Below are 72,089 nucleotides of genomic sequence, written 5' to 3' on the forward strand. Positions count from 1 at the left end.
CGCCATCAAAAATGGTCATAATAGTCATCATGTTTCGTCTCATCAATGTACCCAGTTGTAACACGTGAAGTGTTAATAGAATCACGTGGTTGTTTTACCAAGGAACGACAGAAGAAACACTGTACTCTATGATACGCTAGAAGTGCAACTACGTACACAGCAAATTGTGTGGAGAGCGATTGATGAGGGGGATAGTACTTCTCTCCAGTTTTATTGATTGCTGGAAGTATTACTGGCTGACTTTCTTAAATGACTATACACCAAGTTCACCCCAGTTAGTTCCAGCTTTTGACGACAGTTCGTAAAGTTGTTAAAACCCACGGCTATTCCGATTTGTGTGCTAAGAGTAACATTTGTAGCAAAAAATCATGTTCTGCTACGATGAGGATGAGAAAGAGTTAGGGATTTAGCTACATGGATGTGGAAAACCGCTTATAGCCCAGACTCAGACTGGCCAATGCACCATTACCACTGGTCGTCAAACAGGCGCGCCGATTCGATCAGAACTGATAAAGGCGTACGTCCCTCTTTAGTTTGAAAACACTCTACATGAGTAAGTCGACAAATGAGTGCTGAAGGTGGCTACTTGAACACACTGGAAAGTCTGCCACTGAAATCTTTTTACATGAAAAGACCGTGTACATTGAAAATGCATTGTGTGTGCGTTTCCCACATCAGATCTAAGACAGCTAACGCCGTGCCATTTACGTTCAAAGGGAATAACCCCCACCACTCCCCAATCGTGGAAGAACATAAAGGTGCATTTTGACGGGTATAGCATTCTGTGCGCACTATGTACAAGCAGTCGGTGCACATAGAGGATAGAGGTGCGTGCAAACGGTGCACAGCCACGCGTGGCTCTGGTTCGTGCGGACGGGCACCGCACGCAGTCGCAGAAGTGTCCCCCTCCCAGCCGGGGACACAAGTACGGTAGCCTTTGTTTTACTACGTCTCATTCTTAAAAGACTCAGCTTTTCGCACGGATTCAAATTTGCCTTTTTGCTAGCACTTTAAACCGAGTAGCCTAACGACAAAAACATGGAATTTGAAAAGTACGAGGGCAAATCAGAACGTCTTTGTCTCTATTTTTCATTAGCCAAAGTAAGGAACATACAGGTAATAACAAACATACACCTTGTTCTACGTATCTTACACTATTCCAATATTTTCACTTAGTCCCCACACCGGTTCAAACATTTATCCCATCGCAGCGCTAAATTTGAGATGCCACTACGGTAGAAATTGTCCGGCTGACTATGGAACTACCGTCGGACTGTTGTCTTGGCTTCATTGTCACTTGTGAGTAGCTGACCTGTCAGGAACTTCTTCAGCGGCCCGAAAACGTGGAAATCACCAGGGGCGAGGTTTGGACTATACGGTAGGTGGTTCAGAATCCCAGTGTAACGCTCGGAGCTTTCCGGCAGTTCTGATTGCCACAGGTGGTCTCGCACTGTCGTGGGGAAGAATCACGTTGTCCACATCGAGAATTCCTCGGGCTTTCGCCTGATGGCAGCCCTCAGACGTGACACTATGGAACAGTAACTTCGGCATTGATGATTGCACCTTGTGGCACGAAATCCAGCAGGAGCGGTCAGGGCTATCCGAGAAGGCTGTTAATACCACTTTCCGAACAGATGGCGTTGAACGGAATTTTTTTTGTCACAGGCGAACCTAGATGTATCCACACTATGCTCTGCAGCTTGGATTCCGGCATGAAATGCAGTATCTACGTTTCATCGTCAGTAACAATGCGGTTCAGGAAAACTTCTCAGTCCTTGGAGTACCTTTCCAGATTGCTATTGCTTCGCTGGCTCCGTCAGGCCGTTAAGCTTGGTAGCCCGTTCCTTCGCCACTCTGACTAATGTATTTTGGGCCTGAAGTATGACTTCGATCTTGTCATTAGTGCCCGATCAGATTCATTAACGCTCCGCTTGGTTAATTGTACTTTTTAATCATTCAGGATGTTATTATTTCTACCTTCTGTGTGAGTCGTAAAGATTTAAATTTTTGTAAAGCAATGTTTTATGTTTTTATGTTACCAAGCAATCTTTAGATGTCAAGAGTCCCTTTGATTAATTGTTTGCCATTTAATTAGTGTTTATCTGTACTGGCACCTACTTGATTATTCTTTAGACAGAAATTTGGGAACCGGCTGCGTTCAGCAGGGAGCGTTAAGATTTTTGAACTTAACCTCTTATTCATTGGGTTTTGTAATACTTATTTGCGTTATTGCTTTGGTATTAAATATTATTGCAAAGGAAAGTCACTGTATAGCTTAGTCTTGCCGGTTTTGAGTTTGACAAGTTGTGGTTTTATTAAATGTTTGTGCCAGAAGCAACTTTAATTAATGCTTTATACATTGGTTAAGTAAATGTTGATAGGGATTTGACAAAAGTTTTATTGTAATTGTGGTAAGGTTGTTTAACTCCAATCTGTTTTGTTGTATATGTTTGATATTATGGCATTGCTGCTTTCTGTGTAATTCTAAGATGCAAAGCGCGTCTCAGCCATAATTTGGCTAAAAGAATAGGGGCAAAGATTTTCTGATTTGCTCTCTTATTATCGCGTATTTCTTTGTTTGTTGTTGATTATTTCCGTGGATTATAAGGATAGAGTGAAACGGAATGACTCTCTACAGTTCCTCACAAATAATAACAACCTGGTGGCAACAAACGTAAACCTGAACGAAATGAAAAGTTTTGGTCGTACTCCCGACGAATACATCTTGAAGAAGAGAAGTAATTCTGGGTGTTCCGATGAGCCGAAAACATTCTAGTTCGTTTACAAGCTGCAATGATTCATAAAGAGTTTGCCTCAACGAGAGCAAATAAAAGCACACTGAAATCATGGTTATAACTGAGGTAGTCGCTTCCACTGTTGCGTGGGTACGTCAGAACTAGTATGTTTGCTGATAAGAGCCACCAAACACTGTGTCACTTTCCACTTCAAAATCTTACATAGCGTCGAACCTCTTAACTCTAGAGTAGATGAGCAGAGACTAAGGTAAATAAAAAAAACACTCAAAAATCTTGTTAACAGCTAGTTAACCGCTAGTTAACAGCTTTTGACAAACTAAGAGAGAGAGAGAGAGAGAGAGAGAGGGAGGGAGATTAGAGTGTAACGTACCGTCGACAGTGTGGTCATTAGAGAAAGAGCACAAGCCTAGACTACGAAGGGATGGGAACGGAAACAGGCCGTGCCCTTGCCAACGGAACCATCCAAACATTTGCCTGGAGCGATTCAAGGAAATCATGGAAAACCTAAATCTGGATGCTGGACTGGAATTTTAGAGAGAGAAAGAGGGAAAAGAAACACACGACACACACACACACACACACACACACACATACACACCAACGCCTATGGGATTTGACCGACGTCTATGTAAGCAAAAATGTGTTATTCTTTCCATATCCATCTACGATACTGCATGTTCGGATACAGACACTTATTCGCATATTCTTGGACTATTGATATTAAACGTTAAGGGTGCCATTAGTGTTTCGTTTTCTAGAGAAAGAGACGCTAAATGGTCACCAGCTTAGCTTAATGTGTTTAAACAGAGCCTCAAAAGCTTCTGGGGAGGTGTTAGATATTGATGCAGTAGATACCTCGTACGGTAAGTTGAAACTGGGGCAATTGTCCGCTTAGGAAGAGATCGGAGATTCAGAGTTAACTTTGTCGACACTGCTACAGCACGTATTCCTTTGAAGTCAGTGGCCCAACATGGATGAGGTATTACTTCCAAGTTGCGAGTACAATTATTAAAATCAGTACTCTTTGCTATCTTTATTCACACAAGCATTCCGCACTATGTATTAATTATCTCACTACGTGGGCATCTGTCAACGGTTTCGTCTTCGCCTCAAACACAGTGTAAGACAAAAAAATGAGGCACCATGATCTAATTATCCGAATGGGACGGAAATCGGGAGAAGTGATGTACATCTACAGACAAACAAATGATTACAATTTGGGAAAAAATGGATGGTTCTTTCAAGAGAAGACACAGATTGAGCAAGTCAGTAAGGCATTGGTCCATCTGAGGCCCTTATGCAAGCAGTTATTCGGCTTGGCATTGACTGAGTGCTGTTGGATCTCCTCCTGAGGGGCATAGCGACAAATTTAGTCCAATTGATGCTTTAGATGGTTAAAATCCAGAGCTGGTTGGAGAGCCTTGCCCATGATGTTCCCAACATTCACGTTTGGGGAGAGATTTCTACATCTACATACATACTCCGCATCTTCTCTCCCTGTTCCACTCCCAAACAGAACGAGGGAAAAATAACTGCCTATATGCCTCTGTACGAGCCCTAATATCGCTTATTTTATCTTTGTGGTCTTTCCGCGAAATATAAGTTGGCGGCAGTAAAATTGTACTGAAGTCAGCCTCAAATACTGGTTCTCTAAATTTGCTCAGTAGCGATTCACGAAAAGAACGCCTCCTTTCTTCCAGATACTACCACCCGAGTTCCTCAAGCACTTCCGTAACACTCACGTGATGATCAAACCTACCAATTACAAATCTAGCAATCCGCCTCTGAATTGCTTCTATGTCCTCCCCCAATCCGACCTGATGGGGATCACAAACGCTCGAAAAGTACTCAAGAATAGGTCTTATTAGTGCTTTATAAGCGGTCTCTTTTACAGATGAACTACATCTTCCCACGACGGGATTTGACGACCTTGTAGGACAAGGTAGGGTTTGGCGAACGGCGAACACTAAGACAAACAGTAGAAACTCTCACAGAGTGTTGGCGGGCATTACCTAGCTGAAATGTTAGCCTAGGATGGCTTGCCATGATGGCCAGAAAAAAAAAAAAAAAAACCGTGGCGTAGAATGTGGTCGACGTACCGCTGTGCTATAAGGGTGCCGCGAATGACAGCCAAAGGGGGTCTTGCTATGAAATGAAATGACACCCCAGACCCTCACTCCCGACTGTCGGGCGAGCCTTATGGCTGGCACAGTCAGACTGGGATCCAACCACCGCCCAGGGAGCCTCCAGACACGTCTTCGCTGATCACAGGGGCTAAATTGGAAGCGTGACTTATCACCGAAGACCTCCTCCAGTCAATGAGATTCCAGGCCAAAGATGTGTCTGGAGACTCTCTGGACAGTGGTGCCTACCAACCTGATTGTCACCCGCCATGCAGCCGTCGGGCCCGACGACCAGGAGTGATAGTCTAGGGTTCCGTTTCCTTTCGTGGCAGATCCGCTTTGGTTGTCATCCGCGGTACGCTTGTAGCACAGCGGCAAGTCGACGATATTCTAAGTCCCATTTTGTTGCCCTTTGTGGCAAGCCATACTGGGCCTACATTTCAGCAAGATAATGCCCGCCCGCACATGGCGACGGTTCCTACTACTTTACACACTTAAGGAAATCCTCAGTCTCAAGCGCGGCACGCGGATGGCCAGAGTACTTTCCAGAAAATATTGTCAAATCGTTGAAAAAAGAGATTGAGATCTACATCCACATAAATACTTCTCAAGCCCGTCTACAGTGGATGACAAGTGTCCCACTATTATCAGTTTTGTTTCCTATTCCACGCAACAGAACGACAGTACCTTCCTATACTCGACTGCATCGTCAGCGGCCAGTCTTATACTGTTGCTGGCCCTTGAGCTATCTCGAACAGAATGATCTTCTGCATGTCAGTCAGCATGGACTCCGTGAACATCGGCCATGCGACATTCAGCTTGCGATTTTCTCGTGTGACATCCTGATAGCCATGGATCAAAGCAGTGCGACAGATGCAGTATTTCTTTTCCTCCGGAAGGCATTTGACTCTGTAAGACACTTATGCTTTTATAGGAAATACTATAGCCTGGGGTATCAAGAGAAATTTGTGAATGGAATGAGGAACTATTGGCAGGGAGGACGCAACATGCGATCTTGTACGCAGGGTCATGGACAGGTGTAGAAATTACATAAGTTGCGCCGCAGGGAAGTGTGTTGGAGCTAGTTTACGTTGTGTACCACAGACCGTTTAGACGATTACGAAAGTTACCTCAAACTTTTCACAGATGACGTGATTACCTGAAATGAAGCACTACCTGAAAAAAGCTGCACAGATATTCAGTCACGCCTTGATAGGATAAAAAAGTGGTGCAAAGATTGGAAACTTGTTTTAAAAATTCAGAAATGTAAAGTTTTGCACTTTACAAAACTAAAAAACATATTATGCTATGCCGTTCGGAGTAGCCTAGCGGTTACCGCGCTACAGTCTGGAACCGCGCTGCTGATACGGTCGCAGGTTCGAATCCTGCCTGGATGGATGTGTGTGATGTCCTTAGGTTAGTTATGTTTAAGTAGTTCTAAGTTCTATGGGACTGATGACCTCAGAAGTTAAGTCCCATAGTGCTCAGAGCCATTTAAACCAATATTATGCTATGGCTAAACACCGACGAGTCACAATTGGAATCGTTAAGCTCACATATATCTCGGTGCAACAACGTGTGGGGATATGAAGTAGAAGGATCACATGGGTCAGTCGTAAGAATAGCAGGTGTCACGCTTCGGTTCGTTGGTATAATGCTAAAGAAATGCAATCACTCTACAAAGGGGATTGATTAAAAAATGCTCGTGCAATTACTGAAGTGTGGTAACCTACGCTAAATATAACTAACAGAGGATATGGGAGATATACGAAGAGTACAACATGAATGATCACAGGTTTGTTTGACCCGTAAGAGAGTGTCACGGAGACCTAAAAAAAAGATTTGGCATCACTTGGACGCAAACCATTCTGAGAAAGACTACTTACAAAGCGTCAAGAATCAGCTTTAAATGGAGGAGTAACTCTAGGAATATGTTGCAACCCTCTACGTATCTTGTGAAGTTAAGATTAGATTAATTACAGTGCTCACTGGTGCAGCTAAACATTCTTCCCGCGATGCACACGTGAGTGGAACGAGAAGAAGACCTAATAACTGATATAAAGCGAAGTGCCCTCTGCCATCTCAATGGTTTGCAAAGTATAGATGCAGATGTAGCTGCGGCTGCCTCCGTCGGAGGTTCGAGTCCTCCCTCAGGCTTGGGCGTGTGTATTGTCCTTAGCGTAAGTTAAAGTTAGATTAAATAGTGTGTAAGCCTAGGGACCGATGACCTCAGCAGTTTGGTCCCACAGATGTAGCTGTAAATATAGGTTTGGGGTGGCACAGCCGACTGTGTGGTACTTGATTGTGGCCGCGAGGGATTAGCCAAGCGATATCAGGCGCTGCAGTCATGGACTGTGTGGCTGACACCGGCGGAGGTTCGAGTCCTCCCTCAAGCATGGGTGTGTGTATTTGTCCTTAGTATAATTTAGGTTAAGTAGTGTGTAAGCTTAGGGATTGATAACCTTAGCAATTAATTCCCATAAGATTTCACACACATTTGAACATTTGGTACTTGATTTTTATCTAGTAGCTGTCCCATAAGTTAACGACATTCCAAAATAATTTCACAGTCAGGGCTTCCTTATATGTCTCTGGCGCAGAGAACATTTGAGGGGGTTGGGAGGAAAGGGAAGGTGAAAGAATAGCCCTATGATGATCCTGCCTTCATATACTTGTTGGGAAGATGACACCAACTACGCTTTCATAGTGGTTATTCTGCAAATAACTAACAACGATATCAGCTAAAATTGCACTGTCCTCTGACGACTGCTATAAAATCGTTACGGACTCTTTTACGTCATTTTAGACAACGTGGAGGGGTGGTCCTATACACTGTAGTGTGAAGTTTGTAAGAGCTGTGAACCAACAATTTCAATTTACCAACTAACTAAACTGCTTATTTTATGGAGGTGGTGTTGAAAAGCTTTAATGAATGTTAAGAACTGAATTATGCAATACACAGCTGTATCAGTATAATTTTTTTTAGAGACGATCGTTTTTTTCTAGGATCACACCATCGTCGAATCTCAGCCATGATTTGCCTAGCTTGAATTACAGTTATCAGATGGACATTGTTCTGTCACCAATGGCAATGAATAGCTGAGGTGATTTTTGGGTCCGATGACGATCTAATCCTAGATCGAAATTGATCGTCTAATAAAATATACTGATACAGTTATGTTTTGCATAATGCAGTTCTTAACATAAACGAAGCTCCACGGGACTCACAGATAACTCCTGATGCTGATGATGACAATGATGACAGAGTAAATCGTCGAAATCTCGAGAGTACATACAAACCTGACGCGGCAATAAATCGGTGAATCGTTCACCTAAGAACATCGCCGCGAGAAACTACATTCTTACATTAATTAACGTCTAAATAAATTTTAGCTTCTATATCATGCGACGGACTGCCTCTCATTCTTATTCTCCTTTTTGAAGGCACCGCATAATAAGGAGAGAATGTCGCAGTGCCACTTCAGTAGAAATTAGTGCATCTGTGCTATTCTTTACCTTTTTTTACCTTCAGTAGTCTAGAAGTATTTTATCTGCCGTCCGCTTCCCTAGTTAACTGGTCAGTGCGTCAGAGTGCTAAGCGCAGTACCCTTGTTCAGTCTTCACTACCGCTGGTGATTTTTCGTTGTTGACAGGACTCGAATGGATGCGGTCAGCCTCTTAATGCCAACTGAGAAACTACCTGAGTGAGGCGTAGACGCTCCAAGGTCTGGAAAACTGACAGTAATCGGGACAGAGGTATACTGAATCTCCGTACCGCATCCTAACGACGCCATCTGAAGATAGTGATACGATGGCCAGTCGGTACTGAATGGGCCAGTAGAGGGAGCTGGTGTTGCATTTGCTGCTCGTTGCGATGACATGTAGTTGTGATCTGTTATCAGGTAAAACGTGTAGCAAAGTAAGAAATAAGGTGTAGTTCTAATCCGTTATCAGATTACGTTAAAACGCCAATATATGAGATAAAAAAGTTACTAAGTGTTAATTTGAGTGAATTCTGTTATTAGTCATCAATAAAAGAGCGCTGGCCATAAGGGACCTTCTCAAATGATAATTTAAAAAAAAAATATAAATATATTCTTCCAATGAGCTGATTAGTATGAAAGCAGACGTATATACTTCAGTTTTCTAACGTTCCCAACAAGAACAGCCTCTTGGGCATTGTAAAACTACATTTGTTTTTGTTATCAGAAATTGTGAAAAACTGTACGTGTGGTCTGTATTACTGGACGGATATTAAAACTATAAAAGCTTACCTGCGTTTGGGATGGTTGCTTGCTTCAGCGATGTTTTTGCCCGATGCTGTTCTTGGGCTGCGTATGTCCCATCGTCGAATATTGTGGAATATTGTGTTTAGTAATTGACACAGACAGTGTGTGTGAGAGCAGATGAAGGCACGATATCTCTCACGATATCTTGGCACGTACTGAATGGACGACTCGTATACTATATGCTTTACAGTGTACCCAATTACTTTACAGAAGGCATGGATTAAATCTTTTTCGCTTTATGGAAACCAATAAACATCTGTCAGTCAGCTCTATCGGCTTTATTCATCAAAATTCATGCAGTATTTTCTCATTTCCTCTGACCCTTGTCGTATGTCTTTTAGAAATCTGACTGGCTTACCTAAACTAACTTTCTGTAACTTCCAGGGAATACGTTTACCGTAAAAGTGCATCTTTTTAATGAGCTTCCCTGCTATTATCTTCAGTAGAAGAGCTTTAAAATTACTTCGCTGGAAAATCCGAAGTGGTTATGTCTTTTAACTTTTCTGTACCCTACTTTTGTCTTATGTGTACCTTAGTTTCATTAGTCATAACATGCAAATAATTGTTAATTTCGAAACTGAAAACTTTTGTTTTTGTTCCAGCCTGTCATTCAACACGTACTACTCAGAAGCAGAAATTAAACGCTGTTTCGTTTATCTTTCTTTACCATAGAAAGTTTTAAGGACATTTACCTGAAGATGATAGGATTATTGCAGGATATTGCAGGATAGATGGTGGTGGTGGGGGGGGGGGGGGAGGGTGATATCATGCTAATCTAGAGACTGACGACTGAGAAAAGCACTGTGTATTAGTGTGTGTAGCACTGAAACAGTGTCATTTTGATTCAGTGGTATTTTTTTACTGTGTTATAACTGAGAAGTTTACTAAATCTATACCCTTAGTTTATACTATGTGGTAAAGACTGTTGGTTGTTACTTGCGGATAAGTTTGTAGAAAAACTCATAATATAAATCAGTCGAGCTAGTATTTTCGTAGTGTACACTGAATAAAACAGTTCATTTTGGAAGATGATATGTATGGTTTAATGTTGTTGTTGTGTTCTTCAGTCCGAAGTTTGGTTTCAGACACCTCTCACGCTTGTCTGTATTGTGCAAAGCCTCTTCGTTTAACCTTTGTATCCTAAATCCATGTAAGCCTGCTTGCCTAAGTGAAGCCTCAACAATTTTCACTCTCCTCCCCCCCCCCCCCCCCTCCCCCACGCTTCCTACCGTTACCAAGCTCACGATTCACTTATGTCTCAGGATTTGTCCTGTTAACCGATCCCTCCTTTTACTCTAGTTCTGCCACAAATTTCTTTTTCCCCAGTTTGATTTGGCTACGTTACACTTTTTAATATCAATATTTATTTTGGCACGAAGCGAATTTTTCAGCATGTTGCCGCCATCAGGTGCCCGTCTAATAATTATGCGTTATTTTGTCTTATCACATTTGCCACACGTGCGATGTTTATTTTTTTGTTGCGTGTGGCAGTAGGATTAGGTTGCGAAATGTCGTTGCTTGCCTGGTGGGAACATAAATTTCATTCCTGTGTGCCTAATGCCGAAAGCGTCCTGTAGAAACTAAATATTGATTTGAATACGTGACTTAATAAGTCTTGCAGGTCTATATAAGATGGTTGGATTTTCGTTTGTGTTACACATTCATATTTTATTTTGTTTGGTAATTTGATTATGTGTAATAGAAAGTGACTATAACAAGTCACACAGCAGCAGAGTAACATTAAAGTGTATTAAAATGTGTGCCGGACTGCATCTTGAACACCAACCGTTGCCTTTTGTTTAGCTTGCTTTTAACCAATTGAAATAGCCGACCACAACCCTGGACTCGGTACGTGCTTCAATGTAACATGTTACTTCTTACGCTTCCAAACACCACATAGGGTCTCTGCTATAACGCAGATAATGGCGTAACCATAATCTATGAGTCGACTGCCAGTATAACAAGAAGGTTCACGAATAAGCTCCCAAACAAGATGTAAGTCAGGACAGAAAGCGTAACAGCGTCATTCGTAATGTCATCTGTCTTTTTTATGGCGCTGCAAACCTGGATTTCAACTGACAGTGCTGTCCTTCCTCCTGTTCTAGATTACATCACAGTCGTAAGGCACCATCATGGTATCGAACATGATGAAGATTTAAGCCAGCAAGTTTCATTACTTACCACTTTACCAAAGAACGAAATTTTTACTATGGAAGCAGTTCTCAGCCTGTGACACGCCTAGCAAAACTTAAGTTAGACTTTGGAAAGTATGAGAGAAATTGTATGTTATTGAAATTTTGGTTCCGCTGTGAGATGTACTAGGGTGGGTTCAAGTACCAGTCTGTCAAATTATATCATCTGCCAGGACGTTGCAGCAGTAGATTAAATACGTAACATTAGTGTTATGACAGATGAAGCTGCGTTTTCAGAATAAAGATTAAATGTAAAATATATTGGAAGAACATTCTTTATTTGTTTCAAATTCACTTACATTGATTGTTGCTCAAGATCACAATCTTGTCACAGAAACACATATTTACATTTTATATTTTATTCATTTTACACATATTGACATTTAATTACACATATATCCAGAAATGCATCCCACATAAAGTGAAAAATATTACAGTACAGTTATTTACAGACAACGAGTATGTAACTTTATGTGAGCCAATTTGACATCAACAAGAGCATAACTACGCAGTAACAAGGGCGTCATTTTCAGACGACGAGAAACAATTCACTCAGAAAAAAGTACAGGAGTTACGGTCAACTACAATTATTTCCTATTAGACTAGAAAATGAAGCTTAGCTTACTTATAACTACTGACTAACCCACAGACAGAGATCAGACTAGGTGAGGAAGACCCTTTCATCAGGTTCGACTGGTGCAACTGGCGGTCAGTTTGGCACTGGACTAGCTTCAGCTCTGAGATGAGCCACCTCGTGCACGTCTGTGGTTCACTACGGTTTGACTAGAGGACACTCGTTCGCGCCGATCGCGGCTGCTTAAGGAATGGCTCACGCACTCAGTCACTCTCAGTTACGCACTCATCCACACCTATGCGACACCTTCCCTAAACGCAACGCTGCGGCTGCCAGTCTCAACTAGGACTTCATTCGCCATTTATCGGCATTAGCTGGTGCAGCTCACACGTAGAAAAAGCGTTATAGCAATTAATCATCAACAGCTGTCAGAGTGCTGGTTACTTATCATCACGCGCATTGACCCACTTGAATATTATTAAATTTTTGCCTCAATATTGGTCAATTACCTGTGTGTCGTTGAAAACTTATTAAGGACAAGATATAAAAATAAGGGACTCAAAATTTAACAAGAACGAAACTTTGCCACCACCTACTTTACTGTACTGTTCTAAGTATTACGCTGATTACTACTATTTTTATTACAACTTCAACGACTTAGGCTAGGAAGCAGACCTGAAGTACAACCACAATTGAAATGGAAAACAGCTCGCAGTACGGGAAGAGGTTTATTTGATATGGTATTGATACACTTTTTCCTCTATTTACATACCGCATAACATCAATCAATATTCGCTATGTTAACATGAAGTTTTTATTTATTTATGCCAGAAACATTAAGTCAATGAAGCGTAACAAATTACGAGGCTTTTATTGTCTCCTAACAATGCCTAGGCTTCAGAATTTGGATATTTAGCTTTGCTATAGTGAAGAAGAGGCAGAAGGACTGGTAAAACTATGTGCAAGCTACAAGAAATCTTCACAGTTCAAAATATTGCGTCATAGGCCTAACATTATTCTAAACGTATCAGGCTTAAAGAAAATGATCCGTTGTGCGGCTATATAAGAACATAACCTGTTAGAGTTAACACAGATGTCGTCAGTTTAACTCATATTATGCAATGTTTAACGGAATTTGCAGCACTCGTTTCTTCGCGAAGTGTGCCGTAACTGTTTCACACAAAGAGAATGGTTATAGTTGAAGAAAAGCCTGACCATAGGCATGTAACTGATCTTGTGATAGCAGGACGGGCGTGGAAGAGAAATACAAATGAAACTACATTATCACTGACGTTTTATCTGCGCAACGAACTGAAACTCTTTGGTCGTAATAAAGAAAATGGAGCAACTAATTTGTAATGGGTTTCCTCTTAACTGCGTTACTGACAGCAGCAAGTGTTGAAGATGACTGTTGAATCCAAGGTATTCAGTTTTTTTTATACTTCCATAATTTTTTTATAGAGATGTGGTATATTCAATTGGTTCTGAAAGAGTTGTGTTTGTATTTTAAATTTTTATGAAGGGAAAGAGAGTCAGTGAAATCTGACGCAATCAACTATTCTCCAGCAAGAATGTTATTGTAAATTTATTGGAGCGAGACAACGGTAAGAGATCGTAAATAATAAGATACCAATTATTCAGTAACATGTACGGATATTAATCGTAGAAGCATCGTTCGGTAAAAATAACTCTAAGTAGTGTTCGCTTTCCATGAAGCATGACCATTCGTTCCGCTATACAAATAAAGCGTTATCAAATAGTAAACGACAAAGTAAACAGGAAGCTGCCCATAATTGTAAAGGTAAAAGTCATTAGGGCGATATGATTTTCGAGGGAAATTTGTGGGGTGTGTTTTGTAAAACTAAAATGAGTAGTTACATATTTACGAAGAGATGGCACTGTAGCTGTCTTGTAGGTGCTGCGTGTGTTGTTTAAACAGAATTGCTGAGTTATTCAAACGGGGAAAAATGCGGGCTGGTTGCTAAACGCCCTGTGGAGAACGATGCGCGATTTTCACTAGCTGGAATCGAAGAAAAACACAATATTACGTTTTCTTTTTTTTTAAGAATACACCGCCATTTGACTGTATATTGCCATATTTTTCTTCTGTGCAATCTAGGTTTCAGTTTTTACGCCATTATCAAGTACAGTGTTATTGGACCATTAACACGTCATATCTGGTAAAGTCAGCCCAAAGACGGTAAATATAAGACTTGTATTTACCTGCATAGGCTGATTTTACCAGATATGACTTGTTAATGATCTAAGAACATTGTACTTGATAATGGTGTAAAAGCCGAAGCCTAGATCGTGCAGAAGAAAAATACAGTAATATACAGTCAAATGGCGGTGTATTCTTTCAAAAAATACTGTATGTCTGTGGTTCAGCAGTATAGAAATCTTTTTTTTTTTTTTTTCGTTGTCAGACAGCATGTCGAGTCTTTCTGTGCGATTCCAAGAAAATGCATGCTCAGCTGGGAATACTTTTCGAATTTCAGTATTTCACGTTTCGTATTTGCAAAAATAACCTTTAAAAATGCCGAGCGAAGTAAAGTAGTGCCTGTATTGAACGCTCGGGTATATGAGAATTCCAACAACGCACGAAGCAGGGTTTATTTGTGTGTGCGGCGGACTTTTGTTGCGTATGTGGGGGCGCTGGCAGAGATTCTGCGAAGCCTGCGGGGGTCGTGGGAGCTGGCGCCTGGCCGCCGCTCAAAGCCGCTTACCGCCGCATTCCGTGCTGCGGCCTGTGTCCGCTAACCTCCTCGCTCTCCTCAAGAACGCCGAGGCGCCGCGCCAATCTTGCTGCGAAGGCGGCTTACCCGGTAATTTCTGAGCGGCTCTCGACGTAATTCCTTCGGAAGGACGAAGCCTGCCGCCAAAGGTTGCCGACGAAATTCCCGACTGGCAGGTTCAAACTGGTCTACTGCAGCAGTCTGCTCTTCCCGGATAATAGTGTTGGCACGTTAAATTTATGGTGGCAGACTCGTTATTTCATGCAGAAGATGGGCTTACCAGTCTCAGGCGAAGTGGTAGGGTCGGAAACACGGCAATTCGGGATTAAATGGTTTTCGGTGCCTCCTAAACTTTCGAGAATGATTACATCCTACGAGCAGCAAGATAAGATGTTAATTTAATACGACGAAAGTTTTCACTGCCGTTGTTTACTTCTGCCAAAAACTACCGGGGCTGAGAAGCCGTTATCGAGGCATGAAAAAATGCACTAAAGTTTCGACCAAACCTCTGAAAGATATCTTCAGAGGCTGAACATTACCAACTGCATATAAGCTCAGAGGGAATTTGTACGGAATTTCCTCCTCATGAGCTTTTCTTATTGCATACAGTTTCCAGTCTTTCATCTCTGAAGGTGTCCTCCGCAGAGAGAGGCAAAACGTTTGTGAATAGTTTTATGCTGTGATGACGACTTAAAGCCGCAAAATTTTAACAGAAAATGCCAAGTTGTCTGGTTCGCTTGTTGTTCGTAATAATCCCTCAGTCTAGAGCGCCTTTAACCATGGACAACGGGGGTTGGGGTGGGGCTCGCTCTCAGGAAAAGGAAAACAGCGTAGGCTCTGGATGAAGCGAAGCTTTATAATTCTGGCTTATGTTGCGATTCTATCACCCGCCTGTGCAAATTTAATATTCGATTCACTCAAACGCGTCTAGTTTTGAACCGTAACTTAGGGAACACACCAGTCTCGTTCCGCCCCTGATATTGGTATTGCTCTTTGCCCTTATCAATTAGTCAAGGAACTGAAATAAATGTCAGAAATTAGTGGGAAAATCAGCTGTTCTGTACAGTGGGAACGCCCGAAGCTCAGGCTGCGATAGAAGCAGGCGGCATTGGCGTGGGCATCGGCACGCCCACTTAACACTCGGCGCGGTGCGTCCTGCGCGCGTCCCGAGTGCTTGATCGATCAGCGGGTCGCTATCTGGCCCACATTTCGGCCGAGGCCTCGCCACGCACAGCGTTAGGCCTGCCCTCGTGTCGGGGATTAGCTGCGTCCGGGCCGCCTACGACCATCTGGTTTGGCCCTAAACATTTGCGAATTTAATGTGCGAAGCCCCCGAAATTACTCGGTAACTGTCCCTGCACAGGTCGTAAGTTACTTGCCGATGACGCGGTGTGTTGTAAGTCATTTGTGGCTTGTAAACGGACTTTGGAGCGATCCATGGTGAAGGCTTCGTACATGTTATTCGCAGTGTAGAGCATGTCGTGCAACGCGAGAACGCTGGAGATTAGAGGGGTAGATCGTACTCTTATTAACGAGGAACTACTGAAGTGAATTGGAAAAAATGAATTTACGACACAACGTGACTAAAACGAGAGATCGGTTGGTATGAAACATCCGGAGGCATCAAGTAAAAGTTAATTTGGTAATAGAGAGAAGTATGCCGGGTAGAAACTGTACAGGAAGACCAACGATCGAGTACAGCAAGCTGTTTAAATCGATTTAAGTTGCAGTGGTTATGCAGAGATGAATAAGGCTACACAGGATAGACCAGAGAGAAGAGCTGTACCAAACAGGTCTTCGGACTGAAGACTGAAACAACAGCAGAGTAAGTTGTGCCCGGATATCTCTCTTCTGCGCTCATGACATCGATCAGCATAACAGCGTTATAATGAATCTTTGGAAACAGCCTTTCGAACCTGGGAACAGTGCGGACGCATCAGCTTCGAGCCTTTGTCAACGCTGATAAACAGCTGTCTCACTGCTGTGTAATGTTCTGTAGAACACAAACTGCATACAGTTGCTTTTCACGTCCTAAGGAACGAAAACTTGCTGCATCTGGATTGTTTACCTGATTTAGTTCTATCACATTCGCGATTTCGGCGTGAGTGCCATTTGCAAGTGTTAACACGAAGTGAGTCAATACATGCTCATTAGGTAGGGTGTCGAACACATTTCACTTTACCTTCGTTGTTGTACTGAAGAAGTGAAATATGTAAATGTGGTTGTACGTGAGGACGAACTCCTCTTAGTAGATCAGAATATATACTGACGAGGTACTGTTGAATGATCACTCGAAAATAAACATAATAAAAGAGCAGGTGGATTATGTTGTTGTTTCTGAAATAATGAACGTTTATAGACCCAAGCAAACAGCAAAGAAACACATCAGAAGATGATCATTTCGGCATATTGTGGGTTTAGCGAAGGTAAATTTTGGAATGGGCTCAAATAAGAAATGGAAAGCTATTATGTGAGGCTGAACAGTATGTTTGTGCATTCGTAGTAATTACAGCTTTTATTGGAGAGTCACAGACAATGGCGAATAATTCTCGAAAGCGTCCTTGAGCATTTATTTTTACACGTGTTTCCAATGTCTGTTAATGAGATGTACAGCACCAAACTACCTATACTAGCAATTTCTGTCAACCAAACAATAATATGCTCTCGTAGAAAGTGACGAACTCCCGACAATTTTCACAAATACTGCAATTTCCGGGGAAGCAGATGTACAGAGCTGTTATTTCTCTATCCCTGCCCCGCCATCTTTCAGCTGAAGTATTGTGTTGTAATAGCTGGAAACTGTTACAATAAATCAACCAAAACGACATTTATCTAATCTCTTCTAATAACAGAGACATCCTCTCTCTTCGTAAATAATGACCTCGTGGTGCAAACTCTTCGCGGTTTCTTAATAGCAAGTGCAGTTTGTTAAGAGATTTCTTCAGGTCAGGACTATTTTCCTGAAATTTAATGTGATTTAACGATCACGTTGTCAATCTAAAAGCATTTTTCTCAGACTGCAGTTTGAGGAAGGCCAGCGGCCATTAGAAAGGTGTGCTCTTCGTTGGATGTGATCACCTACCATTTAGCGCCAGTATACACGACACAAGACCATCTATAACAACCGGTATATGCCCAGTGGATGTGGTTCGTAATTATGCTGTGGATATTGGAATACTCTGGTCAAGTGCGACGAGGTGAACTAGTGGTAGAGGTATTCAAGTGGCGCGAAACTGATCAAAAGGTCTGTTACTCCTGAAGTTTTCTTGGGGTTTAACGTGGCTCTTTCCCTTTGAGTGGCATGGTGCAGGAGAAAAGTGCCAGGTCTAGAAGAAAGTCTGTAACTAAAAGACTGAATAACGTACTTCACTGATAGGAGGAAAGGCAGGGTATAAGCCTATTATCTCCAGTATTTTCCAGTACGGAAAATAAGTACTATTTATTTCCTTTTTTGTAAATTATTACTCCTAAACAGTTGTAATCATTGTTTCACGCTAATACAATCGATACGAAAGCTACATGGGTTCATTCTCAGTCATGTGACGATGGAATCAGTGTTCATACATCCGCAAGTATATTACATGAATATTAAGCGGAAACTGTCCGTCAACGAGTATGGTACACCTCGACTGACGAAATACTTCCGTATCGGCATTAGGATTTCGAGATGGAATCTCTGAAGCTCTGAGACGATTAAAATTAGAGAACAACAATAAATACTACTTTATGGAGATAAACATAATACGAAACAGCAGCGTCTGTGTACGATGCAGTGTTTCTTCGGACATTCACGCATGTCCGAGGAAACGTTGTACCATATTTCTTAATAACGTAGGCACTCCTATTTCGTATTTATTCACCAATACCAGGCCCTGGGCGCCCAATAAATATGTACTCCCTGTTCGGAAATATACGTAACGTACCAGTGCAGGCTGTGACACATGGACGACATACAGAATGCTTCGGTATAGCCGTGAGTCATGCACGGATAGCAGAAGCCAACATGTTTCGATCTGGAACGCCACCGAAAATATTTATCTACAATGGCGATTTCAGTTACTGTGCCACTCCCTTGCAATACGAAATAGCAGTGTCTGTGTTGCATGGAAGTTTGGGTCTGGCTGTGATTCGTGCACGGGTAGCAGAAGTGGTTAAGGCGACAGTTCGCGGAATGCGGGAGTCCCGGTCCGGCACAAATTGTCACTGTCGTCATTCAAATACATAGCCGATTGTGGTTCACATTCGCAATTGCGCAAACGTTTCCTGAAAGTATTTATTTTCCTTGGTGTAAAGTGCAGCAGCTCACGACTCCGTCGCTTTCATCGCTGTGGAAGCGAAAAGAACTATTACGTACGTCCATGTCTATCGAACGTTTATGACTGATTGTCATGGTCACGAATCATGAACCTTGATTTCCACGCACGATTTTCTAGTGTCTAAGCGATGAGAAAATGTCGCGACTTAAAACTTCTATCTTGCCAGTGGGCTAGTTAGGGATGAGAGGCGCGTTGACACTCTTTATACAGTAAGATGTAGCCCAAGAGAGGCAAAGGTCCGGGTTCTTTTCCCTGCCCAGCACTCAGCTTTAGGCGACAGAGACGTTCTATTCCAGTGAGCAAACGGCTGCGAACCGTAAATTTTGATGTGGAGGTGCTGAGGTGATCAGAACAAGTTGCTCTTCGCTGCCTGCTTTATTTATACCCTCGCACGAATAAGTCGCTGTAGCGCGTGCAGCCGAATCTCTCCTTCGCGCCTCGCTTCCCAGTATCACTTGTTGAACCCAGCAAAGAATACTCAACAAGGCGCGGCGGGCGAGTCGGAAGCGCGCAGGGTTCGCAGTTCCCGCTCACCCCACCGTTGTGATTTAGCGGTGAGGGAGGGGAGACTCAATTTGGCGGTCAGCGTGGCACGCGGCCGCGAGGGCGGCGGCGGCGGAGGCAGGAGCGGGGGCGGCGGGGGCGGAGGCAGGCGCCGCACGCGAACCGGCGCCCGCCGTCGCGGCGCCGCCGACGCCGCCGGCGATCCGCACAGAGCGCGGGACGTCCACTGATTCACGCGCCGCTGCCGGCCGCCTCCGAATTACTCCGCTCAGCTCTTCGCGGCGTCACGCACGTCGGCCGGAGTGGGGCAGTCAGTGCTGTGACCCCTCCGCGAATCTTTCTTTGGGCCGTTGCTCTATTCAGCACTTACTTTATATTTAAAAACGCCAACACGCTTCCATCTGGAATGCTACTGAACTTATTCATCTGCCATCGCGATTTCAGCTATTGTACCACTCCTAATCAATATGAAATAGCTTTACCCGGGTTAATAAGAAGTACCATGCAATGTTGCTTTGGAATACATGCATGTCCGAGGGAACGTTGCGACTTACTTCTTAATAACACTGCCACTGCTATTTCGTATTTATTCGCCAATACCGGGCCCTTGGCTCTCAATAAATGTGTCATTCCTGGACAAGAATATACGTAATCGTACGAATCCAGGTTGGGATACAAGGCCGACGACATATGGAAGTTTGGTTCTGACCGTGATTCGTGCACGGGTAGCCAAAGAGGTTAAGGCGACCGTTCGCGTAAATCCGGGTTCGAGTCCCGGTCAGCCACAAATTTTGACTGTCGTTATTCCTGTATAAAAGCCGATGGTGGTTCATATTGGCAGTTGTGAATACATTTCCTTTATTCTAAGAAACAGCTTACTGTCAAATGTGTCCATGCATATTCATTACTGTTACCAGTTGATCGTCTTCACTTCATATCCACAAGAAAACAGAATTCCTTGTCATCAATATAAAATGACGTAGCCCTTGCTGTAATAACAGTTATCGCATTCCTGTAAATACCGCACTTCTTTTTATCACTGGGTGTGAAGTGTTTGGATCGAATTTATGTGAATTCGATAAGAATTATTATATACAGTGCTACATCATTTTCTGTAGATGACGAGATTTTTTTCGCACACTACTATAAGATGGTCACTGACAAAAGTAAAACAACGGTAATGGAATGTAGTCTAATTCAAGCGATGCTGAGGGAATTACATGATGAAATTAGACACTAAAAGTAGTTGATAGTTTCGCTATTTGTGCAGCGAAATAATTTATCTTGTCCGAAACACATAGGATATAAAAAACAGGCTGTTAGTACCAAGAAAAACGCTCTGAAATGGAGAAATTTCTTGAAATATAATGTAAATGTGTCAGGAAATCTTCCTCAGGGTATTTGTATGGAGTACAGACGTGTACAGAAGTGAAACGTGGACGGCTAGCAGCTCAGTCAAGAAGAGAACAGACGGTTTTGTAATGTGGTCCTGCAGAATAAATTAGATGGCTAGATCTAATAGCAAATGAGGAGGTATACAACTGAATTGGGGAAACTAGAAAAAAATTTAAGGTACAACTTGACTAAAAGATTGGATCTGTTGATGGAACAGATGCTAAGGCATCAAGGAATCGCCAATTTGGTATTGGATGGAAGTGCGGGTGGGGGGCTAAAAATTGTAGAGAGAGACCAAGGGATGAATGAAGTTGGCAGGCTGTACTGGCTATGCACAGATGAAGAGACTTGCATAGGATAAATCAGCGCGCAGAGCTGCATCATAGGCCCTACTGACTGAAGACCACAAGAATACCAACGTGTTATCAAGTATGTACATACGGTTGACACAATGACGGTGTACTGTTAACAGTAATTCACTGAAGCACTTCGCAGTGAGCTGCTACTGCATCATGGCAAACTATCCAAAATTGTGATCGGGAAAAAAGTTAATTCACTAACAGTCGTGACGAGCAAAGCTGTCTGTAAAATGCTGCAGAGCCGCGGTGACGAGTAACCCGAAAGTGAACAAATATATTCATTGCTTCTGCTACGTCTGCCGCATTCCAGAAGTAAACTCTATTTTGAAGGAGCAGAATGCGCGTTTTCAGCTTACATTGGCTTCAATTATTTACTTAGCGTTAAACGACAAGAGACGGCGGTTAACACGACAACGATGACGTTACTGATGTAAGAATAACCGTAACTTTGACCTTACTGTGTTTTTATTTCCTCTGCTACTGAATGTTCGTCGTCTCCCTTGGTGGAAAATCAGTGTATCTGTACTCTCACTTTAACGTAACACGAATCCTATTTTTGTCAACTGGTTAAAATGTCGATGCAAGAAACAAGTATTCAGTAACAGGAGGAAGTTAAACATCGCCAGTTTATATTCGCAGTTATTCCTATGCTTAACTGCATCCGAAGTGTTATTCTCTCAAAATTAAAAGCCATCTCGTTTTATTTGCTGCCACGTGTGAAGCTGACGATGAAAATAGAAAACACGAAATGTTCTGGAGAACATAAGAGCAGTGTTTGAGTAGCGTAGAGCCGCCCGTGTGCCACAGATAGCAGCTGGACGTGATAACTCACAATCATTAGTCACCAGGAAACAATGTCGCGAAGTCGCTGCCGAACTGTCTAACCTCAGGTTCGCCTCTCTTCTTACTTCTGCCCTTTCGAACAGGTTTACTCCCGCCTCACTAGCACTAACTTTCAGTAGCCTTGTCGCTGTGAAACGCGTCCCTTAATTAACTCTTCGCTTATGAAACCAACCGTGAACTAATTTCTACATTGTTCCATATGTTTCTTGACACGTTTCGTTCAAAAGCAGCGACTCACATAGTAGAGTGTGTGTCGATTTTTCGACAGCGCCCAATTACTATCGTGATAGTGTGACTCAGAAAATACTCTGTTATAGACTCTTGTTGGGGTTACGTCCACTAATCCTTTGCTCAACGGTATGCCCACGCCGACCACTACAGCTCCATATCTTTTACACGTAGTCTGTATCTTACAGCGTCATAATATTCAGCAATTTCATGTAGTAACAAATGTTAAAATATGGGTCTCCGCATCGTCGTGATAAACAGACTGTGTAGAGACAAACTTATTACAAGAATGCGTGATTCAGTCGGTAATTACGATCACGTACGTATGTCTTTAATTTCATATCTTAAAAGTAGCCTCCTATTTTTATAATGCGCGAATATTTGTTAACGGCTCACTCAGCTTAATAATACTTCCTAAGTACAAGAATTATGAAGAACGAAGTTCATCTCACTAATACAACGGTTTCCGACTATGAAAGGAAAAATGTGCCCATGCTACCCTGAGAAACTGTTATGAATCGTTTGTTGCCACGAATGATAACTATCGATTCGGCGCTTTTTATTTCATTGGTTTACAATAGAAACAAATCTTTGCTCTAGAGCGAATATTTAACTTTGCGTTGTACAACAATCGAAGTGAGTCGATACACTGTTGTCGACCGCAAAAAGGGCACGGAAGACAGATTCCAATGTCCTTTTATTAGGAGCAGGCAGTACAGTAAATACAGGTCTCTGTGCTATCATTTATGGCAGATACCACCTAAGAGGACAGGATTTAAGTCCAGAAACAAAAAACCGTTGGCTTAATTACTGTTCTCGACTCTGTAAGAAATTAAGTTCCTAATTCTGTTTAATTATTTCCCACACACAGCCACGTTTGTCAGTTACGTAAAACAAATACATGGAAAGCGGGGGTTAGAATGACGGATTACAAATTAAATAATGACCCGAGTGTGCGAAAGATTATAAATGCGTGTCTTAGAAGACACTGTAAGACTTCAAAAGTGTGAATGAATGAAAACGATATGGCTCGGCGAGATGTCCTTCTCAATGATGGTGGGGAACGTGAAAATAAATAACAAGTTAAAATGCGCCTAGTAAATTCAAGTTGTATTCTTAGAAAACAATTAGATGTTGACTGTTTCTGTAAAATGAGACTACGTGTGTTCAGAACCCACATCTTAATGAAAATAGTCAAAAGGTAAAGAGTCCAGAGGTCTTTCAAAATACCAGGAAAATATAAGTCGAGGAACAGCTGATTTTGCGGGACGGGTGAGAAGAAATATTAGAGACATGTCAAAAATATCGCATGTAATTTGCTGAAATATGAAAACTGGCGCGCTGGGTGCTAATACAACCGTTGGGCACATCAAAGCTTCTGAAAGAAGTATTGCTGTACTGTCGGAAAGAACATGGTTCATTCCAGCAGTAGCTCACAGTTTTTTAGATAATCTCTTCTATTACAGATTCGTTACAAATAACTTACTGATAATTTGTACATTAAATGGAAGCTAAAACTGTCTTATTTACAAAAGATACAAGATGAGGCCTCTACTGTGAGCAGAATACGATTAGGGCTGAGACCATCTGAAATTTGCGAGTGTTAGAGATTTGCGAGAGGCGAAACGACAATATGCTTAGGATTTGCGAGATATGTAAAGATAAGGATATGAATAGACGGAGTATAAAACATGCAATTTATGTAACATACATGAAACTCTAAGGAGCTCTTATATCAGAACGATATAAAACATCACACCTTTAAATAATACTATGGTGGAAAAGATAGAAGTCTATATTATTAACTGAATTTATATGTTCTTTCTGAAGCCATTCGAATTTCTAGGTTCATATTTTTAAATTGTCGATTTGCTTTTCTTTAGAGGGTATGTGAATGATCCCTCATTATCCGGAATCTGTCAGACAGCAATCGAAAAGTGTATCAGGAAATCGATGCAGTGTCAAACAATTTAGCCTCTTGGATTAGTGGCAGAGTAAACAGACCTTTCCCTTTCGTGAAAATGCGTGCACATGAAGTACGCAGCCCCTGTAAGCTGACTACGCTGTAATAAGCGCGAGTTCTGACGCGCGCCTGCGGGACTACGCCCAAACGACACCACTGTCGTGCCGTGCAGCCGGTCTGCAGGCGCCAGCCGCAAGTGACACACCGCTGACGTCACGCACCGCGAAAATAAACAGCCGCCAGCGCCAGCAGAAGGGGTCGCTTCGCATTCACTCAGCCACTCACTCACTCACACCGCTACGGGGCGCCCTGCGGCGGCTATATCTATATCTATACCAGCGGCTACTCACTAACAACGTCCGTTTCGGACGCACGTGTCAATTACCCTGTCGTTCGGCTTAACAGTTTATTACACCGTCGCGTCCAACAAGTATAATACTCGTCAGACACGCGCTAAATTCAAAATCAACATTCATATATTGTTCTTTAAGTTACTCTAATAATTACATACACATATAATAGTTTTCTATTTTAACAATTCCCCGACGGAGAATGTCACATATAAAATTTTATGGAATGGAATAATCGTTTCTATAACTTACCACCGGTCCACAGACTGTTCAAAAGTTCACATAACGATATTCCTTAGAGTTCACTTTTGTAAATGGACTGTTGCACTATATATATATATATATATATATATATATATATATATATATTCAAGACAGTAAACGAAAATTATAATATTGCTCTTCTAAGTACTATGTAGTTAACCGAGATAAAAATACCATAAGTACACACTAATTCGAAGCAGATATGTTTTATAAGGTATCCTGTTCAAGCAAATAACTATTGGAATAAATGGAGGGCAAAAACTTACAAGAAACATGAAATCATTATTTATGCAGAACTTCAAGACAATTACACAATATGGTTATACTGAATTATCTAAACCAAAGTTACTCCGAATGGAGTTGGCTAATATTACATCTTACTTACGCAATTTATTTAAAACAAAACTTAACAGTAATTTGTACGTTATAACGTCGCAGAAAGTGCTCGGAGCCTTACGACGGTAAAGGACAAGGGAGGGGCGGTCTCTGTTATGAGCAGAACGCGATTGGAGCTGAGATCGCAACGGAATCGGGGAGTATTTGCTGTCTGGACAATTCCCACTGACCAATTAAATTATGGAAATACGCTCCCGCTATTTCAAGTGAGAACACAAAATATCGCTTCACTCGAGCTAGGAGTGTAAGATAAGTCCCTTCACTGTACAGCGTGGAAACTCTCTGTTTTCTATCCGCGCACTCACTCAAGCTGCAAGTAGTGCTGCACTTGGTAAGACTGCATCATTTGTATTACCGACACGTAACAGTACTTAAGTTTTGTACGTAACTGAACTCGAAAAATATACAGGCAGTTTCATCAAAAAATTTGTCACAATTGTCCCAACGATTGTACAGGGGAAAAATATTTTCTTCTTTTGCTTACCACTACTTTGTGCATTGGTGTTATTCCGTCGCACTGCGGCAGAGTGTATTCCTATTTAGATCATTTTTCCAATTAGCATCAATGAAACTTTTAGTTTTATTCGTGCGTATATCGTAATGCTTCCCCAGTGATTTGTAGGCGCTTTTATGATACGCAAATTCTAAGATCCAAATGATTACTCAAATAACTGTAAGAGTTCTGGAGTAGTGGAGCTGGAAACATATCAATTTCTCATTCCTGGAAATTACCCTTCTGTAAATGAACTCAAAATCGAGATTCTAGCGAACTTAATTGAGCGTTTCCATTGATAATGTCGTATTGTCCGTGCGACCATCAAATGACTGAATTGCAATTTTCTGCCAGGCTTACCGAAAAAAGAATGACCAACTGCGCTGGGGTAAAATGACAGTGGATACATCTTCCCATTCCCGTGACATAAGCAAAAGCTGCGTTCCAGATATCTACCGAGCGTACCGGAACCAGTTTCTTCGAAAACTGCAGATGGCGTTGGTTGAACGGTGTTTGAATGCTGAATAAGACGAGTTTGTCATACTTGTTGCTACTACACAACAGACTTTTCTGCGTTTTATGAGGGTTATAAGGTACATAATTGAAGGAATGCCGAGAAAGCATAATCAAATTTGTGTGTTTCGTGAAAGGCGGAAGACAAAGAGGTCAAGAGCAAATGGCTAAGCGAAATGAGAACGTCCGGGATGACTGACAACAGTCCACCAAAGACAGAAGACAGATGCAGAACGTATGCTTGTGCCTTCGGAAACTCTACCAAACTGTGCTGGTACCTGCAGTGAGCGCCTAAACTCGCCAAAAACACGATTCTCGTGCGTATTGTAGTGAAAACGGAAAACAAGCTATTGAAATAAAACTTAGCTCTTCTGCTTGTGCTGGTTGCTTCTTCGTGTCAGACAAATATTCACAGAATGCTGTGCTGGTGCAAGCGACGTTGCCACGCCGTTACTAGCAAACAGAAACTTCAAGAGAAGTGAGAGCCATGGTTATCATGAACGAAAGAAGAAATTTTGTGAGAAGAATATTCGATTTCAGCCTAAGGTAACATTTGCTTTCCTCAAGTACTTTGACTCGCAGTCACTAATGGTAGGCTCAAGCTTTACAATACCGAAGTGGAAAATACGACAAAAGGTGGGTTACTGTTCACAGTTTGACGATAACGAAAGGCGGACAGCGAAAGCAAACAGATTTAGAACAATATTAATTTTAACGTAGAATTTTTGACTTGGCTGAATAGTGTGTGACGATGAGGACATGGCAGCTCAAGATGAAGAAGTTGTACAATATCATCCGACCCAACTGCCCTCGAATAGGGACTTCGTTAGTTTCACGTTTGCACATAGTGCAGAATATTTGCTGACTGTTATTACAGGTATTTTACGAAAGCAGCTGCGCTATATGAGTTTTTCAAGACAGATTAGCAAGATCATCGGTGCCAATACTGACCACTTACTCGGGGAACTAACTGTTTGCTGTTAACTGCGTCGTGATATTTCTGCTGGATCAGTCTCTGACTGGAAGAAGGACTGCTTGGTAGTTTCTATCCTGTTCCATTCTCGGGTGGGATTTGCGCCTTCAAGACGTAATTCTGGGGTCGCATCTTGAGCAAAGTGGTCGTTTGTGGAAGCTCTTGAACGGCTCTACGATACATCTTTGCAGTGTATTTCCCTTAGGTGTTCTCTATTCTATGCTACTTATTTGAGCGGTTTAGGTAGCGCTCAACAGAAAGCGGAAGGGTTTTATGAAGAGTATCTCTCAAAGAGGGATCTACGAACTTCTCTGCGCTGACGAAGGTGGTAGCAACACGATAGTATGGCGTAGAACATGGAAAAAGTTTCTGAGAATGTATGGCTGGAGCACAGCATTGTATGGAATTAAATCACGGACTGCGGAATCATAGGAAAAAACTAATCGAAGCGTTTGAAAGGTGGTGTTACGGAAGGTTGTTGAAAATTCGGTGGACTAGTAAGATAAGAAAGGAGGTTATCTGCAGATTTAACGGGGAAAGTCGTATTTCGAAAACAACGAGCAGAAGAAGAGATAAGACGATAACATTTGTGTTAAGGGATCAGGGAATAGATTCCGTGGTACTAGAGGGAGTTGTGAAGAGTAAAAACTAGCGCAAGACAGTGATTGGAATATATCTAACAAATAATCGAGGACTTTAGGCGTAGGTGTCACTCTGAGATGTAGAGGTTAGTAGAGGAGAAGTCATGGTGAACCGCATCGAACCAGTCAGAAGACTGATGACCAGGAAAGAAAGTGGCAAAAAATCTAAAATCTTTCGACATTTGTCGCTGATTATGCGCTGTACACGTACAGATGACTGGATGTGTTGAACGTGAATGACGTCAGTCGCTTAAGACTGCAAAGGTGATTGTCACGACGATGACGCAAGTGTCCGTCCGTCCATGGCCAGCAACGAACTAGTACATCAAGCTGATAAAAGTACGTGAAAAAGAGCGTTTCACGCCGTCTCAGCAGGTGGGGGTGTTCTGCAGATTTTTCGGAGTATTTTGCATGAAATCGTGACGACACAACTACTTTACCGTAAGCTCTACGCTCAGCATATTCCAAATTGAAAGGCAGAAGAATACTACGCAGAGGGCAGTGGTCAGCTCGTGACGAGATAGCGATAAATGTTTAAACCTCAGTGGTGATTTTGTAGGTACGTAAAACAGTTGCGGCATTTTAAGATGTTTCCATTTGCTTCCACTACTCCAACATTTTATTAACAGTCCCTGTACGTCTATAGGGGAGACGGAACAACGACCACGCGGTTAAAAGAAAGATCCTCGATCAGTTACAGGTGACTGTCGATAGCGAGGACGTTTTTAATGGGAGAGTAATTGAGGCTACCGGTTCGCGTGTATCGCGGGAATTGGTTGGGTGCGCGGCAGTGTGTCAGTGGGGAGGGACCCCTGCACCCTTCATCCCTGCCACCACCTGGCCACGCGCCCTGACTCACGCTCGTAGCAACCCCCTGCCGCACCCCCCTCGCGTGTCGCACTAATTTCCATCCTGACAGCAGAGACCGCCACCCGTCCTCACCACAGGCCCGCCGTACCGCACTCGGCGCTCGCGAAAATATTTACAATAGAAGCTCTGCGCTCTACTGGCCGACGTCCCTTTCGGAAAGCGCGCGCGTGGGCGGCTCTTTCCTCGCGCCGCTGACAAACGATGCGGCAGCGCGAATCCATCGCGTTCAAGATTTCCGGGAGATGATTCCGTACTCGCGGCTAAAAATATACGTCCACGGACACGCGTTCTATTTACAAACACTTACGTCCCCCTCTAGGAGAAAGTTTCTTCGACGTCCGGTCGAAGCAAAAGGAAACGAGATCGGACCCCTGCACCCTGCCTCGCGTTACCAATCAAAATTTAGACAGCAGTTTTACCGATTATTAAGACGATGTGATTACTGACTGTTTGTGGAGATTTACCTATACATGTTACATCAAGAGAATAAAGTCTCGAATTACTGATCTCGTGAAACACGTCTTTATAGACAATGACAAAGTCTCCATATTGGGTACCTCTATTTGGATTTATTCGCGGCCTTATCTTTCTATACTATGTGGTTCTTTGCCTATAACTCCCACTGGTATAAAACTGAAGCTCTCTAGTAATGACTTATTCGGTTTCACTATAATAACGGCGAGAGCTGACTATCAAACAATCAGGAATTAACGCAGCTCGAAAATAATGTAAGTTTACTCTAAGCTGCTGTTGCCCGACCTGCCCGTTACACAACGCTCCTGTCATTTCATTCATAGCCCCTATTTCTTTCGAAATTTACTGTAGACATAATTCGTTACCGATGCTGTTTGTTCAGTAGTTTTCTACGCAAAAATTAATGACAATTTTATGTTTTCTAAGCAAAAATAAGCGAGACTTAAACAGAAATTGCACTGTCCCCGGTCTATCATACGAAAAATAAACGTCAAGCGAATTTATAAAATTATAAAGAAAGTGAACAAAATGACCTAAAAACTGCAAAATTATAAAAATAATTCTGATCTGTCTATGGCAATTGTAATCGACCCTGCCGTGCCTAAAGTCGATCGCATCATGCATAAAATCTGAAATGATAATGGCATAACAAATTATAAAACAGTCAAAACAATGATAACACAATATAAGAAAAATAAAACTATAAAGCAATGAAAACGCATCACATAAATAAAACTGGTCTGCATCGACTCTAACGTAATTCGACTTAAGTACTTAGGACCGAGAGACTATTGCACACTTTGAATTTCGTTTTCGTCACCGTGTTCTACAACTGACGAAGAAAAATACTGATTAATTAACAAGTATTCTGTATCTTCAGAGACAGATAGAGCAGCGATAACACCGTCAGTTTTCGTTCAGGGTACCAATGGAATTTACACTGGCGGAGATATGTGATGTACTTTTTGAGGGCACGCTGAAAATATTACAGATATTTTCACCGATCGGTAGGAAATGGATACATCTAATATGTCGTGCTAATATGAGAAGGAACTGCAAGATAACGAATTAACGGTGTCTCCACCTGAACGAACAGCGTAGTTTTCTCTGAAATACTGGTTGCAAACGATCCCTAATAATCAATATTGCACTTAGCGATGAATGAACAGCTAATAGTAACGAAATTATGTGCAGTGACTTCCTGATAGGTTACATTTTACGTATCGATTTCCTCCACCATTAGCTGTAAAATAATAAATACATATGTCTTACTTCTAACACAAATAGAAAAACCTTTGTACTGAGATGAGATCAGCGTTATGGGTCAAAATAGACGGTACCGCGACTAGATAACCACAAAGATTGCACGACACGACTAGATACTGAAACCAAACATTGACTGCTTAGTGTGGAACTTCGCAAATGACTAGAACTGAAGGACAGATAACATAGTTTTGCTTCACAGTGGATTACGGTGGTAAAGAGACTTTTAGAGCTAACCTAACATATTTGAACCGTGTGAGGCATCCTAATTTTATGACTGGTCGGGAGCATCGATCGTTGCTTCCACAATCAGAATGCTTAGTTTAAGACTACGTTAAGATTAACATTGGATAACATTAGATGCAATAAACTTGTTACTTAAGCTATGACATATACTTATTTCTATTGTGAAAGACATTTGGCAAAATAGCAGTTTTAGAGCATGGATAGAACTCTGTGTTTCCTAAAATAACAAACAAAAAATGACTAGAATTAAAGTAATGCACATTATAAATTTCACCTAGAAAAATATGCGTCTTTAGTAGAGTAATAATTGCGTTTTTTTTAATCGTATGTAGATATACATATTTAACGGGTGTTATGCTTATAAATGACTAGAAGGGACTAGAAAACTATTCGACCAAACAGAATGGACAGGTGTCAAGACAGATGTTCCACTGATTCACACTGAGATCATTATACAGTTCCTGAGTAACTGACGCTGCTGCTGGTATTACTGACTAGAAAGAAATACACTGAATGACTAGAATAAAGGCCAGTAAAAACTAAGAGAAAGACAGAGTTGGAAATATTTCCTGCATTCATGACCCTTCGTCAATGACACGACTGACAATATTATTATGGTACTGACTAGATCGAAATATGTAATACGACTATGTAGTTAAATACAGCGGAAAGTGAGAACTGATGAGAAATGATTCGAGCAGGTCTTGAAGCTGGTCTCACTGATTAAAAGTAAAACATGACAGTTTTCACTAGTGGCCGTTCTGATTACATTATGGAAGATGGCTTAAGCCCAGCGCAAACTATAATGAGACAAGAAGCGTTTTTGGCAGCCCTGGAGCTAACCTTACTGACTAGATATAAAAGTGACTTTTGGCTACAATGACTAGAATGAAGTTCGTAAAGTGACTAGATTAATACAAAACATAGGCTAGGTTTGGAAGCTCCATGACACTAAGTTTGTTAACTAGAGACAAAGTTACTATATTAGCTGATTCTGCGTGACTGGACACAAAATGTGGATGTTCTAGAGTTTGTGAAACAGTGATTGGTTTTCAGAATAATTTCAATAATAACTATCGTCATGAAAGGCAATAGAAAGTTGGTGAACGAGATTATGATGGTATTGCATACGGGTTTCGTACATCCACAGTTTGCGCTTTTATTGATCATAGTAATGTTAATAATTAAACGTTGGGACTACTGACTAAAATAATAGGCATCTAATGACTAGAATATAATATAGCAAGAATGAGCCGTAGGAACAAAGTTCGCAGGGCATATTCCATTAGTACATAAGACCATATAGATAAGACTAGAACATGCATGACTAGACCGGTTACGAATGTCGCTGAGTTTGTTGACTAGAGAAAAAATTAATACCTTAACAGATTCTGCCTGGCAGAAAACAAAATGTGAATGTTCTGGATTTGTGAAGCAGTTTCGGTTTACAGAGACATTGCAACAATGAATGTCGTCATGAACGGTGACAGAAAGTTGGTGAACGACTTTGTAAGGGTGTAAGATACTAATTTCGTACATCCACACTTTGCGTATTAATGGCTACCTTTCGCGTATTCAATTTTATGCATACAATGGAATCAACAACTTGAATGAACACCCGAAAGGACACCATGAATCAATCAAGTCTAGGAAACATTAGAGATGACATAGTTAATGTTTTCAGTGCACTTAGTAACTAAGGTAAAAGGTATCTAATGACTAGAAGAAACACAGCTGAGGATTAGTTATAGAAATAAAGATTTCGGGATAAATTCTTTTCGCGTAAAAGACTATGAGATAAGACTAGAAGGTGCATGACTAGATCGGTTGCGGGCAAGGCAGAATATTGTTCGGGGTCCGCTCGAGCAGAGTTCGGTTGCGACACGGCCGCAGGAGGGAGACGCGGTGGCTCACCTACATCATGTGCAGCCTCCAGAAGGGCGGCGGCGGCGGCGGCAGCGGCACGGGACGCGGGGGCGGCGGGTGCTGGCGGTACGGCCAGGCGGCCGCCAGCAACAGCGGCTGTCAGTTGACCGCGAACGGGGGCGGCTGCGGAGGCGGAGGCAGCGGCAGCGGCGGCGGCGGCGGCAGCAGGAAGCCCGCCCCCGAGGCCGCCGGGGGCGAGGCGGCCGCCGGCGGCGGAGGCGGCGGGGGCGGTAGAGGCGACGTGGCGGGCTCGCCGAAGGCTGAAGCGGCCGGCGGCGGGGGCGGAGGAGGCGCGGGGGCGGAGGCCGTCTGCTCGTGCGTGGCGAGGTGTTTGCGCAGGTAGGCCTGGCGGCGGAAGCGCTTCTGGCAGGCGGGGCACGGGAAGACGTCGCCCCCGTCCTCAGCGGCGTCCTCCGAGGAGGCGGGGCCGGGCGCGGGCTTCTTGACCACCAGGTCGACGGCGCCGCCCGCCGGCCGCGGTTTGTGCCAGCGGCGGTGCGACGCCAGGTTGGCGGGGCAGTTGAACACCTTGTCGCACTCGGGGCAGCGGTACTCGACGTGCACGATGCGCGAGCAGCGGTGCTGTGCCAGCCCGAACGCGTCCTCGTACATCTCCCGGCACAGCCGGCAGATGTAGTCGCCGATGCGGTTCTCGATCTTGGCCAGCTCCGCCTTGGCCTCCTCGGTGATCTCGACCACGTTGAAGGCGGGGTCGATGTCGCCCTTGCGCACCACCAACGGCGCCTCGTCGTCGCGCAGCTCGCGGATGATGGTGCCCGACACGGGCGACGTCTTGTCCTCGTCGAAGGTGAGCCGGCGCACCGCCTTGGTCTTCTTCGGCGTCGCCGGCGCGGTCTTGGCCTTGCTCGGCGTCGACTGCTGCTGCTGCTGTTTCGGAGCGTCGTCCGAGTGTAGCCTCTTGCGCACTGGCGAGCTAGGCGACGGCGTGGACGGCGGCGTGATTGGCGTCGGCGCCGGCTTGAGTGAGAGGTCGAGAGGCGTCGGCGTCACGACCAGCGGCTCCGAGTAGGCGGCCAGGTAGTAGGGCGGCGGCCGGTGCTCGAAGCCGAGCCGTTCCACCAAGGAACTGAGCGGCGAGAAGCCGTACACGGCGACGTCGTCCATGGCCGACGGCCTCTGCGGCTGCAGCTGGCCGTGGTCGTGTCTGCGAACCAAGAAGCCGCGCGGCATGCCCGCGGACGCTGAGCGGCGACTCAGTGCCTCGGGCACCATCCGCTCGCGCCGCGGCTCCGACGGCGTCTGACCGGCTAGCGCTCGTCGGCAGTCGGGCACTGGGCCGCTGGGGGCGTGGCTTGCCACCAGCCAATGGGCGCGCCCGCGGCGTGCGCGCGCAGTCGGCGGTAGGGCTCCCCGTGCGGCTATTGGTGCGCGGAACTCTGGCCCTCGCCTCATTGGGTTGGTCGGCGGCCGTCTCGCGAGGACGCGTGCCGCCGCCGCCGCCGCCGCCGCCGCTGTTCCTCCCGGATGAGACCTGCGGAGCGACGGCTTTGCCGGACGCTGCTAAATCATGCCGCGCCGTTACGCTCAACGGTCCGCGTTTCGTGTGATTCGAACGCTACGCGTGGTACGAGAGGACACTTCCAACGGACGCTAAATTGACGCATAACGAGCACCCCTCCCCTTTATCCGCAGCAGCTGCCGCTCTAATGGGCGGTCCGACAGTTACCGGTAGGCATGCTGGTACACCCGGCTTCTTATTGTCATCACGGTGGAACCTCATTTGTCCGTCCTCCGTGGTATCGTAGGCCACCCGCATCATCGAAAATCCTAAAGTTCATTAAGAAATTGGAATGGCACTGGTTAAAAGCTTGAAAAACAGTTTGAATTTCTGAATGCCCGAGTAACTAAAATATTTCTCTGATGCTATAATCGACACATATTATAAAAATGTGTGTACGCCTATGTGTATGTTCCACACCTCCTACTAAACCACTGGGCCGGTTTCAGCCGAACTTGGTACCCATATGTCACATAGCTCAAGAGATGTGGCGTCATAAACGCCGGGATACGTGAAAATGTGCCACATCGTGTATGAAGTTTTAATTCATTTATTCTTTACTGGCAACATTCGTACAGTCGAGTCAAACTAAGGAAACCTCTGACACGTGGCAGCGGTTTTGACAGCTTTTCACTTTCAAATTGCAAACGGTTGTATGCGAAAACGACAGCCATATTTAGAGCTACGAAAATGCGTTGCCACAGAGAAGTATATAAAACTGCGTTGTAGAGACGCGAAGCAGCTGAGCCCAGCGTTCAGAAACTGTTCTGGATCATTTTTCTTAATTTGGATACTGTACTGATACATTTGTAGATTATGTATATTTCTTTGTACGACTGTTTCGTAATTTCAAAGGTGTTTTCACGAATACATGGAAACAGAATTTTTTTATAGACTATAGCGTTTATTTTTTGTTTACGGTTCTAATAGAAAATTCGCAGAATTAACACCTGCGTAATGCCGGGTTTGTCAGTTACGAGTGTAGCCTACGGCATATCTATAGATTAAAAACTACACGAACTCTAACATTATGCATTAGCACAGAAAAGATCAGTGATTGGTTTCTTACTCACCTTATGTCCAGATTTTGAACTAACTTTTCCTGTTAGCCTGTGCGTTGCTAGGTTGGTCTTCTGAAACAAGCAAGTTTCATCTGAATTTTAGATCTTGCCGAAGACAAATTTGCCTCTTGTACAACAGTCTTTAATTCTTTACAAAAGTATCCACACTTGCAACGTCCCGAATTAAACGTTCCCCACACACTTTTCTGTTAAAGATACTCTGCACAGTCATCCAGTACTAACATTAAACCCTGTTCAGCCTCATTTATGTACAAACCTTTCCAATGGAGTCGCTTGTTCGACACCTCTTACAGGAACTCTGACGGACCGTTTTTGTTTCTACCAGGTGTACGTACACAATATCATCAACGACGGTCTGTTTTGTTTCAGTTGTATCCGTCTTCCACCTAATACAACTTATTTCAGCACCAAGACCGAAATTTTTTTGCGTTTTTTCCCAAATGTAAAAAGTCGACTTGCGAATCCCAAAACTCGGTCGTAAGACAATAAGCAGAAGCATCGACTTCGATTGTAACAGGGTTTGCACGTCATCTTCCAAACGTAACGATTTATCAGTTATTATCGGTTTTTCCGTCTTGAGCTTACTGCAATTTAATTAACAGAATTTTATAGCAGACGCGTTTGCTTTTATTTATAAAACATATGTAGTTATTCTGCAAACTGGATACATATGTTCGTACATTTTTTGTTGTTTTACATAAAATACAACATTTTGTTTGTAAAGTTGGAGTGCAAGTTACTTACGGTGTTTCTCTTAATATTCTCGAAACCACTTCTTCTTCCCTCCCTGGCCGTCCGATGTGGCCGAGCGGTTCTAGATGCTTCAGTCTGGAACCGCGCGACCGCTACGGTCGCATATTCGAATCCTGCCTCGGGCATGGATGTGTGTGATGTCCTTAGGTTAGTTAGGTTGAAGTACTTCTAAGTTCTAAGGGACTGCTGACCTCAGATGTTAAGTCCCGTAGTGCTCAGAGCCACTTTTTCTTCCCTTCCTGCTAACAGCGGTTGATGTCGAAAGACTTCGTTTCACATAATCACTTGGCAGTTTTTGTCATTATGCAGTATTTCTTGCGCTGCATTCTGGTTTCTTACACTTTACCTTTGTAAATTGAGCTGAAGTTATGTGTGTTTCTCACTTTGCACAGTATTACAGTGTTCGTTCGTTTTCGTGCAGATTTAGAGCGTTCTCAACGTGTGAAACTACATTTTTTTCATTAATTCGTGTGTATGTGTTAGCACGGGCGAAGTCAATGGCAAGGGTAGGGATGCGTTCTACACTTTGCATTAGATGATCTCGGAGCGCATTATGTCAGATAGCGTACGGCAGCGTCCCACTATGCGATAAAAAACCGGTCCGATTTACCGCGAATTCCGAATTACTGATGATTTTCTGTAACCAGTAAGTTTCTTTAAAGTCATTTTCGTATGCACAATTGCGCAGGCGTTTCACCAACAATGGTTCGGCCGGTGTATCTTCTGCTTAGCTTTACGAATAAACTATTATTTTGTCCCAGAACCAAATACAGCAGAAATGTTTTTGAAAAATTTCCTTTGTTCAAACGTAGAAGCACTATGGCTACCATCACAATTACAACAGCATAAAGCTGTCGTCTGTCGAAATGTCAGTCCAGTTGTACAGGAGTATTCTGCATAGTCATCATTACTCTCTGGCAGCAGATGTATTTTTCGACTGCAGTCCCAGCTTTCGTGACTCATTTTCTGTACCGGAAACTCTTCCAATGCACAACAGCATATACGTTACTGTAATTATTGGGCTGCCAAACAACCTGCTTTGTAGGGTAGCCTACATGTGAGGATCAAGAAACCGCTTTCCAGGCTCTGACATGTAGGTTACCTTGCATGACAGACATACGGTACTGAAGTAGAAATGGCCTGCTTCATAAACCTGCTTTGCATGACGGTCTAAACGTCTGGACCAAATTAATAATTTTCAAGCCCCTTATGTGTAGCCTGCATAGCATGACAGGCATGTGGTGGGAGTGGTATCAGCATTTTCTATTGAACTGTACCACAGAAACTACGTGTGCTGACGAGCATGGCTTGGGACAGGTCAAGATGAATAGAAATGGAGCGAGAGAGAGAGAGGAGGAGGACGAATGGACAGAGGAAGGGGAGGAGGCGAAAATGTGTGGGGTAGATGGGAGATAGAGAGCAGCAGTGTGCTGGTTGGAGAGGATGAGGCGGAGGTGGAAAGAGTGAGGTCTAGGAGGATATGGGCAGAGGAAGGGTGAGGGAGATTTAAAGGTATGGGAGGAGGAGATAAGACACAGATACAGTGGGGAGGAGGAGATAGGTAGAAGTGGGAGGATGAGGTGCACAGACAGAAGGAGGAAGAGATGGACACACAGAGGGGGAGGAGGAGTGTTTAATATGTATATTGAATACATACGTGGGTGAAACTGCAGAGAAAATGCTACTTGGTAGAAAATCCGAAGAAATTCTGGTCGTATGTAAAGTACACAAGCGGCAAGACTCAGTCAATACCTTCGCTGCGCAGTGTCGATGGTACTGTTATCGACGACTGTGCCGCTAAAGCGGAGCTATTGAACGCAGTTTTCCGAAATTCCTTCACCAGGGAAGACGAATGGAATATTACAGAATTTGAAACACGAACATCTGCTAGCATGAGTTTCGTAGAAGTAGATACCTTAGGGGTTGCGAAGCAACTCAAATCGCTTGATACGGGCAAGTCTTCAGGTCCAGATTGTATACCGATTACGTTCCTTTCAGATTACGCTGATACTATAGTTCCCTACTTAGCACTCATATACAACCGCTCGCTCACCGATAGATCTGTACCTACAGATTGGAAAATTGCGCAGGTCGCACCAGTGTTCAAGAAGGGTAGTAGGAGTAATCCATTTAACTACAGACCTATATCATTGACGTCGGTTTGCAGTAGGGTTTTGGAGCATATACTGTATTTAAACATTATGAATCACCTCGAAGGGAACGATCTATTGACACGTAATCAGCATGGCTTCAGAAAACATCGCTCTTGTGCAACGCAGCTAGCTCTTTATTCGCACGAAGTAATGGCCGCTATCGACAGGGGATCTCAAGTTGATTCCGTATTTCTAGATTTCCGGAAAGCTTTTGACACCATTCCTCATAAGCGACTTCTAATCAAGCTGCGGAGCTATGGGGTATCGTCTCAGTTGTGCGACTGGATTCGTGATTTCCTGTCAGGAAGGTCGCAGTTCATAGTAATAGACGGCAAATCATCGAGTAAAACTGAAGTGATATCAGGTGTTCCCCAGGGAAGCGTCCTGGGACCTCTACTGTTCCTGACCTGGGTGACAATCTGAGCAGTTCTCTTAGACTGTTCGCAGATGATGCTGTATTTTACCGTCTAGTAAGGTCATCCGAAGACCAGTATCAGTTGCAAAGTGATTTAGAAAAGATTGCTGTATGGTGTGTCAGGTGGCAGCTGACGCTAAATAACGAAAAGTGTGAGATGATCCACATAAGTTCCAAAAGAAATCCGTTGGAATTCGATTACTCGATAAATAGTACAATTCTCAAGACTGTCAATTCAACTAAGTACCTGGGTGTTAAAATTACGAACAACTTCAGTTGGAAGGACCACATGGATAATATTGTCGGGAAGGCGAGCCAAAGGTTGCGTTTCATTGGCAGGACACTTAGAAGATGCAACAAGTCCACTAAAGAGACAGCTTACACTACACTCGTTCGTCCTCTTGTTAGAATATTGCTGCGCAGTGTGGGATCCTTACCAGGTGGGATTGACGGAGGACATCGAAAGGGTGCAAAAAAGGGCAGCTCGTTTTGTATTATCACGTTATAGGGGAGAGAGTGTGGCAGATATGATACACGAGTTGGGATGGAAGTCATTACAGCATAGACGTTTTTCGTCGCGGCGAGACCTTTTTACGAAATTTCAGTCACCAACTTTCTCTTCCGAATGCGAAAATATTTTGTTGAGCCCAACCTACATAGGAAGGAATGATCATCAAAATAAAATAAGAGAAATCAGAGCTCGAACAGAAAGGTTTAGGTGTTCGTTTTTCCCGCTCGCTGTTAGGGACTGGAATAGTAGAGAGATAGTATGATTGTGGTTCGATGAACCCTCTGCCAAGCACTTAAATGTGAATTACAGAGTAGTCATGTAGATGTAGATGTAGATGTAATATACATATGTATCCATGTAAGCGAATTCCGCCCAGGCCCCTGGACCAAAGCGGACTAAATTTAGCACACAAACTCCTTGAAACAAGAGAACTAACAAAGGCTCTAGCTATAATATTAATGGACATACATATACTATTTTTAAGCCTCTGCCATACAGGCTGCTCTGGAAACAGATGTGTTGTATGAAAATAGAATTGACCTGCTTTAATGCCCTGATTTGCAGGGCAGCTTACATGTGAAGCTCAAGAAACGGTTTTTCAGCCCTCAATATTTAGGCTGCCCTGCAAGATAGATGTGGTGTGCAGGGCAGCCTAAATATCGAGGGTGTGTGGTGTGAGAGTAGTATCGAACTGCATTATCGACCTCCGCTGCAGGCCAGGCTGCATGTTAGGCCCCTTTGGGCGATCTGGTAGGCAACCCGCCATATGTGGTTGTATTGTACATTATGTGATCAAAAGTATCCCGACACCCTCAGGAACACAGATTTCATTTTAGGTGCATTGTGCTGCCACCTACTGCCAGGGGCTGCAAAAAGAAAAAAAGAAGGTTCAAATGGCTCTGAGCACTATGGGACTTAACTTCTAGGGTCATCAGTCCCCTAGAACTTAGAACTACTTAAACCTAACTAACCTAAGGACATCACACACATCCATGCCCGAGGTAGGATTCGAACCTGCGTCCATAGCGGTCGAGCGGTTCCAGACTGTAGCGCCTAGAACCGCTCGGCCACCCTGTCAGGTGCTGCGTATCAGGGACCTTAGTAGTTATTAGACATCGTGAGAGACTACAAGTTAGCGTTCTGAGGAACTCACAGACTTCGAACGTGATCAGGTGATTGGGTATCACTTGTGTCATACGTCTGTATGCTAGATTGCCACACACATAAACATCCCTAAATCCAGTGTCTCCAATGTGATAGTGAAGCGGAAACGTCAAGGGACACATACAGCACAAAAGCGTACAGGACGATTTTGTCTATTGACTGCCAGAGACTGCCGACAGTTGAAGACGGTCGTAATGTGTAATAAGCAGAAATCTATCCAGACCATCACACAGGAATTTCAACGTACGTCAGGATCCGCTGCAAGTGCTATCACAGGCAGGAGGTGAGAAAAATTGGATTTCATGGTTTGCGTGACACCATCACAGCACAGGCTGTGCATCCATGATGTTTTAAGTTCTAGGCGACTGATGACTTCAGAAGTTAAGTAGCGTAGTGCTCAGAGCCATTTGAACCATTTTTGATGTTCTAAGCACCTTCTTGCTGCCTACTGCCGCGAATGGCTTTCACCAAACTGTCCGTAATTCATGGCCTGTGGCGGAGCGGTTACACGACATAATGGACTGGCCTGAATCTTATACAACACCTTCAGGACGTTTTGGAACGCCGACTGCAAGCCAGGAAACACCGACTGACATAAAGACCTCTTCTCAGTGTAGCACTCCGTGAAGAATGGGCTGCCATTCGCCAAGAAACCTTCCAGCAACTGACTGAACACATGTCTGTGCGTGTGGATGCTGTCATCAAGGCTAAGGGTGGGCCAACACCATACTGAATTCCATCATTGCCGATGGATAGCGCTACGAACTTTTAAGTCATTTTCAGCCAGGTGTTTGGATACTTTTGATCACATAGTGCATGTAAAGCTGAGTGTACATATGACTGTGTAAGAATTCCTTCTAGGCCCATGGAATGGAGTGAATGAAAATTAACCAACCAACTCCTTGCCCCGAGAGGGCCAATTTAGGGGGGTTAATAACACTCTAGCTACCGCGCAGGATTAGCCGAGCGGTCTAAGGCGCTGCAGTTATGGACTGTGCGGCTGGTCCCGGCGGAGGTTCAAGTCCTCCCTCAGGCATGGGTGTGTGTGTTTGTCCTTGGGATAATTTAGGTTAAGCAGTGTTTAAGCTTAGGGACTGATGACCTTAGCAATTAAGTCCCATGAGATTTCACACACATTTTCTGAACACTCTAGCTCTAATATTTACGAACATGGAGATATGCTTATTTTTTAAACCTGCCCTGTATGACAGGGTTCTTATGTGTGAATAGTGTTGACTCGTATTATCCACTAGCTTTGGAGGGCAGCCTACTTATCAGGAGCAGGAAACAGTTTTACTGCCCTGGTCGTATAGGCTGCCCAATACAACAGGTGTGTTTTGTCGGACCAGTATTGGCCCACTTTATCGGCCTGATTTGCATAGCAGCCTACGTGCCTTGGAAAAATAAGGGTTTCCAAGCCTTTGGCACATGGACTGTGATGCATGTGAGGCATGTTGTGGGAGTTGTACCAGCTTGCTTTGTCGACCTCTTTGCAGGGGTTACACTTGCAGACGGCAATGCCTGGGGGAAGGTTGAGGTGGATAGAGGAGGAGGCTGGGGCAGACAGAGAGAGAGAGCAGGAGGGGATGGATAGGGAGAGGGGTGGCAGGAAGGAATGTGCATGGAGAGAGGAGACAGGAAGGAATGTACAAAGAAGGAGGAGGAGAAATAAATGGAGAGAGATTGAGAGACTGATGGTACAGAAGATGGACAGAGAGAGAGAGAGAGAGAGAGAGAGAGAGAGAGGGGGGGGGGGTGAAGATACATGTCAGATGTCACAGGGAGAAACCTAGTATATACTGTATATAAATCTAAGTGTATTATGTATGTGTGTGCCCGCATCTCGGGGTCGTGCGGTAGCGTTCTCGCTTCCCACGCCCGGGTTCCCGGGTTCGATTCCCTGCGGGGTCAGGGATTTTCTCTGCCTCGTGATGGCTGGGTGTTGTGTGCTGTCCTTAGGTTAGTTAGGTTTAAGTAGTTCTAAGTTCTAGGGGACTGATGACCATAGATGTTAAGTCCCATTGTGGTCAGAGCCAGAGCCTATCCATTACACTCATTACTCGGGCAGACAATCTTACCGAGTCCCGTAAGAGGTCGGGCAATGCGTGTGCATTCAGCACAGAAGAAGAAGGTCAATGGCCGGTTACCCTTAACTATATGAAGATGGTGTCTGTTCTTTCGGACATGACTGAAAGAACAGATACCATCTTCATATATGTTCAAAATGATGTAAATAATTTCAACATTTCGCTGCCCTGTCAGCAACTGTATAAGTATTAATTTTAATAACCAACAGCCTCAGTTGTACCGTTTACCCAGAATTTACCCAGGTTTCAGTCGGAATAACCCAGCCTTCGTCAGAATAAAAGTAACTACCGTTTGTCCATAATGAACATCGACAAGTTAAAACTACAAATCCATAAATTATCGTCAGACTGTAAAAACTTACCTGAAACTGCCTCGACCCCACTTTGCGACCGCGATGCGGCAGCCACGAGTGCTGTACTGGAACTAATAGTAAACGATGCAACTGAGGCTGCCGGTTATTAAAATTAAAATCAAAATTATGTCCTTGTAGATGAAGACAGTGACCTGCTCGACTTCTTACCGCTCTCGAAGTGTTGCAGGCTCCGTTCATCCCATTCTGCGCAGCTATTTTCATTTTTCTACTGTAGTTGTGCTACTTTCTCAACTGAAATTCCGCACACGAGATCCCCGAGACCAGGGTTAATGATCCGTAGACTTGGCGGTCCAAGCAACTGACCCTGCACGGTCTGTCCACTTATAGGGGTAAGCAACTTCGAGATGCACTCTTGGCTCCCGACTGAAATTTGCAGGGACACCTTCGACTAGGCAACATCAGTCGATGTGCAGGGGAAAACGATAAGCCAAAAGCCTGTACTGGCCTATAATGTAATGACTACCACAAGAGACATTATGCATCACGACTCTGAAATAAGCAGTCCCAGACAAAACTTTATTTAACATTTTACTCTTATATTGATCCAGTCATTACAACCGCGGTGCACAGTTACTTTTTAATTAGACTGTATACAGAGAAGCTGCAACGCTAGAAAACTGTAGCGGAATGCAAGATGTCGTGCGCCCACACAAACATCTCCATTCACCATCGGAAGTTCTGAACAGGATTGACGCTTGGTGCAAGGAGTGGCAACTGACCTTCAACGTAAACAAATGCAACGTATTGCGTATACATAGACAGAATTGTATGACTGCACGATTGATCAACCGCTGTAAGTACTCCCGTTAAAAATCCACGAGACTGCGCACGGAGTGATTCAATCTTGAACACCCACACAAAATTAATCGCGGTTATGGCAGATGCCAGACTGAAATTCATTGGAGGAAAAGTCAGGAAATATAGTCCGTTAATAAAGGAGGTACCTTATAAAACACTCGTTCGAACTGTACTGGGCTCCTTACCAGATATAGTCGATGGAGAAAAGAGAATATCCAAAGAAGAGGAGCGCGTTTCGTAACAGGTTCATTTAGTTAGCGCCAAAGCGTCACAGAGATGCTCAGCCAACTCCAGTGGCAGACACTGCAAGAGAGGCGTTCTGTATCACTGCGTCTTGAAGTTCTGAGAGCATACACGTTTAGAAAAGTCAAGAAATATTTTGTTTTCTCCTGCGTATACCTCGCGAAAAGGCCATAAAGATAAAATCAGAGAGATTCGAGCCCACACGTAAGCTTACCACCTATCGTTCTTCAGCCTCGTGGTCTAGGGCGCCTTGTCACGGTTCATGCGGCTTCCCCCGTCGGAGGTTCGAGTCCTCCCTCGGGCATGGGTGTGTGTGTTGTCCTTAGTGTAAGTTAGATTAAGTAGTGTGTATGCTTAGGGACCGATGACCTCAGTAGTTTGGTCCCATAAGAACTTACGACAAATTTCCAAATTTCCTGCGAATCGTTCGCGACTGAAACAGGAAAATCGGGACGCCATAACGATTCAAGAAGTACCCTCCACCACACACCGTGAGACGGCTAGTGGAATATTTATGTAGATGTAAATATGTCATTCATGGAATCAGGCAACGCTTTTCACAAGAAAACAGAAGTACAGGATAATGTTTGTGCAGTACCAGTAATTTAGAGTACTTTTATTTCGTTGTCAGCAGCTGGTGGTCTTGTGGTTAGTGTTAGTGACTTCCGGTCGGTGGGCCCAAGGTTCGAGTCCCAATCGGGTCGGACGTTTCCTCCGCTTGGCACTGGATGAGGCGTCGTTAAAAATACTTGCACGCGGGAGCTGATCAGTCAGGAAGGGGACTCCCAGCTAGATGTTTTAAGATGTGTTATACGCACCTTCCTGCCAAAAGTATTATACGCGTATTTATCTTTTTTTATTTCTTATTCAAGAAATAGTTCAATTCTATATATGTCACTGAAAATGTAAGATAATTGGCAAATGCTAGAATTACACGGTGAAACCTAAGATTTACCAACGTGGTGTGCTAAAAGTCCGAAATTTGTCATTATATGCATAGATTTCGAACTTTTACCAAGAGACATTCATAATCTTAGGATTTATCAATGTGAACTGGTAAAAGCTGCATCGAAGGCTCCTGCCTTCGTCGTGCAAATTCAGACAGGTTTCATTGTTGCCAGTTTTGTGTTCAGATAAGTTTCTTTATTGGCAATTATGAATTCTCAGTCTGCTCACCACTACGTAGTTTCAGTCAGTGTCGAGCATCGTGCGTACGGTCGTCTTTGCAACTCGTTTTAGTGGCGAATCATTGAGTAAGAAGAATGACAACAATTTTTATATAACTGCTGAGCAATATAGTATTCTCTTAAGTGAAGTGAAAATACAAGAATCTTTTCCAATAAAAAACCTGTTCACTACAGACGTTTGAAGCGGTATGATGTTCTCAACATCATGAAGATAAACTCATAGCATTGGCGTCTGCTGGGAAAGAAGAAATTCGTTATTATCTTCGTTTTGATGAACTGTTTAACGTATTGCATGAGACCCACGTTGCTATAGGCCATGGCGGCCGGACACGGATAATGTGGAACTGAATCGTAAGCACAAGAATGTGACTGTTAAATCAATCGTTACTTATTTGAGATACTGTGAACCATGTCGGAAAAAGTATAAAACATTGAGAATGGGTGTTGTAGTGAAACCTATCATACACAGTAAAATGAATTCACTGTACCAAATGTACTTAATCGACATGCAGGCAAACCCAGACAGTAAGTCGAAGTTAATACTTGTATACCAAGACCATTTAACAAAATTTGTTATCCTCCGCGCACTAACTTCGAAAAGGGCTGATGAAGTAGCATATCATCTTTTGGAGATTTTTACCACCGTTGGTACCCAAAGTATCCCTCATTCTGATAGTGGTTTTGTAACCAAGTCATTCAAAGTTAATGTGGGTTGTGGAGAAATATAAAGATAGTCCACGGGAAGCCGAGGCACAGACAGTCTCAGGTATAAGTCGAGTCAGCAAATCAAGATATCGAAAATACGTTATCAACTTGGATGGAAACAAATGAAACTTCAAAATCGTCTGAAGGGCTGAGGTTTGTGCAAGCAATGAATAATAGAGCTTATCATGAAGGGATCAGATTTTCACCATATGAAGCCATGTTCGGGGTTCAAATGAAAATGACATTGCGACCTCGATTGTCCCACGTGATTTAAAAAAAAAATACAAACACTGAAGAAGACCTGGAAACAAAGCTACACACCACTTCCACTGACTCACAGGAAATTGAAAATGACGGACAAGGAATTGATGCCAGTGAACCCAGCACTGGAACAGAAGGAACGGAGGTAGAAAGTGGCTGCAGCAGGTGAGGAAGTACCAGAGACACAGGATTTGATGACAGCTAACAATGGGACATCGGCACCAGCTGATCGTTGTGACGAGACGCTAACTTCCAAAAGTGTTAATAAAGTGAAACGGGTCCGAGAAGCTGCCCTAGAAGGTCTTGAATTGCAGGCAAAGAAAATGAAAACAGCCTCATGCAACAAAATTCCAAAATCTTCAGTTCGACAGAAGACCGTATGTAGAAGGGCCAAAAATTGACGCAAAATCTATAATAGCAGTACTGATAAATATTGAAGATAACGAATTTGATCAACTTGGTGCCAAAGCTGGTACACTGCAGTCATTGTAGACTAGGAACCAATTTACATTGTGCAAGGAAAATTTTATCAACGCCGTAGATGTAGCAAGAGAAGAAATTAGTCTACGGGAAGTGGTTGCCAAACAATCTTTTCTTGGTTTTACAAGGGTTCAAAAAGTGCACTTGCTTAAAAAAGTGTTCAACTGAAAAATGCTTGTGTAAATAGTCTCCCATATTACGTAATTCTAAATGCCACAATAGTCAGCCTTGTTGTAACACACATTATTGTTCACAGGGTAACATTTATCACAATCTTGTTCACTAATATGGAATATTGCTCATTATAATCACATTGGAATGCAAGAATGTTTAAAATACATAAATTTACAATTAATACATACTATTTCAATAAATAGATAAGTTGATTTTTTTAATGACTATGGTTTTACCAGTTGGTATGGGTACATCCTAAGATTATCCAACGTCTCTTGGTAAAAGTTCGAAATCTATGCATATAACAAGAAATTTCGGATATTTACCACACTGTGATGGTAAGTATTAGGTTTTACCAGTTAATTTTAGGATATACCAATCATCTTACTTTTACAGTGAAAGATACAGATATAGGCAGAGAGCTGATTATGGTACATTGACAATATCAGAACCCTTATTCAAAATCCTAAGAGTCCTTTAACAAAATAACAACGTAAGAGATATGTTAGCATGTCAGAAATGTCAAAGATCTGCGTAGGTAAAAATGGATGCTGCCATCAGTACATCACAACCACTGTTTGCAGAGTTAATACATAAAAGTACTTGTCACATTATGCCAGCGTCATTTTGCTACTGAGGACACTAGTGAATTGCTGGCATTAAGCATCAAAAAGCCTTAAGCCCCACCAATCTTTGGTTGACAGGTCATGTACATTCAGACTTCACTTAAAGATAAATGATTAATTGTATAAAAACAATTAATTAAAGAGATATTATATGAGACGTAAGTAAAATAATACCTATTATAAGCCATCAATTGAGGGTTTCCCATTTATTTGCGAATTTTTCAGAAAAAGAAAACATTTCATAGGCACGAATTTGGGACTAGTTGTTGTTTATGTTATCATGTACTGTAAGTTAAGTGAGTATTTCAATAAATTACAGTTTGTATAGTTGGTATATTCTTATATACAATCCATTTGATTCTGTAGTAAGTAACCAAAGTGAAACCTTCGGAAATAAGTGAAAAGTTCATATAGTTAGGCTCACTTCTTTATTTACTTTTGTTTCATCACGTAAACGAGATAGAATTAGTTGAATTTTTGAGTTAGTATCCAGACTTCAGGCATTAACTTTCTAAGAAATTTTATGTATTAACTGAGTAGTATAGGAGGTTATTCTTGTTTAATTTAGACTAAAGCTAAAATTTGTTTGGCATAAGTGAGACGTGTATGACTTGCCATAGGATTGTTAGTTCTGGACTGTGGTATGAGAGATGTTGTGGGTGAATGTAGAGGCGTGGGAACTGGGGAAATAAACAATGTTCATTGGTTGTGTACGATTTGGTGTAGAGATAGGGAGATAGTGCAACAGCAGGAAAAGATTGTTGTACTTCAGCTGGAACCAGGTAAGGTAAAACAAGATCTGGGAAGGTTAAGGGGGAAAGGGGAAAAGAGAGATGTGAAATGACAACAGGCTATAGAAGAAATAGGAGTAGAACTTTCTCAGACAGCTTTGTTGTCAATGAGGAAAACAGGTTTGATCTGTTTTCACAGCTGGAAGCCGATGAGGCAAAAGTAGATGCAAGAGAAGACAGAAAAAACAAACTTTCAAAAAATGTTTGAGGAGTAAGAAGACAGAAAAAGTTATGAAGAAAAACAAAGTTTTGTTGTTAGGCAGTTCGCATGGTAGAGGTATTGGTCAACTGTTGCAGCATATTGCCAGGTTAACAGGTCACAAGCTTTTTAGACCTAATGTAAGGCTCTGTCAGGTGATGGACGATGTAGATTCACTGCAAAGACACTGTAGTAAAGTGGGAACGGTGGGCAACAGCACAGACAAGGACCCAGTTTATTCAGTTGAGAATGACCTTGTAAAGACAGTGTCAGCAACAAGACAATCTGGTGTTGGACTTGTATCTGTTCTGAGGTGCAATGACCGTCCTCATTTAACTTTGAGGTGGAATGGCTGCTTGGATCAGGTATGGTGTCTCATATTGGTGTGGTTCCTGTTGACTCTAAGGGAAGGGAAAACTTTCTGGGATCAGCAAATAACTTATGGGGGACACTATCACAAGTGGTAAAGTACCAGTGGTTACATGCGACAGAACAGCAGTTTTTTAGTGTAAGGAGGGCAGACACAAAAGATATTCAGAGACAGGCTCAAAATGACAATCACATTGATAAAACAGGCAGCCAGAAAGCAAAATTTAATGTACACAATTGATGCAAACAGCCTTTGACTGAAACTGGAGATATTTAAAAATTGATTCATCAAGTTGTGATGCAGACAGTGCACAAAATCAGTTAAACATTTTTCATGATAATATCTGAGGAATAAGGGGTTAGCTTAATGAGTTATTTATTTGTTTTTAGGAACTAGAGTTGAGCAAACCAGTCGATGTAATCTGCCTCATTGAACATCATGTGACCACTAGTATAGATATGTTAAATGATATAGGATTCAAGTTAGCTGTCAGACAGCGTTTTGATTTCAAGAATATTGATATTAATAAATTTTGCTCAGAGCAGCATTTTGAAGCTTGTGCAACAGAAGTAGTATTTAATACTAAGTATAGATATGTTAAATGTTATAGGATTCAAGTTAGCTGTCAGAAACTGTTTTGATTTCAAGAATATTGACATTAATAAATTTTGCTCAGAGGAGCATTTTGAAGCTTGTGCAACAGAAGTAGTATTTAATAATAAGTCCTTTATAATAGTAATAAGTATGTAAGAAATATATAGATCACCTTCAGGAGACTTCACAAAACATATGGAAGCTCCCATCTCACAGTAAAAAGCAAGGAAATAGTGGTTGCCAGTGATTTTAATGTGGATTTATTCAGTCTGATGCCTACTGTGAACTTTGGAACTAGGATATGTAAATCCTCTGAGACTACTATTGATAATATCTTTGTAGACAAATCTAGGAAAAAAAGTCATATGAGAAAACCAATAGTAAATGTGTTATCTGATCATGACATGCAGCATCTTGTGTTAATAATTGAAAATTGTTGGCATAAAAAATCTATTAAATCTGAGTATAGGAGGGTAATAAATCAGTCAAAAATAGAGAATTTTCAGAGATTGTTTAAAGACATGAACATGATAGATGTTTACAACACTTTTGACTCAAATGGAAAATACAAAGCATTCATTAATAAACTAAATTCCCCTTTTGAAAATTGTTTTCCCTACAGGTAACTTAAATCAAACAGAGGTCTAAAAATAAATTATGGATTACACAAGGAATAAAGGTATCATGTGGGACAAAAAGAAAACTGTATCAACTACACATATCTAGGAGCTGTTCTGATTTTAGCATTGCAATAAATTACAAGTAATACTGCTAAATATCGAAAAATTATTATGAGAAAAAGACAATTACTTCAGACAACAAAATAAAAACTATGCGAGATATAGTGGAGATACAGACAGATGGGGCTAAAAAGGAAGAGGAGCAGATAGCTCTAAAAATAAATCAGGCATTGCTAACAAGTGCATGTAGTTTTGTAAACCTCTTAAAAAAGTACTTTGTTTCTATTACTGACAATTTAGCGTTATCAGTTTCTGTAAACAGTGCAATGGAGTATGTGTGACCAGTCTTCACATAACTTCAGTAAAATGGAAATGACACTAACGTTTCATAAAGAAGAAGCATCCATCACAAAATCCTTAAAATATTTGTATTCTATTGTTTGTAATAACATGTCAATAAAGTTAATCAGAGAGTGCTCATGTGAGTCAAGCTACACTCCTGGAAATTGAAATAAGAACACCGTGAATTCATTGTCCCAGGAAGGGGAAACTTTATTGACACATTCCTGGGGTCAGATACATCACATGATCACACTGACAGAACCACAGGCACATAGACACAGGCAACAGAGCATGCACAATGTCGGCACTAGTACAGTGTATATCCACCTTTCGCAGCAATGCAGGCTGCTATTCTCCCATGGAGACGATCGTAGAGATGCTGGATGTAGTCCTGTGGAACGGCTTGCCATGCCATTTCCACCTGGCGCCTCAGTTGGACCAGCGTTCGTGCCGGATGTGCAGACCGCGTGAGACGACGCTTCATCCAGTCCCAAACATGCTCAATGGGGGACAGATCCGGAGATCTTGCTGGCCAGGGTAGTTGACTTACACCTTCTAGAGCACGTTGGGTGGCACGGGATACATGCGGACGTGCATTGTCCTGTTGGAACAGCAAGTTCCCTTGCCGGTCTAGGAATGGTAGAACGATGGGTTCGATGACGGTTTGGATGTACCGTGCACTATTTAGTGTCCCCTCGACGATCACCAGAGGTGTACGGCCAGTGTAGGAGATCGCTCCGTATGCCACGGCAAACCGGCTGACACTGACGGCGGTGGTGCACAAATGCTGCGCAGCTAGCGCCATTCGACGGCCAACACCGCGGTTCCTGGTGTGTCCGCTGTGCCGTGCGTGTGATCATTGCTTGTACAGCCCTCTCGCAGTGTCCGGAGCAAGTATGGTGGGTCTGACACAACGGTGTCAATGTGTTCTTTTTTCTATTTCCAGGAGTGTATATCTTAAGTTATTTGTGTAATCAATGTCTCATCAGTAGAACATTTCCAGACTCGATAAAAGATGCTGAAGTTAAGCCTCTTTAAATGGGGGGATAAAGAAATACCATCAAACAGTCTATCAATTTTAATTTTGCCAGCTTTTTCAAAAATATCTGAAAATATATCAAAATATCTTAAGCATCCAACTGTAAATAATATATTGCCCAATTCACAGTTTGCATTCCTTAAGAGTTCCAATATAGATAGATATATTTACAAATAGAATGAGAATGTAGTTAATTCGTTAGATAACAAATTAGAGACTACTGGCATTTTATGTGTCCTGTCAAAGGCATTTAAGTGTGTGAATCACAGCATTCTCTTAAGTACATTAGAATATTATGGTGTCACTGGCAGTGGTGTGAAATAGTTGAAGTCTTACCCAGCATACAAAGAGTGTAGTTGCAAAACGCCTGTGCATTGAGTAGTCAGTTGCCATCTGATTGGGATTTAACATGTAGTGTTCCTCAAGGTTTCATCTTGGGTCCATTGTTTTTTTTTCTTTTGAACTATAATGTCCTCTCATCTGTTGCACTGCAGGCGCAAAGTTTCTTTTTTTTATAGATCATAGAAACATTGCAATAAGTAGCAAATCAAGTACAGATTTAGAAAGGGCTCTAATCAAATTTTCACTCATATTAATGAATTATTTAAAGCTAATTCATAGTCATTAAACTTTGAAAATCCCTCTACATGCAGTTCAGAATCTATAAGAGATTTCTTACAGCATTGTGTATAGCATATGAAGTCATGCAGATCGAAGAGGCTGACAGTGTTAAATTTCTGGGATTACAACTTGATGATGAACTCAATTGGGGAGAGCATACTGCAGAACTGTTGATGTGCCTCAACAAGTCTGTTTTTGTAGTCAGAATGATGACAGATATAGGAGATATTAATATTAATAGAAACATAGCTACTTTGTTTATTTTAATTCTGTTATGTCATACAGGATAGTATTGTGAGGTAACTCATCAAACTGAGAAATAGTTTCTAGTGTGCAAAAGCGTGTGATAAGACCCATTTGTGGTGTACTTTCAGTAACATCAGGTAGAAACCTCTTCAAGGAACTTTCTGTTCTAACCACTGCTTCTCAGTGTGTTTATTCCTTCATGATATTTGTTGCAAGTAATATATCTCTGTTTCCAACTAGCAGCTCAGTAGATAGTTTCAATATTAGGAATAAGAACAATCTACATAAAGACCTAAAATCATTTACATTTGTCCAAAAAGGGGTCCAATATTCAGGAACACACATTTTCAATAAATTGTCACCAACCATTAAAAACTTAAGTTTCAGATAAAGCACAGTTTAAACAGAGTCTGAATGGTTTTTGTCAGACAACTCTATAGAAAAATATCTTAACAGAGACTATTAGACCAACTTAAGTAAAAATGACTTTAGATTTCAGATTTGATAACACTTCGTCACAACAGTCAAGATTAAGTTTTTTGTGTATGGTAAATTTATTGAAAATGCATTACTATGTATTAATTCTGTAAATATTAGAAATTCACTTTACTGTAATGTATTCATCTATTTTGACACTCTCCTCGCAAATGAACAGGGTAGTGAGCATTGTATTCAAACATTTTATGTTATACTTTCTGACTTGTTCCACAGACACGCAAATCATCTCGTATTTGGATCTATATAACGAAAACTAAATGTAATCTAATCTCCGTGGTGCCTTACGAAGTCAATGGGAAGACTCTTGCACGCACATTAGTTAATGTAATACTCATAGACAATCTTACAGAACTGTACAGTGAAGTCATGAGTAGGTGAAATTGATGTTGTTCATCCATGTCTGATCAAAGAAAGTAGAGCTCTGTAAAGCAGAATAGGTGGCGATCTGTGGTAGATATGACGACATAACGTAGTGCTGGAGCACACCGTTTAGCGCACAATGTTGCATATGGGCTGCCACAGCAAACGACCCCTGCCTATTCCGATATTGAACTCGTAACATCGTCAGTCACAGTTGCAATGGGTGTGGGATAATCGAGATTGGACCAAAGATCAATGGAAATGTGCCATCTGGTAGGATGAACCGTGTCTCTTGGAATATCAGGTCGATCGTTGTGTCTGGATAATCAGCTATCCAGGTGAAGCACTGCTCAATACACGAAACACGCCATGGACACAGATCTGTGGGAGCAGTATTGTTCTATGGGAGACATTCACCTGAACTTTCATGGGACCTGTGGAAGTAATCAAAGGACCATCACAAGTGTAGACTATGTGGATATTATTGCGGACCATCTACATCCTTACGTGTCTGATGGATTTTCCGATAGCGATCCAGCAATATAACAGTCTGTATGACAAGGCCAGAATCACGCTACAGTGGTTTGAGGAACTTGATAGTGAGCTAATGTTGATGTCTCAGCCAACAAATTTGCCTAATCTTATCCTGATTAAACACGTGTGGGTCACTATCGAGTGCAGGGCAGTTCCTACAGCTACCACAGCACAGGTAAGAGGGCCTGTGAGCCCTATCAACACAAACTGTTTCGAACCGGTTATTAACAGTGGAACTATGGTCACACACACATCCCTAGCCCATCTCCCACTCACGCCACAGCATCGATGTGTACGGCTCGAATGGTGACGTCAGGGAATCACTTGAAAGATGGAACGGCGCGCCGTGGGCTTCAGGAATCAAAGCACATTCTTCCTACATGCTAGTGATGGTCGTTTGTGCGTACGTCGCAGACAAGGTGAGTGCTGTCTCGGAGGGTGCATTCGTCGAAGACACAATGGTCTGGTGTACGACAAGCTACAACACTCGTTCACCCTTCGTGTTTCTGGAGGGGACGCTAACCAGAGCATGATAGGTGCAGAACGTTATTAGATCCGTTCTTTTGGCGTTCTTGCAACAGGAAGGTGATATGTTGTTATATACTCGTCCACACACTACCTGTGAAACTCAACGTCCCCTGCAAGATGTGTAGTAACTTCCCTGACCAGCATGATTCCAAATTTTTCTCCAGTCGAGCATGTGTGGGATATGAGGGGACGAGAAGTGACTCGTCAACCAAAAGTTCTTACAGAACTACGTAAACAGGTGGAGCAGGCGTGGAATAATGTATCACCATCACGATCGACTGGATGCCAAATGGTTCAAATGGCTCTTAGCATCATGGGACTTAACATCTGAGGTCATCAGTACCCTAGACATCACACATATCCATGCCCGAGTCAGGATTCTAACCTGCGACCGTCAGCAGCGCTGTTCCAGACTGAAGCGCCTAGAACCGCTCGGTCACAGCACCCGGCTACGAGATGCCAGAAACAACGTCTACATTGCCGCCGCCCATGGAGGCTACACCACGTGCTAATATAGATGTTTCAGCATGGGCCTATACCTGGTACTTCAGAATCGCTTGTGCTATTGATCTGTAAATGTAATCATTTCGTGTACTCCATATACTCTGTTGCAGGAATTAATCTTGAGTGAATTGGAAACTTCTAAAAGGTGCTCCTAACTTTTCTCCAACAGTGTATTTAGGCTCACACTCCGGCTCCAGAAGTGAGTTCTAGGACAGCGAGCAGCCCCAAAAAGACTTCACCAAGACATAATTCGCTACAACACAGACGCCTCTCGAGTCTGCACATCACGGAGGGGCCGGACTTCGTCAATGTAATGGTGGTGTGCTGCGATGCCTGGGTATAGTCTACTTCACCACTTCTTCACCGCCTTGACAATGTCGGACTTAGTGCTGGTAACATTTGCGTAGCCTTACACACTTTCTCTGGTCCTCTCGTCAGGACAGTCAAGTACGTCGCCAAAAAATTGCAGTTGTTGCGATTCCATTACAATTGTTGTACTCTAACGTCTGCCTAAGAGGCCAGGACTTAAACTTATGGTTTCTACCTCAGAACTTAACCTTGTTCAAGTAAACTTTACATTACACTTCAGACTTTAATTTGATCAGCCTTATAAACTTTAACTTTGTGGAAATCTGTAGCTGATTTTGTTGTTGATCACTCAAATCAAGAAGACCCAAGTTTTTTTCCTTGGAAGTTACTAATTGTGTTACCATAGCGCCAGTGGCATTATGTGTGTCACATATTCTTTGTTTACAATTTTTTTAATGATGTGTCTGTTGTATTTCAGTGTGATATTTCCGTTGGCACGAGACATATCAGATATAATATGTGGGTAGTTAATGGATTGGTACGTTGGTTGTTGTGTGCAGTTTGTTGTAAATTTTTTCATGTATGGAGTGAATCTCTTGTGCAACGCTTTTCATTTTTAGGTCATTAAAGATTGTTTAGTTTTTAATAAACAATGGAAAATTTAACATTATTCGTAATGTTTTGTTTTGGATAGTCTAGGGCTTTTGTAATGTGTTTAGGGGCAGCGTACATCGATATAAAGCTCGCTAACAACGTTATATGTTTTAACCGTTTTATAAAATAGGAGATTGTTTTTGCTGTTGCTGTTGAAATCGTTTTCATTAATGAGTATTGTTCGTCTGATGCACTGTTTAGGTTTATTGCTGTTTCCTTTCTATCGAAGTGAACTCTCTCCCTTACATTCGGTTACCTTTCACGTGAAGAATCACTGTTTAAATGTGTCTGTGAGTGATGTATCTAGTCTAGTTTTATCTTCGCTGTCCCAATGGGATTGATAATAAGGAAGTTGTAGTATATTCGAAGAATCCTCCCTTAATACAGGTTTTTGAAATTTTGTGTTTAGGTTTTCGTGGGTGCCTGTGTTCAGGCTCTTGCCATTTCAGGTTTTTCAGCATTTCAGTGACATTCGCACGTGAGTCGGACAAATGTGTCCATTCCCGTTGTCCTTAATCCTATGTGTTTAGTAACGACTGTTAGTCCTATATAGCATTGGTTCTCCACGCTTGAGTAATACTTCCCGATATGACAAACAAATGTTTTGTAAGTAGCCTTTTTTGCAAGTTGCATTTTCCTACCATTCAATGGCCTGTTTTACCCACAACTAAAATGTGATGATTCCATTTCGTGCCCTTCCATACTGTTACACGCAGGTATTTGCGTGTGTTGTCTGCTTCCAGTTGTGATTCATTGATATTGTAGTTGCCGGATGTAACTTTTTTGGGGTTTCTGAAGTGCACAGTTTTACATGCCTGTACATTTAAGGCAATTTGCCAATCCTTGAACCAGACTTGACGGAATATATCAACAAAGATGGCTTGATCATCTGCATCATCTGCCTAAAGCTTCAGGTTACAAAAAGGTGCTTGACATTAATGCACGTTTATTTGATTCTTCAGTCCTTTGGAAAATTGTGTCCGCTTGGAAAAACTGCCTTGAAAGTTCGTTTTAGACGAGCAACTTTCTAGTTAAAATAGACCACTAGTTGTGAGTCAGTCGCCAACTATTCCGCGAATGGATCGGTGACGTCGATGGTCAGTTGACTGTGCCGAGTGTGGAGCTCTAAAATTTTGAGTCTGCTTGCAGGTTATGCATGAGTAAAAGGGGACTGTCACGTCTCGTCTGCTAACATAAGAAGTACACATATTTTCACTGAGAGCAGTCCTTGTAGTAATGTATTTTGTGTTTTGTAGCGTCTTTATTTCGTAGTTCCTTTTGTTTCGTGACACATTGTGAAGATTGTATGGGAGGCTGATATTTTTCCTAATAGTGTTTTCCGACAGAGGAGGTGGAAGATCTGAAAGCAAAAGGGTACTGACGATCATAATACCTGCTCAAAGAAAAATGCACACTATGCATAAACAAAAAAATGTAAAAGTAATCATTGATTAACAAAAATTGTTTAAGCAGTGAAAAAGTCTGATCTTTTGATAGATGAAAATAAATTTCGATGTTATTTCGCTATTTACTGCCTTATAAATATTGATGCTTTGTTTGTAAGCATAAATTTTCTCGAGAAAATAAATTTAGTTGTGTAGAAGTGTTTGGAGGAATTTTTTCTAATTTTTTTCTGAAGAATATGGAGAATTATCCGGATGAGAAAACTGTCTAGACATTTTGCTTTAATAGTTCATAAATATTAGCATCACTCTTTCCTATATTCTGTAATTAAATTTTGATTTTTTCGAAAAAGGGGAGTCCTTCATAACCACACTTTTACAGTTCTGACGTCATGCTGCACAGCAGACAGCTCTCAGAACACACACAGTTTTGTTGCTGTTGTGTAAATAAAACCGACCACATGTAACAGGCGAGAATGAATACAGCAATACTCATAATACGCTAACTGTGCTGCAGTAGACTCACTTGCCACGAGCACTCGACTGAGACTAAGTAGTTCGTATAAAAGGGGTATAAGTTCTTCCGATCCGACTCTTGTTCCACACCGAGCTATGTGGCGCATGGCACATTGATTACCACACTGGACTCGCATTTGGGAGGCCAGCGGTTCAAATCCGCTTCAGGACATATTGATTTATGTTTTCCATAATTTCGATTCAGGTAAATGCCCAGATGCTTCCTTGAAAGGACACTGTCGATTTCCCTCCGCACCCTTGAAACATTTCGAGCTTTTGTTCCGTCTCTAATTACCTCAATGTCAATGGGACAATGAACCCTAATATTCATTCCTTCCTTTTTCTTGCTCCACGACTAATCTCTACTGCCAGTGATACTACAGCTGTCCAGCGAACATATCCTAGTCCCTTCACTCCTTTCTGCCCCAGCCAGCAGTGTGGCAGCCTATACTCGAGCTCCTAAGACACATGCTCCATTAGAACAAATGCATTTGTCTGGGCGTCCTCTTCTCTTCGGAGAGTTGCATTTCCGAAATACATCTACCTCTGTACTCCACAGTCCACCTTACCGTGTGTGGCGCAGTACACGTTTGGGGTCGTCATCATTTCTATAGTAACCGGAATTGTGTCACGGCCAGGAGACGCTGGCCGACCGGTCGAGGGTGTCGATAGTGAGTCGTCTAAAGGCAAGAAAGACAACAACAGCAATGGACGAAGGACAAGACAACACGACAGAATGACAAGTCCGGAGTGGAAACCGAATCGGGAGCCTTAGATGTAGCAGCATCAGGAACCGAACAACGCTGCGTATAATGAACAAACGCAGCGTAGTCGGTACACTGAAGTACAGACTTTTTTTTAAAGCGTGGAACCCCTCCACGCCCACACCGACATTATGAACATCTCAAAAGATCTACTGTCACCTCCGAATTTTTTAGTTCCAAGTCGAGGATTTTATGGGACACTGGACCGTGATATTATCCGGGCATCTGGGTAGGACTACGCATTAACACGTTGCATCGAGAAGACAGTGGATGGAAAGTGAACGAAGGGTAGTGGTTTCAAGGGCAGAGGGGGAAAAAGTGCCAAAGCAAGCTCCAAGGGAAAAAAAAAACTTCTGCTAAAGTCCGGTCGAGTAGTAAGAACAGTAGCGGTTTTCTTACCATCTGCGTCAGATTACGCAAGGTAGGGTGGTTGTTAGTTTTGGGTATTGTGCAATGGTCGGTACCGTTGTCAAAGCTTAGGTCGTCATAAAGAGTGCTAGTCCTTTCAAGGAGAGGTACTCTTGGGCGGGTATCTGCGAAGTCAGCTGGTCCAGCTGCAGCGTCTGTGCCTGTAACGTGCCAAGATTGTCTTGCAGTGTAAGGGTTTTGGTTGGGTTTCTTTGCGTCTAGTGTGCAGTACGGGTTCCCTGCGTTGCCAGTTGGTCGGCTAGTTTACACCTGGTAGTGCCAGTTAATTTTGTTATGCTGCGGGTATTCACCAGTATCTGTCACGTTTGTGTAACACTGAAGTCCAGGTCCCTGCGCTCCGAGTTTCATAGAGCGGCCTCGAGCGCCTACAGGCTAGCGTGTGGGGCATCGCCCGCTTATAGGGCTGAGGCGGCGACAGCAGCGCTTTCAAATATTAGGAGAGCCGCCTAGCATCTGTCCTTTTGGTCTATCCGTTCTGGCGAGCTTTAGACCACATCGGGTCAGCATACCGAAAGTTCCCCCCTTTCGGTCCTATCGCGAATAATGCATGGGGAGAACGACAGTCAGTAAGTCTCCGTATGAACTCCAGTTCCTGTGATTACCCCGACTTGGTCACTTGTCAGTATGTATGGTGAAGGAAGTAATATGTTGCTCATCTCTTCTTGGAACATAGTCTCTTAGAATTTCAACAAACCTCTCCCTGATGCAAAGCACCTCTCTTGTAGTGACTGACACTGGAGATGGATAACATATTTGTAACAAGAACTTAAAATAATCCAACGGACAATTGTCACTCCCACAGGAACGGCATCAGCTCCTGTAGCTCAAATAACAAATGGAGAAACAGTACAAGCCATACTGAAAGAGAAGAATAGTGCACCAAGAACAGACAGTATAAATTGAAACCCAGTCCACCCAGAACCCAAGATAAAATTGTCCCAAGCCTTGAAACACTATACAACGCAGCCATGACATTAAGCAACGTCACAGCACAATGGAAGCAGGCTAAAATTGTAATGCTATCATAAACAGCTACCTAATGACCCACGATAATATCAGCCGTTCGCCCTGCTCCCTATTATAGGGAAATACTTTGAGACAATCATCAACAACAGGTTCATTACATTCGCCGAAAAACTAACATCATGCCAGACTGCCAAGCGGAATTCTGAAAGCACCGCTCCGTTATCGACCCCAGGGTGCAATTATGTAGCGGTGTCATTGGATGTTTCAACATTCAGGAGGGCGATTCTGCACTGTTTTCAAGCATAGAAAGAGGGTTCAACAATATGTGGGATGAGGGACAGTATTACAAGGTACTTAAAGTAGACGTTTCATCACAACTTACAACACTTTTGTCGAATGTAGTAGACAACCGCTCCTCAAGAATAGTCATTAACGAGGCCGGATCCAAGCAATTCATATAACAACGAGGTGTACCACACAGGGTTCTCATGCTTTATACTCTTTGCACGTCATACATTCCACATCCGAATAAGTGGAATCACGACTAACACTTTACACTTTGCCTTATTGGTGCGACGCATAGGCTAGTGCAACTGAAACGCAGTTAACAATGTTTGAACAGGAAATATCACGAAATATGATACAGAAACCAGAAGGAGCAAAGCAAAAACTATGTCATACAGTCGCTGCGAAATACCTGGGGGTCATCTTAGACAACCATGTGTCTTGGAATCAGCACACCAAGAACTAAATCTGCTTCGAATGCTAAGATACAGAATAAAAGGGAAAATAAAGAGACGATTGTGTATACCTAAAAACATTTGTCTATCCCATCTTAGAATATAGCAAAATAGCTAGAATTAACAGCGAAAATGGGAGCCACCAGATGCCACAAAAAGACAGTCATATATAAAGCACTCGAATGGCAATATACTAAATTTGGGTACCCTAAAGCGAAATATCCCTATCCGCCTAAAATCATGAGAACCTGCATTAAAGACTACAGCCACCATAAACGCCACAGACGTAGACATAGACGAGGACAAAACAAAACACCTACGTGAAAATGAAACGCAAGGCGACGTAAATAACTGGAAATAATTAGCAGAGTACAAAATAGGATGAAACACAGAGTGACACACAAGATGAAGAAATTTACCTAAACCAGGATACAAACAAGACCTGAGCTGAGAGTTCGTTTCTAAGGTTTTAGGGAGGTTTCTCTCGGCAACTGGGTAAATGCCAGGATCAACAACACACCCTCCCACGCGAAAGAAGCATTAACTAAATGTACTCAGAAACGCAGTTTGAAAATCAGATTAAAGAGAGAAAATTTGACTCCGCAGGATAACAATTTCTTCTATTAATCCAACCTCGGCTCCAAAACTGCTAACATGCAGTATTCAAAAGTGGGACGGACGAGTGCTTGTAAGCCATTTGCTTCGCAAATGAATTACATTTCCTTAACATCCTCAGTCCTTGTGTAGCATTTTGTAGCATATATGTTACACACAACTTTTATTTTTTTTCTATCTGAGGGAATGGACAAAATTTGCTGTACCTACCTGTAGCATTTACTTCACACAACGCCCTTTCTGTTCATCACTTGCTTTCGTTTCTCATTAGGTGGCAGGCAACGTCTGCTTAAAGTAAGTTGTTTATCTCGGGGTCAACATGGCCTCGAGAAATAAGTCTGATTTATGTTTGTTTTAAGTAATTTTCGAATCCGACTGCGTTTATAATACTCTGTAATGTGCTAACACATCCTTCACTATCGAATAAGTGATTGTTTACTTAATCGTAACACTATGGCGATACTTTTTTTTTTTTTTTTTTTTTTTTTTTTTGAATATAGCGCTGTATCTGCACTCGGCAATAGCCTATACTTTCACATTCACAGGATGGAATCCAAGAGGAAGAAAAGAATGTAGAAGAAAAGGAGAGCTGTATGACACAGATGCTGCAGCTGAAATGATGAAGCGCCCCAGAGCACCAAAAGCCTGTGCCATTACCAACACCAATGAAGTTCCACGCGTTGCATCTAGCTGAGATTATGACTAAAACTCGGAAAAATCACTGCAGATGTAGAGTGACAGGGTGCAACGGTTTTGTATTTGTGCAGTGCACTAAACACAAAATAAATTTTTCTTTCGCAGAAAAAGGCTGTTTCTAAGGCGATTCCACATAAAAAGCAGAATTATGAAAACTTTCTGATGGTATTTTCACGTATAACAATAAAATAACATTTTGTAGCATTTACAGAAACATATTTTTACATATTTCGCTCGTCAGTTTCTAAATAAAACTCATAAAATCAATTCCTGAAAGCATTTTTATAACTACGATAAAAAAAGCATTTGAGTCTTCATGTAGCACATATGATACATATTTTGCTGAATCATAACTATTTTTTTTTAAATTTAGTATTTTAATCTCATTTTGTCCCAAAATGCATTGATCATAAATATAAACTTGAAACGTACCCTTGGAAAAATTATACAAGACGGTGGTTAAACTGACACACAATATTTTTTTGTGCAACGTAATCTGATTTTTAATAATCCCTACAAAAGAATGGCCCTGACTAACATTAACCTATACCTTTCACAAATCACTTACCTCACCAAAAATCTTCGTTACTCGAACTACTGCAATACAGCGAGCGCCACTACTGCCAACTAAATAAAAGATTCAAACTACTGAAGGCACTAACTACTGACAGACATAGTTAGCAAATGAAAGATTTTAATAGAGAACAAACAGTGTATTTACCTTAATAGTCAAAATATATATGGTAGTTCATGACATCCAGTCTTACAAATTACAAAAATCCGCCATTTCTCTCCTCACATCCACCACTGCTGGCGGCTCGCCTCCAACTGCGCTACGCTACGCGCTGTTAGCATCCAGCTGCCGCTGCCCAACACTACAATGGCAGACAACAAAGCAAACCAGCCACAGACTGCACACGGCACAGCCAGTGATTTTTCATACAGAGCGCTACTTGTCGTTACCAATATAAAAAACCTAAACAGCCTACTTAACAAACTTTTCATTCATTCAATCTAAGCTCAAGAATGAGGAGGTTAAGATTCTTCCAACCAATCGCAGCCTGGCATATGCTACTCCTACAGTTAGTCTTGTAATGATATCCCACTCTGGTTCGTTTCGGATGGTTACGCGTAGATATTTTACGGTTATCACTGTCGTCAGAGATTTATCAACAATAGTGAAATCGAAAAAAACATGGATCTTTCCGCCTGTTTAGGAGAAATATATTAAATTTATTTTCGTTGACCATGCTGCACTTGTCGTGCCTAGGCAAGTCTTCCTGAATTTCACTACAGTTTTCTTTCCTATTGGAAACAGCCCCACGAAGTTTCCACCGTTATCTGCCGCGCTCAGTGACGGCTCTTCTACATTCTGTCGGACATCCCCGAGTGACTTTTACGTCTGTCAGCTCCTTTCCGTTAAAAATTTCGTTTTGAGTCTTGTCTGTTAGAAGGACTGAATCCAATCACAAGTCTGTCCCGATGTTCGATGAGCTTTTAGTTTGTACATTAGATGAGTGAATGGACTGTACAGGGAACACGGCATCAACATCAGTGACTTTATCTTCGATGCTTTGGATCTGAAGAACGAACAGAGTGGGCACAGTTTCGCAAGATTCCATGCCGATTCATTTAGAGGAGATTTTCATTCGTCAAAAAGCTCGTAATTCTTGATTATAGAACGTGTTCCACAATTATAGAACAGATTAACATTAAGATACAAATGTGTCGATAGGGAACATTTGTTGTGAACAAGCCTTAACTTTTTTTGTTTGGTTGGTGTGACATCTGTCAAAGATATTTAGTATACATCAAGTCATGGAACAAACAACATCATATGTTTTCATTGTGTTAACAATGTCGAATTTTGTACCAGCAAGTGATGTTTTGCGGCAAGCATTAATTTTTTGTTTTGTTTTGAAAAAATGTTCTGCAGAGTCGCATCGAATGCTTGTCGAGGCATATGGTGATCATGCTCTATCAGAAGCAACATGCAAAAGACGGTTTCAACGGTTCAGATATAATGATTCGGATGTAAGAAATGAAGAACTATCATTTGTTTTCATCAATAGGACACGCACTGGCTGAGGAACACTTTGTTCCCTACGAAGAAGTCGAAAATTGGTTGTCTGATGGGTTTGCTTCAAAAGCCGAACATTTCTATTGCTGTGGTGTACACAAATTGCCAGAAAGGTGGTCAAAATGTATAGAAAGCAATGGTCAGTACTTTGAATAAGATGTTTTTACTTTTCAATTCAAAATTAGTGTTTCATTTTCACAAAAAAACGCTCATTTCATACCGGTACACCTGGTATTATTCATTATTTTGTCGGAGACATGACAAATATAATCGTTAAAGTATATAATTTTAGATCGTAGCTTAAAAAATGTGTCACGTTAATACTCATTTTAATTGTACACGCGCACTGGGGGCTCCGTACGAACTTAATTATATATATAGGGTGAGTCACCTAACATTACCGCTGGATATATTTCGTAAACCACATCAAATACTGACGAATCGATTCCACAGGCCGAACGTGAGGAGAGCAGCTAGTGTAATTGGTTAATACGAACCATAAAAAATGCACGGAAGTATGTTTTTTTTAACACAAACCTACGTTTTTTAAAAATAGAACCACGTTAGTTTTGTGATTCTTGAGTTTCTCCCGGCGTATTTGATAATCAAAATATCCACGGGTGTACTGCCGGTCTATAGTGTCCAACGGGCACAATATTTCGGCGATCAAACATATCGCCATCATCAGGTGAACTGACGGACTGAGCTCCTGTGAACGTGCCGGCACGGACAGACGATAAAAGCAATGTATGTTCGTATGGAAAAAGATTATTTTTGTTGTGATGTAATTACAATTTAATAAGTTTTAGACTTTTTACGTTGCATGTTCTGTGCGTCCTTGCTTCTTGCCGAATTTCATAATTCTAGGTTAGTGGAAAGTACCCTATAAGTTTTCATGAATGAGTTTGCGAATATCAGAATATGTGACATAAATGGCAGAATATTTTGATTGCATTCTCTTAGAAGATTAAATCTTTTACATCTCCAAGGGACCATAGACTTTATTATGTCACATAAATTTGAGCTTGATACGACAACCTGATGCAGAGAAAAATGGTTCTTAATAGACAGACAGACGGATAAAAAGTAACACTAAATATTTCTTCATGTTATATAATTACAAATTAACAATTTTCAGATTTTTTTCCTTATACTGTAAAACTTTGCTTCTTCCCTAATTTCATGATCCTAGGTCATCGGGAAACAGACTATAGGTTTTGATGAGTTTTCGCGTACCAAAATATTTAATGTAAATGGCTGTATCTTTTGATTTAAGTGACTTAAACTTTTTACACCAAGAAGCGACCATATGACGCGATATAAATTTAAACCTCATACTTGTACCTGTTTCTGGGAAAAAGGATTCTTAACAGTCGGACAAACAGATAGACAACGAAGTAATACTACAAAGGTTCCGTTTTTACAGATGAAGGCACAGAACCGTAAAAAGGTTTACTTCGAACGTGATCACGAGTCATATTTACCGTTTAAGTATCAAAGTAATTCACATATAACAAACATATATACTGAGTGGATAACCAACAGTCAATGGAATCTAACAATTTATTGTGTTAGCTTCAAAATTTTTCGGACGTCTATGGTCCACTAATGAAGCATTTAGCATTTTAATAAAGCATTTAGCGATGAATAACAATGAAGATATTCCTAGTCCAACGGGGTCACCTACAATTACGACTTCCCGAAGAGTTGACATGGGACACAGTATTAGCGTCTCGAAGAGTTGACATGGGACACAGCGTTAGATGTTTAGTAAATGCTTTAAATGCCATTTACCTTCTACTGATTGAGTTGTATTTCAACTGGATGACCTAAGTTCATGTTCAATACTATAAATACGCAACAGATATGAACACGTACGTCACTATAATACGTCGCCATTGTCGCGTTCATTTGTGCCAGCGAGGCGACAAAATATAGTTACGTCACGATTTAATAGACGTTTCCTGTTTTAAGTTTCCGATGCCGACTGGTTTCAATGCGTGAAAAAAAAAAATCCCTGGTAGGTGTTGGAACGCCGTTTCGGAGGGTTCTGGTTGAGGCTAACGTAGTCACTGAAGAAGTTTGCCTAGAAGTGGACGAGTGCTCACTCCCGTGTATAAACATTATCATATGCACACAACACAGCCGTATAAGAAGAGATAGAGTTGTATGAAAACGCGATAGTCATCTCAGAAGGATAAAGGACGGAATTAACAAAAAAAAATTTAGGAGGCCTCGGTAGGCAAGGACGAACTAGATCAATGAGAGTGTGGATAAAAGCTCTACAATTATCTGTGAAAAATGAAATCTAAAAGACACACTCTTGACGCACTGAATGTGGAAAATAATAAGCAATGTAAACGAAGCTACAACAACAATCGTAGTAATACATCGTAGGTAAGCCATCGAAAAAAACCTAACATGTTACATTTCATTCTTTCTTTAATTTTTTACTTTGTTTATTATATTTTATTCTAGTTGTCGAAGACAGTAACTGCCACAATATGTGGAAAGTGGTCTACTCTAGCATAGGACGCGAACTTTGTTTCAGGGCATGTTGGCGAGTTTGTTCCTGTCTGCTGTTTAGGGTGACCATATATCTGGAACAAGAAAAATTTTCCCAATGGAACAAGGGACAAAAGAAAATTCGTAAAATTGTTTTGTCATAAACACGAAGGCTTACAAACTGATAATAAATAAATAAGTAATGTGTAACCTACACAAATCTCTGAACTCACTTCACGCAAACAATCGGGTAGAATTATTAGTGCACAATTCCTCTCTAATTGACATTTTGCTGATGAATGGATCTTCTTTAGTAAGTCCACATTACTGCACAACACTTTGTAAAAATTGACGCATGTGTGATTAAAGTTCATTTTATTAATCAACACAGCTATTAAAGTCCGTACTGAAAAAAACATTCTTGTCACGCAAACCTTTCATATGAGGAAAGACTCGTTCCCTGGCAGGGTTCCAAGTAAAAAAACAAGAAATTATACTATTTTAAGGAAGTTGGTATAAGGCACAATGTACATATTACAATGTGAAGTAATTTCTGCACAACAATCGCTAGATGAGTTTCTATTTTTCTGATGTTTTCAGTGGTATATATTGTTTAACGTACACGTACTCATCCTAAAAAGCATTAAAAGCCATTTCACGAATGAAACAGTCAGTTTTTTGTTTATCCTTTCGTTGGGATACACCTGCCTTAAATTGTTACCCAGCTGCTGTCCCACAAACTCTCAATGGGTTCAAATTCCTTGTTTAAATATTCAGCTGTACTGTGATAAAGTATATGGACACACTTTACAAATTTTGCAATCTCTGGTGATAAACCCTCATTTTACAATCTAACTTGAATTGATCTGACAGCTGATGTTATGAAACGATCTTCACGCTTGGGAACTAAATTAGATATTAAATCATTTTACATAGAAATTAATTCAGCAACTGTAATTGTTTCACTCTCTAGTTTTTGGACTGCAGTGTGAAAAGTTGATGCTTGGTTGTGAAGAAAGTAAGGCTCACTGTTGAAAACCACTTCCTTTTCGAAAGTGGCGTATTATTAATTTGAAGTGTTTTAGCGCTCTCAGTTTACAAAAGTTCACTTTATGTTGTTATTTTACAAAAGTATAACACAGTTCAGTCTACTATCAAAGTCACTGAAGCATATGCTTTTACAGTTTTCGATGTTGGTGGCAGCATTCACATCAGATACAAGTGATCACGATTTGTCAGCAACTGTACTTTTCCAGCTTAGTCTCCACACCGTTTCAGATGTGTATGTATTGTAGCCCCACAATGTAAACAGCGCTTTCTTTTGTTAGTTGTTAGTATCCTTAAATTTTTCATCAAAGAGATGCAAAACAGGACATTTGAATTCTTGATAGCTATAGTTAATGACCCTTTGCGCAGATAAGTCACTGCCACAAAGAAGGGACATTTTGGTGTTCCGTTACACCTTAAAAGAAGACGGGACAGAGACTCAAAATAACGGACCTTATCGGTCAAAATGGGGCGTTTGCTCATCTTACTCTTACTGCTATTGGACTCCCAAATATAGTTTTAAGGAAGTTACGGAGATATCATAGGTTATGACTTTCGAGTATCAGATATTATATTTGCTGTCGATATTAATAGCAGAACAATAGAATCGATACCAAGACTGGAACAAGAATTATTGATTTCCTTTTTGTATTTTTCAGATTTTCTTTAACACAAAAGGACTTATTTAGAATATAAGGCGAAAGTTATGAACATTGTGCTAGGTTTCAATATTCAGTCGAACGACGGTTTTGTAAGCTACCTCCTTCGTGAGAAGACCACAGTTCCTTGGGATTCTCCCAATGAAACTCAATATGGCACCTCCCTTACCTGCAATAAGTTTTTAATGAAATCTGTCAGAAAATCCAAAGAGATCCTGGTCGTATTCAAATTGCGTCAGCGGCAAGACACAATCAATACCTGCACTGCAAATGATACGAATGGTAATAATACCGATGACTGCACCACTAAAGCGGAGTTATTAAACACAGTTTCCCGAAATGCCTTCACCAGAGAAGAAAAGTAAGTATTCCCAAATCTGAATCAAGAACAGCTGTCAAGATGAGTAACTTAGAAGTAGATATCCCCAGTATAATGAACGAGCTTAAATCAATATAGGCAAGCCTTCCTGTCCAGGTCACATCAGTACTCGAGAAAGGAAACAGGAGTAATCTGATTAATTTACGGATCCATATCACTGACGCCAGTTTGCAGCAGAGTTTTAAACATATGTGTTCTAACTTGACGAAATACCTCGAAGAAAATGGTCTATTGACACATAGTCAGCATACATTGAGACAGTATCCTGAAACACAACTAGCTCTTTATTCTTACAAAGTAGTAACTGATATTGACGAGGGATCTCAAACTGATTTCATATTTCTACATGTTTCCTCACAAGAAACTTCTAACAAATAGGGCGCCTATGAATTGTCACCTCAGTTACGCAACTAGATTAGCGATTTCCTGTCGTGGTAATCGTCGGAAAGTCAGCGAGTAAAACAGAAATGACATCCGGCGTTCCCTGAGGAATTTCTATAGGCTCTCCGCTGTTCCTAATCTATATAGCGTGATTCAGCTGCCCATACCTGTTGGTTTTATGGAACCTGCAGTGCCTTGGAAAAGCACGCTGAGATTTTCATATTCTCTTGCTCGCTACGCGCAAACTATTAGTCCTGCAGAAAAAATTAACCTGACCTTCTTGTAGGAAATTTAATGTAGTTTAACTTTGGTCCGGGATACGTTTTCGCTGGAGGCCACAGTTTTGGAGCTATTCAAGAAAAACGCGTTTCACGGTCACTTTCGTACGTTTTCCTTGAATGACATACAGCAAGGTAAAAAAAAGACTGCTTTACTTTCATTGGACCTAATAGTGAGTTAGCATAATGCAAGGAATTTTGTTAAAATGTGAAATTAGTTCGTTTTGCGCTATGGACATTTGAAACTTTGCTTTACTGTTGTCATTTTTTTATTTTTTGTGATAAAATAAACCTGGTATATGATCTGTACCTCACAGATCAGGTCAGAGACTGATGAACAGACAGTACCTTGTTAACTGTAGACATGACAAATCTGTAACGGCTGTCACTCTCTTACTTCCCCGCCAGCATGGTATCGCGGCGTCAGTGGCTTCTCGAGACGGGGCAGGAACAGAGCTGTAAGAAGGGCGATGCCTCAGTGTTGTCAACGGCTACCTCTGCTGCGGTGGCGGCGGCAGAGCGGAAGACCGCGACCATTATGGGAAATGAGACAGCAACGGCGTCGGCACACATCCCTTGCCGTTTTGGCTAATGAGCAGTTTGCAGGTGAACGTTCATCGGCATAATGAGGCGCGATTAGCGGAACCAGCGCTATGGCGCTTAGCTACATAGCATGCGCAGCTACCCGGGAACACGTGCCATGTGGGCAGTCTGAACGGTTCACACGGCTTCTGCTGGGGCGTGTCCTACCTAGTGGCGCCGTCTCCAACATTTCAATTACTGTAAAATGGATTGATAAACAGGAGCTGTTAAACCCTCCCGCACCCCCCCCCCCCACCCAAAAAAAACTGCAGGTTGTAATGATACTTAGAAAGTGTGTTTTTTGTGCGTATTGAATGGAACAATACCTGTTGACATTAACAAACTAAAAGTAAGTTAATTACACTACTTGCCATTAAAACTGATACACCAAGAAGAAATACAGACGATAAACGGGTATTAATTGGACAAATATATTATACTAGATCTTACATGTGATTACATTTTTACGCAATTTGGGAGCATAGATCTTGAGAAATTTGTACCCAAAACAACCACCTCTGGCAGTAATAACTGCCTTGATACGCCTGGGCATTGAGTTAAACAGAGCTTGGATAGCGTGTACAGGTACAGCTACCCGTGCAGCTTCAACACGACACCACAGTTTATCAAGAGTAGTGACTGGCGTATTGTGACGAGCCAGTTGCTCGGCCACCATTGACCAGAATTTTTCAATTGGTGAGAGATCTGCCAGGGCAGCAGTCAAACATTTTCTGTATCCAGAAAAGCCCGTACAGGACCTGCAACATGCGGACGTGCATTATTCTGCTGAAATGTAGGGTTTCGCAGGCATCGAATGAAGGGTAGATCCATGGGTCGTAACAAATCTGAAATGTAAAGTCCACTGTTCAAAGTGGCGTCAATGCGACCAAGAGGTGACAGAGACGTGTAACCAATGACACCACATATCATCACGTCATGTGATACGTCAGTATGGCGATGACGAATACACGCTTCCAATGTGCGTTCACAGCGATGTCGCCAAACACGGATGCGACCATCATGATGCTGTAAACAGAACCTGGATTCATCCGAAAAAAATGACGTATTGCCTTCGTGCACCCAGGTTCGTCGTTGAGTACACCATCGCAGGCGCTCCTGTCTGTGATGCAGCGTCAAGGGTAACCGCAGCCATGATCACCGAGCTGATAGTCCATTCTGACGGAAACGTCGTCGAACTGTTCCTGCAGTTGGTTATTGTCTTGCAAACGTCCCCATCTGTTGACTCAGGGATCGAGACGTGGCTGCACGATCCGTTACAGCCCTGCGGATAAGATGCCTGTCATGTCGACTGCTAGTGATACGAGGCCGTTCGGATCCAACACGGCGTTCCGTATTACCCTCATGAACCCACCGATTCCATATCCTGCTAACAGTCATTGGATCTCGACCAACGCGAGCAGCAATGTCGCGATACTACACTCCTGGAAATGGAAAAAACAACACATTGACACCGGTGTGTAAGATCCACCATACTTGCTCCGGACACTGCGAGAGGGCTGTACAAGCAATGATCACACGCACGGCACAGCGGACACACCAGGAACCGCGGTGTTGGCCGTCGAATGGCGCTAGCTGCGCAGCATTTGTGCACCGCCGCCGTCAGTGTCAGCCAGTTTGCCGTGGCATACGGAGCTCCATCGCAGTCTTTAACACTGGTAGCATGCCGCGACAGCGTGGACGTGAACCGTATGTGCAGTTGACGGACTTTGAGCGAGGGCGTATAGTGGGCATGCGACGTACCGCCGAATTGCTCAACACGTGGGGCGTGAGGTCTCCACAGTACATCGATGTTGTCGCCAGTGGTCGGCGGAAGGTGCACGTGCCCGTCGACCTGGGACCGGACCGCAGCGACGCACGGATGCACGCCAAGACCGTAGGATCCTACGCAGTGCCGTAGGGGACCGCACCGCCACTTCCCAGCAAATTAGGGACACTGTTGCTCCTGGGGTATCGACGAGGACCATTCGCAACCGTCACCATGAAGCTGGGCTACGGTCCCGCACACCGTTAGGCCGTCTTCCGCTCACGCCCCAACATCGTGCAGCCCGCCTCCAGTGGTGTCGCGACAGGCGTGAATGGAGGGACGAATGGAGACGTGTCGTCTTCAGCGATGAGAGTCACTTCTGCCTTGGTGCCAATGATGGTCGTATGCGTGTTTGGCGCCGTGCAGGTGAGCGCCACAATCAGGACTGCATACCACCGAGGCACACAGGGCCAACACCCGGCATCATGGTGTGGGGAGCGATCTCCTACACTGGCCATACACCTCTGGTGATCGTCGAGGGGACACTGAATAGTGCACGGTACATCCAAACCGTCATCGAACCCATCGTTCTACCATTCCTAGACCGGCAAGGGAACTTGCTGTTCCAACAGGACAATGCACGTCCGCATGTATCCCGTGCCACCCAACGTGCTCTAGAAGGTGTAAGTCAACTACCCTGGCCAGCAAGATCTCCGGATCTGTCCCCCATTGAGCATGTTTGGGACTGGATGAAGCGTCGTCTCACGCGGTCTGCACGTCCAGCACGAACGCTGGTC

At 42.4% G+C, this 72,089-nt stretch overlaps 1 protein-coding gene across 1 annotated transcript; it reads right to left on the reverse strand.

Annotated features, from left to right (window-relative positions):
* Positions 1–11,617: 11,617 nt before the first annotated feature.
* On the reverse strand, positions 11,618–34,427 carry LOC126267678 (insulinoma-associated protein 1a-like). The gene is made up of 2 exons (XM_049972980.1): positions 34,374–34,427; positions 11,618–34,204 (listed from the first exon to the last, which is right to left on the reverse strand). The coding sequence occupies exons 1-2, from the start codon at positions 34,425–34,427 to the stop codon at positions 32,786–32,788; spliced, it is 1,473 nt and encodes a 490-aa protein (XP_049828937.1). The 3' UTR covers positions 11,618–32,785.
* Between the last annotated feature and the right edge of the window lie 37,662 nt (positions 34,428–72,089).

This window comes from Schistocerca gregaria, chromosome 4 (genome assembly GCF_023897955.1).
Source record: "Schistocerca gregaria isolate iqSchGreg1 chromosome 4, iqSchGreg1.2, whole genome shotgun sequence".
In the NCBI taxonomy this organism is placed as follows: domain Eukaryota; kingdom Metazoa; phylum Arthropoda; class Insecta; order Orthoptera; family Acrididae; genus Schistocerca; species Schistocerca gregaria.

What these genes read in the sequence shown, in the direction of transcription:
- LOC126267678 (XM_049972980.1), bottom strand. Translation starts at nt 34,427, where the DNA reads ATGAGGTTCCACCGTGATGACAATAAGAAGCCGGGTGTACCAGCATGC. An exon ending in GTGTACCAGCATGCCTACCG is followed by an intron (nt 34,205 to 34,373) that starts GTAACTGTCGGA and finishes ATGATTTAGCAG; the next exon opens with CGTCCGGCAAAGCCGTCGCT.